Source organism: Ascaphus truei, chromosome 3, assembly GCF_040206685.1.
Source record: "Ascaphus truei isolate aAscTru1 chromosome 3, aAscTru1.hap1, whole genome shotgun sequence".
Lineage (NCBI taxonomy): Eukaryota > Metazoa > Chordata > Amphibia > Anura > Ascaphidae > Ascaphus > Ascaphus truei.
In genome coordinates, this window is record NC_134485.1 from 129,257,339 (window position 1) to 129,318,286 (window position 60,948).

Consider the following 60,948-nt stretch of genomic DNA (forward strand, 5'->3'; position numbering starts at 1 on the left):
ATTTAGATCATTAGTGTTTAAATAGTCAATAAAAGAAATAAGTGTGTGTTCATCACCCTTCCAAATCAAGATAAGATCGTCAATATATCTCTTATAAAAGACAATATTATGACGAAAGAGATTATCACTGTGAAAAATAAACCGTGACTCCCAAAAACCCATAAATAAATTGGCGTATGACGGTGCAAAACTAGTGCCCATTGCAGTGCCCAATAATTGTAAATAAAAATGTGAATCAAACAAAAAATAATTGTGAGTGAGTAAAAATGAAACAGATTGTAATAAAAAAGTGCAATGTGAAACAGATAAAGTCGAAAGATCAAGATAGTGTTCTATAGCTGTAAGACCGTGCTTGTGTTCTATAATAGAGTAGAGGGAGGCCACATCTAATGTGACCCACCTATAATCCTTGTGCCATGTGAACTCCTGTAAATTGACAATTAGATCCGCTGTGTCTCTGACAAATGAAGGTAGTTGTGCCACCAGGGGTTGCAAAAACCTGACCACATACCGCGACAACCCATCTCCCAAAGATCCAATACTCGCTACTATTGGTCGACTAGGGGGGTCCACCAGCGATTTATGGATCTTTGGGAGATGATGGAAAACGGGAATCACGGGATGTGGACAGTTAAGAAATTCAAATTCTTAACAACTGATAACATTAAGAATTCTGCCAAATTCCAATAATTCCAATAATTCAGGACGATATTTAGATGTAGGATTGCCCACAAGATGCAGATATGCGGAACCTCTAAAGTCTCTGAAGGATATCTATACCGGTCATGTCTATAGGATTGAGTCATTTATGAAGTGCAATACCAACTTTGTAATTTATCTGTTGAAATGTGCATGCGGCAGTGGCTACATAGGTAGGACTATTAGAGCATTGAAGGTGAGAATTACAGAGCATATTCGTAGTATTAAAAATCGCGACGAACGCTTCCCTGTAGCGCGCCATTTCAATACATGCCCATCAGGATCTATCAAAACGCTCACATATAGCGCCATTGAGATTATTTCCATACATCCTAGAGGGGGACACAGGGAGGCTTCACTGAATCGTAGGGAAATGTTCTGGATTTATGCCCTTGGGACAATGGCACCCAGGGGCATGAATCAGGACTGGGAGTTGAAACATTTCCTCAACTAAAAACAATAAAGAAAAGCATTTTCACTTTAGATGCATGTAGCGACTGATATAGCTTTGACTCGCCTTATGCAAAAAGATCCAAAATTGATAACATGGTTCTTATGAAATTTAGGGAATACATGTATAATAGACCCAATCAACATTAAATATAGACATTAGCTTTTTAAGAGGGCCATCCATTCTCTATTAATGATCTCTTTATGTCATACATGTTCCAGTTTCTATGTACAGCCTGCTTTTTCTGCCCATTCACCATATACAGTTATAATTCTTGTAATCAACTCAACAAGATATATGGGGCTAATATCAGTCTCCCCATATGGTGTAATATATTAATACTCACAGACATGAGCAATATATATGTTCCCACATAGAGTACATAAAGGATAAATGGTTTATGCCTTATGCCAAATGCATTGTTATTATTAAATATGATTATATGGTAAAACAATGATAACACATTGCCCTTTATCTGACTCTATGACCTCCGTTGCAGTTCTAAGATTCGCATTACAATGTTTAATTGTCTTTGTTTGTTATGTATGTTTTTATTGTAGTTGGGCATGTTTCATCATGCTAATTTTATTCATTTCTGTTTCCTTCCCCCAAGTCTTTTTGTTCCCTTCCCTAACCCCCCCCCCCCCACCGCCGACTCCCAGGTTCATACAGCAATGTATACATTCCCATAAAACACAGAGATGGGAAGCTCATTGTTATTGTTTATGGTTGTTGCCTAGTAACGTCGCGGCCTGTGTTGCAGGAGGGGTTGTACGTGCGGCTACTACACATGCGCGTCATTCCCCTGCTTGAAACACACCCACGGCATCTTGCTTTCCATTGGGTATGAGCATCAACCAATGAGGGTGCATTTCGGCGATTTTCGCGCCAAAATCACGCAGCGCGATGACGCAGGTGGGCGGGGCTTACTCTATAAGACTGGGGGGATGAACGGCGCGAGTCAGCTCTATGATTAAGGACTATGCTAGTCCGAAACACGTCAGAGTGTGTCCTCCATACCATGTTTTGTTAATAAATATATATTTTTAACCTACACCTTGCTGGTCTCCTATTCTACTCGGCTGTGCACCGCTGGAATCCCGGGATTTCTACCACTACTTTGAATATGGAGCGTGATGCACGCAACCAAGGAAGCAGATATCCGTGAGTATTGTTTTTCTCCCTCACTTGGAGACTTGATGACCAGCAACAGTGCTGCAGCATAAGGGTCTTGTACGGCGCAGTCCTACACATAAATGGTATGTTAACCCTCACTCTTTCATTCTGACACATGGACTATCTCATTGGTTAGTGTCTGTTGTTCTGCTGCATCAATTAAGCACTGGGTCCAATACCTCACTGTATGGTTATACTGGCTTCCTATACATATGGACTTAAACTGTTCAAATTATTGAAGTTCAGAATTGGATTGAGCACTGTTATTGGGACGCATGCCCCAAACAACCGAGATTGAGTTACCACCTATTTAAGGGAGTCTGTGTGATAAGGGTCTTTTACTCTTTGATAAAGTCCCATCCAGGGACGAAACGCGTGAGTGTTTGTTTCTGTGATGTGCAGCATGTAAACCATTAAAGCTGATTTTATTTTATTCACCCTTGGCTGAACTCCAATTGCTGTGACTGCCATCATTCTATTTTTGACTCTACCTATCTCGGCTGGAGCACGCAGGCTTCTCACTATTACTTCCTCCAGTTTTGAATGCTGGTGCCACCCCCTCGAGCGTGCAGACGCGCCGGAGCACACTGACTGTCTGGCCACCGGATGAAGGAAGTCACCCTTCCTAATGAGACGTACGTGTTCCGCTATTCTGACCTTAAGAGGTCTCGTAGTACGGCCTACATATCTTAATCCACAATTGCAATGAAGAACATATATAAGAAAACTAATATTGCAGTTAAGAAAATTCTTAATGTAATATTTTCTTAAATTGTTATTGTACATAATAAATTTGGTAAAAAACGCATATTGGCACATTGAACATTTGCCACACTTGAAAAAACCTTTGGGAATACCTCTGACATTGGGAAAGCTAGATCTAGTATCAAAAATACTTGGTGACAGATGAAAAGCCAATGTTTTGGCTTTGCGGTAGGTGAATCTAGGTCCACCTTGAACAATTGAACGAATATCGTTGTCCAGCAGAAGGGTATGCCAATGTTTGGAGACAATATTACAAATCTGTTGTGATTGTTGATTGTAAGTCGTAATAAAATATGGACTCTTTGTTTCATTAGAGTACAAAACATTGGCTTTCCCTCTGTTGGACAGGGATTTTTCTCGTTTACAAATAAGGGCATCTCTATCCAAAACATTTGCTTTATCGAAAGCTGCTGATACATCTTTGGCAAAATAACCCCTGGCTAGGAACCTATTAGACATTTCCCTTGATCGAGACAAAAAGACCTCATTGTCAGAGCACACTCTTTTTAATCTCATAAATTGAGCCCCAGGAATATTCCTAATCAATGACCGCGGATGACAACTTTGTGTACTAAGGAGTGTATTCCTGGAGTTCTCTTTTCGATAGATATCTGTCTGAATATGCATATCATTGTCAATATACAGGAGCAAATCTAAATAGTGAATGTGATTAAGATTGTGCTCAAAAGTAAGTTTAATATTTAGATCATTAGTGTTTAAATAGTCAATAAAAGAAATAAGTGTGTGTTCATCACCCTTCCAAATCAAGATAAGATCGTCAATATATCTCTTATAAAAGACAATATTATGACGAAAGAGATTATCACTGTGAAAAATAAACCGTGACTCCCAAAAACCCATAAATAAATTGGCGTATGACGGTGCAAAACTAGTGCCCATTGCAGTGCCCAATAATTGTAAATAAAAATGTGAATCAAACAAAAAATAATTGTGAGTGAGTAAAAATGAAACAGATTGTAATAAAAAAGTGCAATGTGAAACAGATAAAGTCGAAAGATCAAGATAGTGTTCTATAGCTGTAAGACCGTGCTTGTGTTCTATAATAGAGTAGAGGGAGGCCACATCTAATGTGACCCACCTATAATCCTTGTGCCATGTGAACTCCTGTAAATTGACAATTAGATCCGCTGTGTCTCTGACAAATGAAGGTAGTTGTGCCACCAGGGGTTGCAAAAACCTGACCACATACCGCGACAACCCATCTCCCAAAGATCCAATACTCGCTACTATTGGTCGACTAGGGGGGTCCACCAGCGATTTATGGATCTTTGGGAGATGATGGAAAACGGGAATCACGGGATGTGGACAGTTAAGAAATTCAAATTCTTAACAACTGATAACATTAAGAATTCTGCCAAATTCCAATAATTCCAATAATTCAGGACGATATTTAGATGTAGGATTGCCCACAAGATGCAGATATGCGGAACCTCTAAAGTCTCTGAAGGATATCTATACCGGTCATGTCTATAGGATTGAGTCATTTATGACGTGCAATACCAACTTTGTAATTTATCTGTTGAAATGTGCATGCGGCAGTGGCTACATAGGTAGGACTATTAGAGCATTGAAGGTGAGAATTACAGAGCATATTCGTAGTATTAAAAATCGTGACGAACGCTTCCCTGTAGCGCGCCATTTCAATACATGCCCATCAGGATCTATCAAAACGCTCACATATAGCGCCATTGAGATTATTTCCATACATCCTAGAGGGGGACACAGGGAGGCTTCACTGAATCGTAGGGAAATGTTCTGGATTTATGCCCTTGGGACAATGGCACCCAGGGGCATGAATCAGGACTGGGAGTTGAAACATTTCCTCAACTAAAAACAATAAAGAAAAGCATTTTCACTTTAGATGCATGTAGCGACTGATATAGCTTTGACTCGCCTTATGCAAAAAGATCCAAAATTGATAACATGGTTCTTATGAAATTTAGGGAATACATGTATAATAGACCCAATCAACATTAAATATAGACATTAGCTTTTTAAGAGGGCCATCCATTCTCTATTAATGATCTCTTTATGTCATACATGTTCCAGTTTCTATGTACAGCCTGCTTTTTCTGCCCATTCACCATATACAGTTATAATTCTTGTAATCAACTCAACAAGATATATGGGGCTAATATCAGTCTCCCCATATGGTGTAATATATTAATACTCACAGACATGAGCAATATATATGTTCCCACATAGAGTACATAAAGGATAAATGGTTTATGCCTTATGCCAAATGCATTGTTATTATTAAATATGATTATATGGTAAAACAATGATAACACATTGCCCTTTATCTGACTCTATGACCTCCGTTGCAGTTTTAATATTCGCATTACAATGTTTAATTGTCTTTGTTTGTTATGTATGTTTTTATTGTAGTTGGGCATGTTTCATCATGCTAATTTTATTCATTTCTGTTTCCTTCCCCCAAGTCTTTTTGTTCCCTTCCCTAACCCCCCCCCCCCCCCACCGCCGACTCCCTAGTTCATACAGCAATGTATACATTCCCATAAAACACAGAGATGGGAAGCTCATTGTTATTGTTTATGGTTGTTGCCTAGTAACGTCGCGGCCTGTGTTGCAGGAGGGGTTGTACGTGCGGCTACTACACATGCGCGTCATTCCCCTGCTTGAAACACACCCACGGCATCTTGCTTTCCATTGGGTATGAGCATCAACCAATGAGGGTGCATTTCGGCGATTTTCGCGCCAAAATCACGCAGCGCGATGACGCAGGTGGGCGGGGCTTACTCTATAAGACTGGGGGGATGAACGGCGCGAGTCAGCTCTATGATTAAGGACTATGCTAGTCCGAAACACGTCAGAGTGTGTCCTCCATACCATGTTTTGTTAATAAATATATATTTTTAACCTACACCTTGCTGGTCTCCTATTCTACTCGGCTGTGCACCGCTGGAATCCCGGGATTTCTACCACTACTTTGAATATGGAGCGTGATGCACGCAACCAAGGAAGCAGATATCCGTGAGTATTGTTTTTCTCCCTCACTTGGAGACTTGATGACCGGCAACAGTGCTGCAGCATAAGGGTCCTGTACGGCGCAGTCCTACACATAAATGGTATGTTAACCCTCACTCTTTCATTCTGACACATGGACTATCTCATTGGTTAGTGTCTGTTGTTCTGCTGCATCAATTAAGCACTGGGTCCAATACCTCACTGTATGGTTATACTGGCTTCCTATACATATGGACTTAAACTGTTCAAATTATTGAAGTTCAGAATTGGATTGAGCACTGTTATTGGGACGCATGCCCCAAACAACCGAGATTGAGTTACCACCTATTTAAGGGAGTCTGTGTGATAAGGGTCTTTTACTCTTTGATAAAGTCCCATCCAGGGACGAAACGCGTGAGTGTTTGTTTCTGTGATGTGCAGCATGTAAACCATTAAAGCTGATTTTATTTTATTCACCCTTGGCTGAACTCCAATTGCTGTGACTGCCATCATTCTATTTTTGACTCTACCTATCTCGGCTGGAGCACGCAGGCTTCTCACTATTACTTCCTCCAGTTTTGAATGCTGGTGCCACCCCCTCGAGCGTGCAGACGCGCCGGAGCACACTGAATGCTGGGATGCATCGTCAGCTCTTCCTCCCTGCAGGAGACGGCGTTCGCCGGTTTTGAACCAGCTGGAACTTCTACACGGGTATTGTGTCGGCGTGAGTCAAGACGCCACCGCCACCCCCTCGTTTGTGGAGACGCGCCAGAGTATATCATCAGCTGGATTACAGTCACACCAGCTCCTCAACTCTTCATGAAACGGCTTCTGAGCTGGGAACAAGGAAAATACAGACACCGGGCAGGGTAAGGGCAGCAGTTTGTGGTTTTATTTGGTTCATGAGTGAGGTGTTTGCGGACAGTTCATCTCTTGCTTCTAGCTTCATCCTGCTCACTAGCGTCCCACCCAGGGTGAGTCTATTTATATTATCCTACATATGACTTTATACTACATAATCAATAGTGAGTTGCCTTTTGACCTTTGTGGATTGTGGGTCATTATCCATGTAGCACCATATATGTGACTCTGGTAGCATCAGATATATTGGGTTTATTCCCTTTTTGTTCTACTATCAAAAAGGTAAAAATGCCTGGTCTCCTGTGACAGGAGCAGAAGAGTGTAAAGCTTTAAAAATGAGGAGGAGAATTGAGTGTGTGATACGGAATTTGATAGGAAGCCAGGAGTGGTATTTCAGCAGTGGATACGCTGAGACAGATTTCAGAAATAGTAGAGTGATTCTGACAGCAGTTTTGCAACTTTTGTTACATTTCTTATGTAACGGCTGGACCTCCCTTGTCTGACCCACCCAATCTCACATTGGCACGTTTGGTCTAACCGGGTCCCCATTACAAGGTCGTGTGTGGTGGTGCACCTGCAAGTAACAGGACTCCTGAGTCTCCCGCTTGGTGTTATAGAGGATGGCAGCAGGACAGGTATCTGAGGTAGTGGTTACGAGTCCAACTTACTTCATGTGCAGCGCCTCCACCTCATCAGGATCTATGCTTCCGCAGGGAGATGGTCCTGGTGAGGAACTCCTTCTCGGTGGTGACTGCCACTGCAGAGTAATCTCACACTCACACAGCGGGGGTATCTTTGAACTTGGCATCTTTATTGTGGTTTGGGATGTAGCAGACTGCCCCATGCAGCTGCTGGCTCTAGCCGCACATCTCTCCGTGCTGTCCCTTTGCCAGGTACGCCCTCCCGTGTTGAAGTGGGATTCCCTTTCTCCTAGGGAGATCACCACTGCGCCAGGTCCCTGGACACAGTGTGTCTTAGACATACTTGATTGGTCACTCTGCTACCGCTAGTTACAGCACTCGAGTCACAAAAGTATTCCTCCAATCCCTTATGCAGGAGCATACATTTTACCAGCTGCTTCACACAACTGCTGGCCAACACTACACTAACTGACAGTGCTGTGCCCTTTATACCTCAGGGGGCAGGCGCAGCTCTGATGTCACTATCCAGGGACTCAGAGCATACAGCCACTCCCTTCCTTACACAGGGCACCACACCAGGGTGTGAGGGAAAACCTCCATAACTACTGTTGGCAGGCCTGTACTTACCAGGACTTATTGCCAACAGGGAAGATGTACGCAGTCATTATTATGCATGGCTACACTTATAATTTTGATATGAAGCCTCAGTCCCTTCTGACTTCAAGAATCTAAAGGCCTTCCTGTTCCTTTTTATTTCCTCCCTGTCCTGGAACAGGATTGTTTATTTCTCTGTATTTTCGCTACTCTCAGGCTGCCAGCCCTCCCCAGCTAAAGTTACATCTTTTTCCCTGCTCTGAAGCAGCCAGAGCTGTGTATATTGCAACATACTGCACCGACACACTTTATTCGAGCAAATACCCGGTATGTACCTGGCAGATACCTGGAATGCGCCGCTCCTCACCTCTGACAAGCCCCGTTGCATTTGCCTTCCCAGCCTGGGTTCATGCCTGGCTGACGGGCGGCTGATCTGTTAAATGATAATGATTAGGATTTAATAGGCTGCAATGCTTCGCGTGTCTACCAGATGGCATAAATTCATGAATTGTAATGCAGTATATATATATGTACTGTGCAGTATTGCAGCCAGTGGGAATAAAATGCTTCAATCCCTGCCAGAAAATAACTCAATGCACTCAGGCAGAAAACAGTCACAAACCTCAATACACCCGGGTATACCCGAATTCGTGGGACTAGCCGAGCTCGAATAAAGTGTGTCGCCAGTGTAGTTGTTGCAAGTAATCCCCTTTTACACAGCCTCTACTCAGTTGCCCTGGCAACCTACAAATACTCATAGCTTGAGATTGGTTTAGTCTCTCCCCCTGCCTTATCTGCATATTGTTATGCCCCTTAGTGTGTTCCTATCCTTTCCAACAAGCAGCCAAAGTGAGTAGACACTTCTTCCACTGCTCCCCCAGAAAAGGAAATCATTTTTACCTTCCCCTCAGAGACGCACTCCCCATAGCAAAACACCTTCCTCTCATAGGTTATTCTCCTGACAAGAGACATCTGCTAGCACAATCCACATACAATAACTTTTATACTTCTTGTAACTCCCCTCAATAAAGTTAAAGAAAATAGAAGGACATTGTGTGCTTTAAAAGGGGACGAGTTAAGCTACATGGACTTACTCACATGATACATATGAGCCTTGGTCCAGAATACTCCCCTAGCTGTTTATTTAGCCACATTGGGTTAGTCTTGTTTCTTTTAAATGTATTACCCAAGGGTGTACACTGATAAGTGTGCTTTTCTAACAATGTTTTAAAGACTGCTTGTCTTTAAAGATGTTTTATCTTCCACATTTTTCTCTGCAAAAATGTCATGCAATTCACTCCTTGTAATGTAGATTATTCCTCAATTTATTACAATCTGCCTTTCTAAAATGTAAAGTGTTTGTTGAACCCATGTAATATGGTTTTTGATAATTTATTTCAAATGAGACCATGTTATGATTACTGTTTCCCAAATGTTCCCGGACGTGCATATTTATAACTTCTACATTGTTTGATATTAAGAAATCCACTAATGCCCAATTCCTGGTCGGTTCCTCAATAATTTGAGTAATGTAATTGTCTTTTAGCAACCCCAAAAATCTGTTTAGTTTTAATGGCAATTTCGTTGCTCCATTCTATGTCCGGATAATTAAAATCACCCATAATGCAAACATTAGCTAGTTTTGATGCCTTCCCCATTTGCAAAAGTGTTTTGGCTTCCTCAATCTCACAGATATTTGTTGGTTTGTAGGATATCCCTACAAACATTTTCTTTGCACTTTTACATCCACTGCTAATTTCTATCCACAAGGTCTCTACATTTTCATAATTCCCTCCATAAACATTTCCCCTTATAATAGGTTTTAAGATCCAGTTTAACATATAAACATATGCCAACACTCCTTTGCTCAATACCACCAAAAAGGGAAATAACCCTCTAATTCAGGGGAGCGCAAACTTTTCCTGCTGCGCCCCCCTATCTTCCTTGTCCCCCTCTCGCGCCCCCCTCCCCCCACCTGCTTTCCGCGTCAAATGACGCTACGGGGTCAAATGATGCGTGTGATGTCACTTGGCCCTGTGGCGTCATTTGACGCCGCATTGCAATGGTGACACGTCACAGCCTGCTGAATCTCGGTAAGTGAAGTGTAGCAGGGGCCTCACGCGATACACCGGCATTTAATTTAAATGCCGTGGAGAAGAGCGCGGGTCTGCAACCACCTGCCCCCCTGGGGGGCGCACCCCCCAGTTTGCGCACCCCTGCTCTAATTGAACTGCCCAGTCATGAGTTTCATCCCACCATGTTTCAGTAATGCCTATAATATCATACTGCTCTCTTGTAGCTATTAATTCAATCTCCCCAATTTTATCTGTCCGGCTTCTTGCATTAGGGCTGTTCTATAGAGTTTGCGGCCGTGCGCGCGCCCGTGTCTGTGCGAATGCGCGTGCACGCGCCGCACGCTTTTTGTGTGTATGCTGAGCTGTGAGCTGCGAGAAGGTACTGTGTGTGTGTGTGCGTGCGTGCGTGCGTGCGTGTAATTTATTATTTATTTAAAAAAACAAAACACTTTGGTAAATTACCGTGTAACCCTGATACCCCAACCCCATCTCAAATAGGGTCTCCTAGGGAGTCTCTTGCTCTGGCTACATGTCTCAGTGTGTTGCGTACCTGCTGGCAACAGGGGGCCCTGAGTCTCCCACGATGACATGGGGGAGAACAGGACAGGCTTCTGGGGTTGTCCCTCCGTCTTCTCTTACTGGTGCAGCGCCTCCATCTCCTGCAGCCCCCAGCAGTATGGGGTGAAGTACCTACAAGAGAGTTCTCCTTCCACTCCTCCAGATACACTACACTCTCAAGCAGGAGTTTGTATAAAAGTGCAATGCTCTTTATTTTCTCTCTTCCTCAGCAGACAGTTGCACAGCAGGCTGTCCTCCTTTAGGATGTCCCTGACACCACTCCCGGCCTAGGGCACCAAGAGTGGGTCTAGCTCTTCCCCTATCCCCTAAGCAGGGTAGGAGGCATGGGGTGCACACTCTCCCTCCCCGGAGGGAGGCCTCAAGCCTGCAAGTTCTGGCAGGCTGGCCTGTGTCACCCTTGTCCTTTCCACTCCCAGGACAGACTCTCAAAAGACCACTAAATAGGGAATGGCAATACCCTAAGTAGCTCCAACAGGCACCGCCCCGGTGTCTCTTGATTGGACACAGAGTCTGGTGACCTGCCTTCACTGCCTCAGTGTACTGCCTGAAGTGGGGAAAACCCATGATAACTCCTGGCAAACCTGCCCTTACACAGGGATTACTGCCAGGAGGAGGGCAGACCTATAGCCCAAACCACACAGGGCTACAACCGCTAAGGTAATGAATGGGTTAACCCCTCCCGCAACCCACCCGCAAGGTCTAAACACCCATCCTTGGGGCTAATACCCCCTTCACCCACCCCCGCTACCCACAATAAAAACAATAAACACTACAGCCCCACTACCCACCTCCTAGGCCCTCAATAACATTACTATATCAAATACACCATCCACCCCCCTGTGCCCCCAACAACCACTATACCCCCCTAACATACAGTAAAAAAAAAATTATGCACAGGAATTATACTGCAGGCTGGCAGTGGCCCTCGGGTGGTCCTCGCAGGTGCCTGGGGGTCACCGCTTGCCTGCAGTACCAATTCTGTGCCCCAAAAAAAAATTATAAATACTTTTAAATAAATACACCACACCCCCGCCCCCTAACACATACAGTACAGTAATGGGCAAAATTACTATTATCCACATATGGATAATAATGCATTTGCCCATTTAAAATACAATAAGCAGAATAAATAAAATAAATACATCAGGCACCCACGATGAAGGCTGTCATCATCCTCACCCCGTCCCTGCCCTCTGGTGCTGCAAAAAATACACAAGAATAAAAAGAGCCAATCTAATGTCCCCTAACCCCTTAACGGTTATTAACCGCTAGAGTAATTAAGAGGTTAACCAACCCTCACCCACTACCCACCCGGGAGGCCTAACCACCATCCCCCACTACCCACCCGGGAGGCCTACCCACCCACCCTTGGTGACAATAACCCCTTCACCCACCCCCGCTACCCACAATAAAAACACTACACAGAACAGCCCCACTACCCACCTCCTAGGCCCCACAATACACATTACCATATTTAATAAACAATACACCACCCACCCACACCCCCTGTGCCCCCCCATAAAAACATGATTTATTATTTTACATACAGGCTTAATAGCTGGCCTACAGTAGTCCCAGGTGGTCCCGATGGGTGTCCGGAGGCCCCACAGTGCACCAGAGGGGGGTGCCCACAGGGTCTGGGGATCTCCAGATGGTCCCTGCTTGGTGCCGTGGGCCTCCAGGTGGTCCCCGCTTGTCCCCGTGGGCTACAATGGGGTCCACGGGTGGGCCCACGAGTGTCTGGGGGTCCCTAGGTCAACCCCACAGGTGTCTGGGGGCCCTCGGGTGGTTCCCACGGGGGTCTAGGGCCCACGGTTGGTCCTTACAGGTCCGCGGGGCCCCCACAGTCCCTGCAGACCTTAGGTACCAACCCTGCATGTAAAAAAAAATAAAACATGTCCTACATTTAAATAAATCCATACCCCCCCCCCCCCCCACCACCACCACCAAACACATACAGTACAGTAATGTGCAAAATAACTATTATCCAGATATGGATAATAGATTATTTGCCCATTATTAAACACATAAACCAGCATAAATAAAGTAAATAAATACAGTTCTACTTACTACAGCAATATGATGTATGTCCTCATCAGGATAGTAGCTCCCTGTCTCCATGCCACAAAAATACATTGCAAATACATGATACAAATACACTGAGAGGGAGTGGCTCAGTGGAGCCTGGTTCAATTCCCGGTGTCGGCTCCTTGTGACCTCGGGCAAGTCACTTTATCTCCCTGTGCCTCGGGCACCAAAAAGATAGATTGTAAGCTCCACAGGGCAGGGACCTGTGCCTGCAAAATGTCTCTTTAAAGCGCTGCATACAACTAGCAGCGCTATACAAGAACATGCTATTATTATTATTGTCCCCTAACCCCTTAATTACCTTATTGGTTAATAACCGCAAAAGTAATTAAGGGGTTAACCCAACCTGCCCCGATACCCTCCCACGAGGCCTAACCACCCTCATGGGAATGATTAACCAATATACAAAGAAATGGTTAAGGATTTCAAAAACATGCCAAAATAAAAACATCACATTGCAAAATCAAACACAGCACATCTCAAAATCAAAACATCACATAGCCAATTAAATATCTAACAAATGCCAATCAATCAATTGAATTATGCAGTGTGTACATGACGCAAATAATCTGTGCATCATGTAATACTATGCCAATCAATGTTCAAACTATAACAAACAATTACAAACATAATACAATGCCATCCAAACAATAAGAAAATAAAAACAAAACAAGAAGTAAACCGAAATAAATTACCATTAATTAATCCAATCCAAAATTAATTACACAATTCACTATTAAAATCCCAAAACCAAACAATTCTGAAATAAATGCAAGTTCAAAGTAACACCATCAGCCAAAATCTAACTACCAAAAAGAAGCCACTATTAAAAAGCACGTTTTTATTTGCAACACTTGGGTACTGCTATGGGCACAAGTTTCGCATCATCATATGCAAATTTATTTATGGGTTTTTGGGAGTCACGTTTTATTTATCACAGCGACAATTCTTTTCGTCATAATATCATTTTTTTAAAGAGATTTATTGACGATCTGATCTTAGTTTGGAAGGGTGATGAACACACACTTGTTTATTTTATTGATTATTTAAACACCAATGATCTAAATATAAAACTCACTTTTGAGCACAACATTAATCATATTCATTATTTGGATTTACTCCTGTACATTGACAACGATATGACTATCCACACGGACATTTATAGAAAGGAGAACTCCAGGAATACGCTCCTCAGCGCACAAAGTTGTCATCCACGTTCACTAATTAGGAGTATTCCTGGAGCCCAATTCATGAGATTAAAGAGACTTTGTTCAGATAATGAAGTTTTCTTGTCTCGATCAAAGGACATGTCTGATAGGTTTTTGGCCAGGGGTTATTCTGCCAAGGATGTGTCAGCTGCTTTTGACAAAGCAGATACTATGGATAGGGATGCTCTCATTTGTAAGAAAAATCCTTTATCCAACATAGAGAGAGACAAATCTTCATATTCTAATCATACACAAAGTCTATTCTTTATTACAACATAAAACCAACAATCTCAACAAATCTGTAATATTGTGTCTAAACATTGGCATACTCTTCTGTTGGATAAGGACATTCGTACTATGGTTCAAAGTGGACCTAGATTTACTTACCATAAGGCCAAAACATTGGCTTTCCATTTGTCACCAAGTATGTTTGATTCTAGATCCAGTTTTCCCAATGTCAGAGGCATACCCAAAGGTTTTTTCAAGTGCGGCAAATGTTCTATGTGCCAGTATACATTTCCTACTAAATTTATCACATACAATGACAATCTCAGAAAGTATCACATTAGGAATTTTCTTAATTGCAATACTAGCTTTGTTATTTATGTCCTTTATTGTGGTTGTGGACATAGATATGTGGGTTGTACTACAAGACCCTTAAAGATCAGAATAGCTGAGCATGCACGTTTAATTAGAAAGAGGGATTTGATCCACCCCGTGGCCAGACATTTCTCTCAGTGTTCTAATGGTGGTATTAGTAATTTTTCATTCTCTGCCATAGAACACATACCCTGTCACCCCAGGGGGGGCAATAGAGAAAATACCCTCAACAAACAAGAGATGTATTGGATATACACTCTCAATACTCTCCACCCACTAGGCATGAATTTTGACTGGGAGTTGAAACACTTCCTCCAGGGCTAAGGGGATAGGGAGAGTGTTGGGAGTGTGTTACAATGCATCATATAATTCTTTTCATTGTATATTATTCTATCAACTCTATCATTACATATTTTGCTAGCATGCTCAGCTTTTCTGGTACATCGTGTTTCTCCACTTGTTTCAAATTATTTACGTATCTTTTTCTGCTAATGTTTTCATTTATATATTATTTCATTAACTTTATTATTAGATTTTGTTGATAATATGCTTAGTTGCATTATATATTGTGTACCTCCACTTGGTTTAAACCATTCATGTGTCTTTTTTCATTATTTTATTTAAAAGTTATGCTTCACATCACATTTTCTCATGTTTTTAACATTGCTTTTTGCTGTATATATATGTGTTACTATTGTGGTTTTAAGTCACATAAACAGAGTGACTAATCGCTCACCTAGTAGTTTTCTTTTTTTACACTAAGGGCCTCATGCAGAGAGCAGCGCTGGAAATAATTGGAGATGTTAATAAATTGAACTTTTATTGGTGTGATTTTATCTCCATATGCAGAAAGGTCCGAAAACTGCATTTAAAATCATGTCTGATTATGGAGAGTTGCAACCGGCGAGATGCGCACTGGTGAAACATGTTTGAAAAATTTTGGTTGAGTTCTGAGAAACTGCAACCCCCTGCTATGATAATGAGCAGGAATGCCAGAATTTACATCACGTGGTCATCAAAGGCTAAGTTGCTAATTGCTTATGCTTGGCCCAACGGACAAAAGGAATTAACCAGAGTAAGTGTAACTTTTCACACTGGACCCTGGAAGCCCAAAGTCAGCTTCAAAAGCTTCAAAGGGGATTTTACTAGACGGCACGGCACCGTAAGCTGGGATGCAAGGGTTAAAATGATATATAAGTCAGAGCCACCCTTTTATCCAGGTTGTTCATGCAAAGTGCTTCATGGTTCTTCATTGTTCTTCATGCAAATGATCTTCATGCCTGCATGTCATCAGGCCTGTTGTGCTATACCATCTTGATTGCTGAGAAGAAATGCCATGCATGTGTCCTGCCTGTTTTGCTGTGATGTCAACTGAAATATGGGAGAAGTGGCCAGTCTGTAATCCTGATGGCTTTCTTGCCATAATCTTTAAGTAAGTGTCTATATTTTGCTGTTATTGTATAATCTGTTGTGTTCACCTTTATCAAGGAATAAATTACATTTTATCATATATAAGTCTCGTCCCAGTTCAAACACAGGTATATATATATTTATATATAGTTTTGGTGTAAATTACAACCTGTCACAAGCTACCGTGACAACGTCCTCCTCTATTGATCTCTCTGTGTTTGTACCCCAGGGCTCTGTTCTGGGACCTCTTCTCTTTTCTCTGTGCACACTTTCTCTAGATGACCTAATCACATCTCTTGAGTTTAAATATCACCTCTATGCTGACGACACTCAAATTTACTTTTCAACCCCTGACCTTACACCTGCTGTACAGACCAAACTTTCCGAATGTCTCTCTGGAATATCATCCTGAATGGCCCTACGCCGACTTAAACTTAACTTGGCAAAAACTGAGCTTCTCATACTTCCTCCCACACCTGGCCCTACTACCTCCTTCCACATTACTGTTGGTAGTACTATCATTCACCCAGTAGCCCAAGCACGCTGCCTAGGGGTCACACTCGACTCCTCCATCACATTCTCCTCTCACATTCAAAATGTTTCTAAAACCCGACGCTTTTTCCTCCGCAGTATTACAAAGATACGCCCTTTCCTCTGTTGGTCAACTGCTAAAACTCTGACTCGGGCCCTTATTCTCTCCCGTCTCGATTACTGCAACCTCCTGCTGTCCGGCCTTCCTGCCTCTCACCTGTCTTCCCTACAATCTATCCTAAATGATGCTGCCAGAATCACTCTCTTTCCTAAATCTGTCTCAGCGTCTCCCCTGCTAAAATCACTCTCCTGGCTTCCTATCAAAACCCGCATCTCGCACTCAATTCTCCTCCTCACTTTTAAAGCTTTACTCTTCTGCCCCTCCTTACATCTCAGCTCTAATTTCTCGCTATGCTCCATCTCGACTCTTGCATTCTGCTCAAGGATGTCTTCTCTCTACCCCCTTTGTATTTAAAGCCCTCTCCTGCCTTAAAACCTTTCTCACTGACTGTCCCACACCTCTGGAATGCCCTTCCCCTCAATACCCGACTAGCACCCTCTCTATCCATCTTTAAGACCCACTTGCTTAAAGAAGCATGAGTAGCACCATGGATAATGTGGATAATACTATACACCTGATACATAAAGCTTGGCCCCTTGCAGACACACTTACCAGAATGCCCTCCTGTATGTTCCTCCTACCAATTTGATTGTAAGCTCTTCGGAGCATTGACTCCTTTTTCTAAATGTTACTTTTATGACTGAAGCACTTATTCCCATGATCTGTTATTTGTATTATTTGTTATTTATATGATTGTCACGTGTATTACTACCGTGAAGTGCTATGTACACTAATGGCGCTATATAAATAAAGATACATACATACATGTATGTCCACTGATATAGACCTTTATCAATATTTACATGTTGGAGTTTTGCTGCTACCTGTTATACTGTGCCCACAAATGATATCACTTATTCAGCAAATCATGCTGTCCAGCTCTCACTATTTATAAGAATGCATATCATTTTTACTTTTATAAAGAAAAGTTCCTTCAACACAATGCAGGCAAATTTACAGTAAGACGTGGAATCTCTTGCATTTTCCTACCAGAAAAGTGTTTTTACATGTTGGCCAATATACTGAAAATGAGAAGATTTGTTGATGTGCCATTCGGCCAGTCATCCTACAAGGCAGTAACAAGAGGAGGAGAGGTTTAGAGAAAATCAATTGTGAAAAGCAGATAAATTAACATATTATTTTCCCGCCTGTTCCTTTTCACCATTATGCAGCTTGGAAAAAAAAAAAAAAAAAAAAAAAAGGACGTCGTCATGGGGCAGACTCCTCCTCCCACATTATATTGTTTAGATAAATAAGCTAATGCAGTCTGTATAATAACCCTTTCTGCTCGGGAGTTTACATCCTAGGTCTCCCACAGCCTTTCTGCCCCCCCCCCCCTTCTCTAATTTATTCTTTTGTATTAATAACTAATTTTACAAACTGGCCTTCGTGAATCCCTTTGAAAAAAAAAAACACCCCTGTAAAAATGTTGATATGAAAATTTTACGAATACATCATTGGTGTTATGCGGATTACAGATTTGTAATATGCTACTGGAGTTTTGTCTGCAATGTATTATTAATGCCTTTTCATAATAAACAGATGGGGTGGCAGACAGTCTGCAGCCCCAAAATGGTTGCACATATTGTGTATGTATGTATACTGCATTGTCCACATACGCTTTATATTAAGTGTTTGTTCACGCTTTATAACTGTCTCTGAATGATAAATCACGTTTATTTTTAGCCCTAACAGAGGTATATTTAATGCGTGCAATGAACAGGGAGAGAGTCACCCGAGGACGCATAAACTGCCAAGAACCATTATTTATTCCTCTACTTTTTCTTTCGCCCATCAACCGCCGCTGGCCCGAGTGACGGAACCTTCCCCGCAGGGCACGACGTGGCGGGGGGTAGGAGGTACAGTAGTTAGGAGGCGGGTGGTAGGAGGCACAGTAGTTAGGATGCGGGGGAGTTGATAGGACAATAGGCGGCCACAAAATGAAAAAAAAAAAAAAACAACTAGACAGCCTTCCTTTGTCTGAGGCCTGTGCTGTGCATGAGGTAATCCCGCTACCTCACATTACACTGAGGTTTAGCGCGCAGTGGCCATTTTACCACATCTTCCTCCGCCATCATCTGCCACAGAGCGGCGGCTAACAAAAAAATGCGGAGAGCGCACAGTAATCACTCATAAACCCAGCTTCAGGGAGGGAGGTTTATTTACACTGCACCCCCCTCCAGCACAGAGGTGAGGTGGTGGGGGGGTCATTCAACACGACGTCGACTAGGAAGGAAGGAAGGGGGGACTTGGCATCCTCCCACAACCCCCCCATTCACCAATGACCGGGGGCGGAGCCGCCGCGCCACCCCGCTCCCCCCGCCTCCCCAATGGTCTCTCCCAGAGGTTACCGGAAGTTATGAGGCGCTGCCATGTTTTCTGCTGCTTTGTTGTAGGTTTCATGCAGGAGCTTAGCCGATTTTTTTTTTTTTTTTTCTTTCAATTTCTCCAAGCGCTGGTCTCCCTCCTCCTCCTCCCTTTCCCCTCCCCCCCTTCTTTCCCCGGGATCGCCATGGAGGCCAACTGGACCGCTTTCTTGTTCCAGGTAAGAGGAAGAAATATCTGCAGATATCTAGACACAAATAAATATAAAAAGGGCGACTGGGATCTACACCCTCCTCCTCTCCCGCCTGCTTAACCCTCCCCCCCTTACCCGCCGCCGCCTCCCTCCTCTCCCCTCCCCGGGAAGCGGGGACACCCGGGAGCATACAACCCCCCCACACCCACCTCCCTCCTCACCCTCCCTTCCTGGGCACAGAGAGGGGAGCTGGCTGCACCGACCGGGGAGAGGGAGGCGAGGAGGCAGCACACAGGCGCTGGGTTTTATTTTATGCAGTCTCTCTTCCCCCCTCCATGTCATTAATCCACATTGTTATAATACTGATGGGAAACTCTGCATTTTTATTAATGAATAGTAATTAATAAAAGCGCGGGGGACCGAGCAATATTTTAACGCGTTTATTATTTTTAGAGAATGCGTGTAATACTTTTTATTTATTTTTTAATGCCAAGAGTGTGACAATAGCATTGAACACGATGGATATCATGGAGACGGAGGGGACTGGGGAAAGCTCCTGGCTGCTGGGTCATCGTCCTGTCTTTTTATCCCCGAATATAATCCATGTCTGTAACGCTTCCAGCAGCACAAGAGACGGGCGCTCACCGGGCGGTAAAACGAGGTTTCACCAGCGGTCTAGGCGCCAAACGAGAACAAATAATTTTAAATAGACTGACACAATTTGGCAGCTTTTTTATACTACCGATTGGGATTCAATAATAATAATGTAATCGAGTGGTGCTGTTATTTATTTTCTCTAAGGGTTCATTAATAACCTTCACCTTTTAAATAGCCTGGAGAGGGAAGGAGAAGCGACTTAGTGGAAATCATTACGTTACATGAAATAGAGGAGGGAAGGAAAGCTCGGGATGGTTACACTGATGGAGACGGAAAGCTCATGGCCGCGATGTTCCCTCGCGTCTCGGGCTCTGTGAGGTGAAGCAACCCTAAATAACCCAGTCACTTCCCGCGCCAGACACGGGACATGTATTTATACCCCGGGGGCAGGTGCACAGCTCTCCCCGGTAACACTGGTTGTGTTAAATACCCGCAGTCTGCGATCTTTGCAATTGGTTTTCTTTCAAATTTGTCATTCACCTGTTTGTTATTTTTTTTCCAATTTTTTTTTTTAAAGCGCTGGTTTATCCGCTATATTTACACCGAGCTGCTGCACATGCTTTGATCTCAGAGGGCACAGTGTGTGCCGTTTCCCAAATGAAAGCGTCCTGCGGTGTGCAATGTGCGACGAGCAGACACTTAATCCGTGCGCAGAGCCAGCTCCCTCTCATTTTCTTCGCGGCTTTCTTTGGCTGCTGTAGATTATGGTGGGCTGTTGATATTTTGTATCTAGCCCCCTTTCCCTATGCCTAAGGGAACTACGTGGGCAACTACGCATGCTGCTGTACCTGTTTGCTCACAGAAGGCCAAAGGGCCAGCTCAGACAGAACGCGCGCAGGGTCCGTCGCAATTTCGGGTTCGGTGGGAGTTTTCACATTGAAAACTCCACCGGCGGCAAAGTGCAGCGTAGTCGCTGCAACATTTTGCCGCCACAACCCGAATTGAAATTTGGGGCTAATGTCGCGTGACGTGAGCTGGTTCAGCCAATACAGGCGACCTAACGCCTGCAGTTTGAGCAGAGATTGCTGGGCTGCAGGAGCACGTGGAGGAGGCGCGAATGCAAGCACGGTCCCGCAGCAGCCTGTCTGAGCGAGCCCTAAAGCTGCGCTTATAGTGCCTTGCGACGGCGACACAACGTCACTCTGAAACACATCAATTGACTGTCGCAAGCGCTTATAGAACGCACGACGTCGCGACCAAAATTTTTTAAGGGGGGTAAATTTGATTTTTTTTTAGAGTCGCCACATGACTGTCTCTAAATTAATCAAATTGCGGGGCCCGTCCCTTTTAGTGACGCCACTGGCCCTGTCGCCAGCGACGTCGCAAAAAATCAAATTACAACTTTCGCCAGTGGCGACGGGTGACGTCATCGGTCGCGTCGCCAGCACTATAAGCGCGGCCTAAGCCTCCGCTTCTGGGAGCCTTTCTCCTTGCGTGCAGCGTCTCCACCTCTGAGAGATCCCAGCGTTGGCGGGATAACCCCTCGCAGGAACAGATATACAGTAATACACCACAAAATGTATTTAACTAAGGTTTACTGTACACACATACTAACACAAATGACATAGCTGTACCCACAGTATGAACCCAGTGCTCCAACACGTGGTGGTTCCCCCAAAGTACTGAGGGTGCTGTGGTACCAATACCCCTTGTGTCCTGTTTCAGCAATTCCCACCCAAATGTGAGGTAGCGCTACCCCCTGTGGATGTAGGTGCATGTTGGGTACCTGCCTGGGTACTCCAGTACCCAGCTGTTGTTTGTCGCGATGGGTTGGAGCGGGACCAACAACACAAATCCCCTCTCTCCTAAGCGACCTGATCCTCTTTGTCAGGTGAGCTCCAGCTGGGGGGTCTCGTCTGAATCGTCTGGGGTACTGAGGCCTGATTCCAGGTCGCAGAGCACCACGTGGCCGTCCGGTCACCGGTACAGAAATATCAGTAAGGGGAAGAGTCCCTATCTGGGGCCTTCCCTGCAACACTCTTCTACTATGGTTCAGGGCCTAGGGGGCAAGATCTAGATCTAGGCCAGGAAGCATTGCTTCCTTGACACTTCCTTCTTCTTTGCCTCCTCCGTCCAGACTAGCGCGCGAGCGCCCTGCATGCAGAGGATATCCTGTTCTCCCCCCCTCCCCTTGCTACAATTTTAATTGCTGGGCAGTCCCATGAGGTACAGTCCCTCCCTCTTGGGATTCCGGGACTTGTAGTTCCGCGACCGAATATACGGAGCCATCCTAAAGGCCGCCGCGCTATTTCCGCAAAGCATTCTGGGGATTGTAGAATATGGGCTTTTGAAGATGGCCACCGCTTCGGTCGAAACTACGCATGGACGGCAGTCTGAAGCGATCGCCACCGCCACCTCTCCCCACTCGCTTGAACGCCGGCTGGCAACCAAGCAGTTCACCCTCACCGGAGGTAAGCAGAGGGACTCTGCTACATGTACATGAATGCTTTTTTCCACTCTTGGCTCATCTTTCTTTTCTTTGAAGGGATTGTGGAAATCTCTGCAACAGCTGTTGAGGCCTGTTGTGGTTAGCTTTATTTTAGTATGTGTATAAAATTGGGGCATTATAGTGTCTTTTTCATGTACTCTAATCGTGTGTTTATATAAAGTTGTGCATTTTCAATTCATGAATACAGGATTGTATTCTAATGAACAGTTACTTATGTCTTTTTTTAAAAATTTTTTATTAATTAATGTAGTGCTTTGGTAGGCTTTGCTATAAAAGGCACTGTTCCATCAAAAAGAGATCTGTATGTTTGCGTAAATACACGTTTAATTTGTATACTATGTAGAGATTTGGGTTACAGAGGAAATCGGGCGCTATTCTTATGTACACGTATTCAATGAAATTGTTGGTTTTGGTATAGACACAAATAAAAACATTGTATCTATAAAACGTAAAGACTAAGGACATTTTTTTTGAACGCTTTTAAGATCTCATAAACATCTTTCTCTGATGCACTGCTTATTTATTTTTTTGAATGCTGCCAGCAATATTAAGTTACTTTTTGTTTTTTATGGTTGACCAAGAGTATTTTTAATGGCTTCTTGTAACATGTCTGTTTGGCCTACAGGGGCTGATGGTATTTGTGTAGTAGGTAATACCGAAGGGGTCAGGGGATTTTTATATTTTACTATGCAAACTGGATATTTTAAGATTATTCTTTTATGGCGGTATGGGGGGAATTGTTGAGTAAATGTTGAGTTTTGTCATGGATTATGTATGTGTAATATATCTATCTATATCTCAGACGAGATATGACAATCATCAACATGTGCAAGGTTGACTGTTAATCTGTATATTTTTTAATGCACAGCTGCTGGAAATGGCTACCTTGAAGAGTAGTTTTAATACGTTTAGTACTGTTAAGAGCCCGGTCCACAAATGATATCATATCCATGGTTACAGTATGTTGAGTGCATTTTTTTGTTTAAAATATGTTCACATTTTTAAATTGAGCTTGAAACTGAAGCGGTCTGAGGAATAAAATGGATTGTTTTGTGTGTAATATGGAAGGAGAATTTTTTTCAGTCAAGGCATTCAGGATTTATGACTCATTGATGCTAATTTGCTTCTCTGACATTCAGTACAAAATCTTTTACCCTCTGGCAGTGGAGGCTCAAAGTACCATAGCTCGCCACCCTAGGTGATGAAATAGCTTTCTTTTTTCATGGTGGTAAATCTTGGATTAAATATAGAACAATGTTTCTGCTAAATTCTCACATGCAATGTATTAAACATTTCTATGATTTTCCAGTTTATTTTAACCTTTGTGATGTCACTTAGTAACTATTCCTGTCACTGCTAGACACCTTATCCAATATACTGGAAAGCAGTTCCTTGAATGGAGCAGACCACTTTTCAGAGCAAATGGGAAATACTGTTTTACAGCAAATTGAATCAAGTGACCTAGAGAATGCAGAGCATAAAACCGTTTTATAATCTTTGTAATTTGGCATACTGCTGAACGTGTCGTTTTTTTAAGAAGACGGTATTGCATATGTTGTAAATGGGCCTTGAGACATTTGGCACATTACCTTGTTACACAATATTTTTTCCAAATGGGAAACACCGGCCACCACTTGCTCGTACTGATTTCTGTATCTTTATTATTGGTGAGGCATATTTTATTTTGTATGGAATACAAACTTTTACCTTTTGCTGTAAAATGCAGGGACGATAGCTGCCATGTTAAACAGTTACTGTGAACTTTGAAAACTTTCCCTTGGCAATTATGGTAAAATAACAGCTCCTGCTGTTTAAGTCCCAACCCCTCATCAGCTTGCACAGTAAACATGCTGGACAATTATTGGACATTTTTGTTAAGTTCAGGGTATTTCTATCTGGAAACACCCCACTGCATAAAGCACAGTGACAAATTCCACAAAGCATGGGGTGCATTCTGTTTAAAATTCATACCTACGTACATAGGTTGAATGCAGTGTTGGTGGCATAGTTGCAGAGATTAGTGCCTTGGCATTTCATTTTTTTTTTTCTATGGCGGACAGACATGAGTCCCACAATTATTTTCATCAGTTTCTGTAAAATTAAAATTGCTGATTTAATGACAATAAACTAATGAAAGAAGAGCAAATAAAATGTATTGTCTTAATGACAAATGTTGTAAATTTATGCAGGCAAAGAAGGGTGGGTAGCTTGTTGGTCCTTCGGCTGTCTAGGCCACTTTGGCATTTTAATTGAGAAAAGCTTTTTATGTCTCTGCTGTTAATTTTCACACAAGGCTACCTGCTTTTACCTTCTCTTATTTCCCACTTCTCAACAACCATTTCCACCAGATATCCCTCTCAAACACCTGTAATATTTTGTTTCTGTATTTCTGATATACCAGATGAAAGCCCCTAAGAGGTTCAAAAGGTGGTAGGGGAAGTCTGGTGTTTGTGGAGGGAGGAGCCTTATTGGCACTAGCAACCAACTGAATTTACAGCTTGGAATTTACAGCTTGGTATAGTACAACCACAGTTCCTAATACAGCTGAACCCCGTTATAGCGTGCCCCTATATAACGAAAATCCACTTATAACACGGTTTTCACGTGGCTCCCGTATTTATTTATTTTAATTTTGTACATATTTTTTTAACATTTTTTTTGCACACTGCAAACTCTCTCTGCACACACTCTCTCTGCACACACTCTCTGCACGCACTCACACCACACTCTTTGCACGCACTCACACCACACTCTTTGCACGCACTCACACCACACTCTCTGCACGCACTCACAGCACACTCTCACAGCACACTCTCACAGCACACTCTCACAGCACACTCTCACAGCACACTCTCACAGCACACTCTCACAGCACACTCTCTCAGCACTCACAGCACACTCTCTCAGCACTCACAGCACACTCTCACAGCACTCACAGCACACTCTCACAGCACACTCTCACAGCACACTCTCACAGCACACTCTCACAGCACACTCTCACAGCACACTCTCACAGCACACTCTCACAGCACACTCTCACAGCACACTCTCACAGCACTCACAGCACACTCTCACAGCACTCACAGCACACTCTCACAGCACTCACAGCACACTCTCACAGCACACTCTCACAGCACACTCACACCTCCCACTCCCCCTCCCTACCTTTGGAGATCGGAGCGGGGGGGGTGTTGGGAGGAGGGGTGTCGGGCAGAGGGGTGGTGTCGGGAGGAGGGTGAGTGAGGAGCAGGCTGGGACTCGGAGGGCCGCGTGGGCTAGGCCCAAAACTGATAATGCCGCGGAGGGCCATTAGGTGTGGGGGCCTCGGGGGGGGGGGGGAGGAAGTGGATGCCGGTGGAGGGGGATGGATGCCGGTGGTGGGAGGTAAGGAGCAGGTTGCGGCTGGACTCGGAGGGCCGCTGCTGGGGGACGTGTAGGGCTTCCGGCCACCCCTTTCTTCCTTCCCTCCTTACTCCCAATCGGGCGCGTGGCGGCCAATTTTTTTCCCGCGACCCCGTTACTAACACGGTGATCTTGGGTGGACCGCGCTATAACGGGGTTCAGCTGTAGCTCCTTGTTGACTGCCCTGAAAAGTCTCTTGTTTGCTGGCTTCAGTTGTTTTAAATTGAAAATATAAAATGCAAGAAAATCAGAGGGAACTTTAAAGGTGCAAGAAAACTAAACCAAAGATAGCATTAAAAAAAAATTGGCATAATGATTCAATCTATTTTTCACCCCCCCAAAATATTATATATTCAATACGTAATACAGTAATTTTTTTTTTTTTTTTAGTAATATGGCAACCATATTTTACCGTTCCCAAACACCTAAGTTATAACAAACATTTTCTGGAAAACTATCCTTTAAAAAAAAAAAATAACAAAAAAAAAAAGGGATTTTAGACACCCTGGATTTTTGTTTGTATATAGATATATAATAGATATATAATTCGGCCTTCAGGAAAAAAAAACTTTGTCCCCTTTAAAATAAAAAGTAAAAAAATTGGCAAGCGTTTTTTTTTTTTTTTTTTTTTAAACCCTCGACTTGATACATGTACGAGGTTTACTTGTAACCTCTAATAACTTGACTTTATCTCTTTACTTTGGCTAATCATTGCATAATTAGTTTAAACAACGAAAGAGGAAAAAAGGTTGTATTCATAATTTACAAGCTGTTCTATTACGCGTTTAAATAAAGATCGTAAAAACACTGCAAAGTATTTGGTTACTACTGAGCCTTTAAACATTTGACTTATTTTTCTGTCTTTTTGTTTGTTTTATTTTGTCTGTCAATTGCCTATATTTAACCTGTAACACATACCTAACTTTTTAAGTGCAAGTACTGCTTTATGACCAACATGAATTCTCATTCCAGCAACATTAGCATATTCAACTGTTTTGCTGACCAGAACTGTTCTGCACTACAACTTCCTTGTATGGTTTCCTACTACCACTGAAGCCTGTGTCTTTATGGTGTACTGAATGCCGTCTATGTACTGTATGCCGTCTATGTACTGAACTATGTTAATAATTTAGTAACTCTTGTATTAAAATGTTATATTTATGCTAAATGCATAACATGCAGTAAAATGTATCTTTAGTAACCAATGAGAACGAGCGCCTTTTTTTTTTCCCCCTTATCCAACCCTGTCCTTATCAGAGCCAATCAAGATAACTAATGAAAACATTTGATCGGGACATGTCTAAGAAATGCAATATAGAACACATTTCCGAAGAAGTTGAAGCAGTCACACGTTTGCCTTTAGCATGGTTAGATTTAAGAAAGCCAATTAGGTTGTTATAGTTGCTAAAAGTTGTTTCTTGGCAGACTGAAGAATTGCATCTTCTAAATCAGAATAAATACTAGAAAAGTGTTTGACTATTATGTTAAGAGGAAATTTGAATACCATTTGAGTATGGAAGCGATAAGAAACTTGAAGTAGGATGCATTATACTGATGGCTGTTCAAGAAAATAGAAAAGGCCCCTTTTTTAGTGTGGGGTGTGTGTATGTATATATATATATGTATCTATGAATCCATGAATCCGTTGAGAAATTGTTACATTTGTAACAGAATTTTGCTTCTGTGTAGTGCCTCTTGAAAGTATGAAGAAATCTCTTAATATAAACAGCTATAGCCTCAGTAAGCATAGTATGTTTACCAGTGTCTGTGACTTCAGTAGCTATATTATCCCCAAGTGACCTGTTATTACCCATAGTAATACTCCATGCATGTCATCTTTGTAGATAAATGTTCACTTCCTTTTCTTAGTTTGTAGAAACTTCAAAGGAAAGTATGTTGCTGTATTTATCCTGTGATCGCACACAACTTACTTTATAACCTAATCAAACATGCCCTCTGAAATAACAGGTAAATGAGTAACTTGGCACATAAGCTTTCACTTTGTAGAACTTTGTGTAAATTTGATAAATTGCAGCAGTTAATGTAGGTAACCCCCGTTGTAAATTAAATGCTGTGTAGTAATATGGTATATCAGCATGTATATTTTCAGCATCCTAAGATCAAGTCTGGTCAAGAAGTAGGTAACAAGAATGAAGTCTCAAGAACTCGTAACCAACTGTGTGTGTGAAGAACGATTGTGTTGGTTCATAAAATAGTTTCACAACCAGTACCAAAACCATGCCTCGTCATCAGAAAAACTACTAGTAAATGGCCATAATCCCATTAATTAGGGGTATACATGCTTCCTTCTAGTTTGCTGCTGCAGTATAACTGTCCAGGCCCAATATGGAAACTAGAACTCTTAACAGCTTGGAATGTCTGACCTCATTAAAGGTATTACTATTTGATGAATTTTGGTTAGAAGATACTGAAGTTTTCCAATGTTTTTCTTTGGTCATTTTCTAATGAGACGATTTTTTCTAGGCTAAAAGAGGACAGCCATACTCCATATTGGTTGTATCATTTTCATGATAAAACTGATTTTGTCTAGATATATTTTTATTTTTCCCTACTCATCACTTTTTTTTTTAAATCACATTTTTTCTCTTTGTGGTGGAAATGCATTACTTTGAATAAAAACGCCTGAATACAATGACTGCTTTGGGTTTAATTACTTTCCAGCGGTTTTTCTTTAATTAAAAAAAATAAGCTGGTTTTTTTTAAATATAAAACGGGTCGTCCAACAAACAATATTTATCAAGACAGCGTGTATGTGTGTGATTTTTATTTTTTTTTTCCAAATGGAAATATTACTGTATGCTCATTGTATGCTCATTTGCATGTCTTAGACAGGTCTGCAACCCCGGGCTTGTGAAAGGGTTGCAGACCTGTTTAACACATGCAAATGAGCATACATTAATATTGAAATTTGCTATATGCTTTACTGTGGAGGGGTTTTGTCACTTTTTTTTTTACCCACCATAACTTAAGTGTGTGTGTGTGTGTGTGTGTGTGTGTGTGTGTGTGTGTGTGTGTGTGTGTGTGTGTGTGTGTGTGTGTGTGTGTGTGTGTGTGTGTGTGTGTGTGTGTGTGTGTGTGTGTGTGTGTATTTTATTTTTATTTTTTTATAAAAAAATTTTGGAGGAACCAACACAGTTAAAGAAAGTTGTTTTTCAGTGGAATTTTTTTATATATTTTGAATTATTTTTAATTTCAGGCTCACGAAGCCTCGCATCATCACCACCACCATCACCATCATCAACAACAGGTGGCCCAAAACAGCTTGTTGCCACTCTTAGGCACTCCTGTCGAGCCTCCCGATCAGAAGCCTATGTTACCTTTGCCCATAATACACAAACCTCAGCCTCCAGTAGAACCCATAAAAGAGCCTGTTGTAGTGAAGAAGGAAAAGCCCAAAACTTCATTTATATGCACATATTGCAGCAAAGCTTTCAGGGACAGTTACCATTTGAGACGCCATGAGTCCTGCCACACAGGGATAAAGTTGGTGTCACGGCCAAAGAAAATGCAGACGTCACCGGTGGTGCCACTCATCTCGACTATTGCTGGGGACAACAACAGAACATCGCTGGTCTCGACTATTGCAGGAATATTGTCAACAGTAACCACGTCTTCCTCCACCACCATTCCCAGTGCCAGTTCTAGTATCCCATCTATGCCTGTGACTCAGACGGTGAAGAAGCCCAGCAAACCAGTCAAGAAGAATCACGCTTGTGAAATGTGTGGGAAGGCCTTCAGGGATGTGTATCACCTCAACAGGCACAAGCTGTCCCACTCGGACGAGAAGCCCTTTGAATGCCCGGTCTGCAACCAACGTTTCAAGAGGAAGGATCGCATGACCTATCACGTGAGATCCCACGAAGGGGGAATCACCAAACCCTACACATGTAGTGTTTGTGGAAAGGGCTTCTCCAGGTATGTCAGAGCTCATTAATACATTTTGTTGAGTAAATGTTGCTTTGTGCATTTGTGTGTTTTCTGGAAATCCGTGTTATAAATCCTTCTGCTGCAATATTGACATATTGAACACATTTTCATGTTTTGTATGTTTCATTTGCTGGGAATGCCAACAGTTTTTGTTTTTTTCCCCCCTGTATTTTAGAAGTACAGGGTTCCACAGTGGGCATTTTCAATTTGACGGACTGCGCTTAAGTTGACTGTCCTTTTCCCAAGCAGTTTACGGCCTTTTCAGCAAACTGAGGCCCCATCGCTGGGATATCTTCTGCCATATGGCATGATTTTCCTCCCAGGCTACACAATCGCCTGATTAGTACCATTGCGTGTCTGTGTCTTACCTACAGCATTTGCATGTGGCAGTGATTCTCAACCAGGGCTCTGCGGAACCCTTGGGCTCCGTGGAGCAGTCCAAGGCGTTCCGCCTGGCCGTCCGCACTCAATGCAGCCCCTGGCTCCCCTGCTCCCTCCACCTCCCTCCTAGGAGCGCGCTCTAGCAGTCAGGGCACTTCGTGTGCATGCTGCTATAGAGCTCCTGCTGCCTGAGGTAGGCATATGGCATGGGAGAACTTGGCTTATGAGCTATGGGGGTAGGGGGAAAGGAGAGGGTGATCAGTCGGCTGCTGCAAACTTTCCTTCTGAGATATGGGAAGGGGGAGAGGAGTAGTTGGAGAGTCTGCTTCTGCAAATGTGTGTGTGAGTAGAGGTGTGTGTGTGTGAGTAGAGGTGTGTGTGTGTGTGAGTAGAGGTGTGTGTGTGAGTAGAGGTGTGTGTGTGAGTAGAGGTGTGTGTGTGAGTAGAGGTGTGTGTGTGAGTAGAGGTGTGTGTGTGTGAGTAGAGGTGTGTGTGTGTGTGTGTGTGAGTAGAGGTGTGTGTGTGTGTGTGTGTGAGTAGAGGTGTGTGTGTGTGAGAGTAGAGGTGTGTGTGTGAGAGTAGAGGTGTGTGTGTGAGAGTAGAGGTGTGTGTGTGAGAGTAGAGGTGTGTGTGTGAGAGTAGAGGTGTGTGTGTGAGAGTAGAGGTGTGTGTGTGAGAGTAGAGGTGTGTGTGTGAGAGTAGAGGTGTGTGTGTGAGAGTAGAGGTGTGTGTGTGAGAGTAGAGGTGTGTGTGTGAGAGTAGAGGTGTGTGTGTGAGAGTAGAGGTGTGTGTGTGAGAGTAGAGGTGTGTGTGTGAGAGTAGAGGTGTGTGTGTGTGAGAGTAGAGGTGTGTGTGTGAGAGTAGAGGTGTGTGTGTGTGTGAGAGTAGAGGTGTGTGTGTGAGAGTAGAGGTGTGTGTGTGTGAGTAGAGGTGTGTGTGTGTGTGAGAGTAGAGGTGTGTGTGTGTGTGAGAGTAGAGGTGTGTGTGTGTGTGAGAGTAGAGGTGTGTGTGTGTGTGAGAGTAGAGGTGTGTGTGTGTGTGAGAGTAGAGGTGTGTGTGTGTGTGAGAGTAGAGGTGTGTGTGTGTGTGAGAGTAGAGGTGTGTGTGTGTGTGAGAGTAGAGGTGTGTGTGTGTGTGAGAGTAGAGGTGTGTGTGTGTGTGAGAGTAGAGGTGTGTGTGTGTGTGAGAGTAGAGGTGTGTGTGTGTGTGTGAGAGTAGAGGTGTGTGTGTGTGTGTGTGAGAGTAGAGGTGTGTGTGTGTGTGTGAGAGTAGAGGTGTGTGTGTGTGTGTGAGAGTAGAGGTGTGTGTGTGTGTGTGTGAGAGTAGAGGTGTGTGTGTGTGTGTGTGTGTGTGAGAGTAGAGGTGTGTGTGTGTGTGTGTGTGTGTGAGAGTAGAGGTGTGTGTGTGTGTGTGTGTGTGTGAGAGTAGAGGTGTGTGTGTGTGTGTGTGTGTGTGAGAGTAGAGGTGTGTGTGTGTGTGTGTGTGTGTGAGAGTAGAGGTGTGTGTGTGTGTGTGTGTGTGAGAGTAGAGGTGTGTGTGTGTGTGTGTGTGTGTGTGAGAGTAGAGGTGTGTGTGTGTGTGAGAGTAGAGGTGTGTGTGTGTGTGTGTGTGTGTGTGTGTGTGTGAGAGTAGAGGTGTGTGTGTGTGTGTGTGTGTGTGTGAGAGTAGAGGTGTGTGTGTGTGTGTGTGTGTGAGAGTAGAGGTGTGTGTGTGTGAGTAGAGGTGTGTGTGTGAGAGTAGAGGTGTGTGTGTGTGTGTGTGTGTGTGTGAGAGTAGAGGTGTGTGTGTGTGTGAGAGTAGAGGTGTGTGTGTGTGTGTGAGAGAGTAGAGGTGTGTGTGTGTGTGTGTGTGTGTGAGAGAGTAGAGGTGTGTGTGTGTGTGTGTGTGTGTGTGTGTGTGAGAGAGTAGAGGTGTGTGTGTGTGTGTGTGTGTGTGTGTGTGTGTGTGAGAGTAGAGGTGTGTGTGTGTGTGTGTGTGAGAGTAGAGGTGTGTGTGTGTGTGTGTGTGTGTGTGTGTGTGAGAGTAGAGGTGTGTGTGTGTGTGTGAGAGTAGAGGTGTGTGTGTGTGTGTGTGTGAGAGTAGAGGTGTGTGTGTGTGTGTGAGTAGAGGTGTGTGTGTGTGTGTGTGTGTGTGTGTGTGAGAGTAGAGGTGTGTGTGTGTGTGTGTGTGTGTGTGTGAGAGTAGAGGTGTGTGTGTGTGTGAGAGTAGAGGTGTGTGTGTGTGTGTGTGTGTGAGAGTAGAGGTGTGTGTGTGTGAGTAGAGGTGTGTGTGTGAGAGTAGAGGTGTGTGTGTGTGTGTGTGTGTGTGTGAGAGTAGAGGTGTGTGTGTGTGTGTGTGTGTGTGTGGAGTGGGTGTGTGTGTGTGTGTGAGAGGTGAGGTGTGTGTGTGTGTGTGTGGGAGTGGGGTGTGTGTGTGTGTGTGTGTGTGTGAGGGTAGAGGTGTGTGTGTGTGTGTGTGTGTGTGAGAGAGTAGAGGTGTGTGTGTGTGTGTGTGTGAGAGTAGAGGTGTGTGTGTGTGTGTGTGTGAGAGTAGAGGTGTGTGTGTGTGTGTGTGTGTGTGTGTGTGTGTGTGTGAGAGTAGAGGTGTGTGTGTGTGTGTGAGAGTAGAGGTGTGTGTGTGTGTGTGTGTGTGAGAGTAGAGGTGTGTGTGTGTGTGTGAGTAGAGGTGTGTGTGTGTGTGTGTGTGTGTGTGTGTGTGTGTGTGAGAGTAGAGGTGTGTGTGTGTGTGTGTGTGTGTGAGAGTAGAGGTGTGTGTGTGTGTGTGTGTGTGTGGTGTGAGAGTAGAGGTGTGTGTGTGTGAGAGAGTAGAGGTGTGTGTGTGTGTGTGTGTGTGGAGAGTAGAGGTGTGTGTGTGTGTGTGTGTGAGAGTAGAGGTGTGTGTGTGTGTGTGTGTGAGAGTAGAGGTGTGTGTGTGTGTGTGTGTGAGAGTAGAGGTGTGTGTGTGTGTGTGTGTGTGAGAGTAGAGGTGTGTGTGTGTGTGTGTGTGTGTGTGTGAGAGTAGAGGTGTGTGTGTGTGTGTGTGTGTGAGAGTAGAGGTGTGTGTGTGTGTGTGTGTGAGAGTAGAGGTGTGTGTGTGTGTGTGTGTGTGTGTGTGTGTGTGTGTGTGTGTGTGAGAGTAGAGGTGTGTGTGTGTGTGTGTGTGTGTGTGTGAGAGTAGAGGTGTGTGTGTGTGTGTGTGTGGTGTGAGAGTAGAGGTGTGTGTGGTGTGAGAGTAGAGGTGTGTGTGTGTGTGAGAGTAGAGGTGTGTGTGTGTGTGTGTGTGAGAGTAGAGGTGTGTGTGTGTGTGTGTGAGAGTAGAGGTGTGTGTGTGTGTGTGTGTGTGTGTGAGAGTAGAGGTGTGTGTGTGTGTGTGAGAGTAGAGGTGTGTGTGTGTGAGAGTAGAGGTGTGTGTGTGTGAGAGTAGAGGTGTGTGTGTGTGTGTGAGAGTAGAGGTGTGTGTGTGTGTGAGAGTAGAGGTGTGTGTGTGTGAGAGTAGAGGTGTGTGTGTGTGTGTGTGTGAGAGTAGAGGTGTGTGTGTGTGTGTGTGTGTGTGTGTGTGTGTGTGTGTGTGTGTGTGTGTGTGTGTGTGTGTGTGTGTGTGTGTGTGTGTGTGTGTGTGTGTGTGTGTGTGTGTGTGTAGAGGTGTGTGTGTGTGTGTGTGTGTAGAGGTGTGTGTGAGAGTAGAGGTGTGTGTGTGTGTGTGTGTGTGTGTGTGTGTGTGTGTGTGTAGAGGTGTGTGTGTAGAGGTGTGTGTGTGTGTGTGTGTGTGTGTGTGTGTGTGTGTGTGTGTGTGTGAGAGTAGAGGTGTGTGTGTGTGTGTGTGTGTGTGTGAGAGTAGAGGTGTGTGTGTGTGTGTGTGTGTGAGAGTAGAGGTGTGTGTGTGTGTGTGTGTGAGAGTAGAGGTGTGTGTGTGTGTGTGTGTGTGAGAGTAGAGGTGTGTGTGTGTGTGTGAGAGTAGAGGTGTGTGTGTGTGTGTGTGTGTGTGTGTGTGTGTGAGAGTAGAGGTGTGTGTGTGTGTGTGTGAGAGTAGAGGTGTGTGTGTGTGTGTGTGTGTGTGTGTGTGTGTGTGTGTGAGAGTAGAGGTGTGTGTGTGTGTGTGTGTGTGAGAGTAGAGGTGTGTGTGTGTGTGTGTGTGTGTGTGAGAGTAGAGGTGTGTGTGTGTGTGTGTGTGTGAGAGTAGAGGTGTGTGTGTGTGTGTGTGTGTGTGTGTGTGTGTGTGTGAGAGTAGAGGTGTGTGTGTGTGTGTGTGTGAGAGTAGAGGTGTGTGTGTGTGTGTGTGTGTGTGAGAGTAGAGGTGTGTGTGTGTGTGTGTGTGAGAGTAGAGGTGTGTGTGTGTGTGTGTGAGAGTAGAGGTGTGTGTGTGTGTGTGAGAGTAGAGGTGTGTGTGTGTGTGTGTGTGTGAGAGTAGAGGTGTGTGTGTGTGTGTGTGTGTGTGTGTGTGTGTGTGTGTGAGAGTAGAGGTGTGTGTGTGTGTGTGTGAGAGTAGAGGTGTGTGTGTGTGTGTGTGTGAGAGTAGAGGTGTGTGTGTGTGTGTGTGTGAGAGTAGAGGTGTGTGTGTGTGTGTGTGTGTGTGAGAGTAGAGGTGTGTGTGTGTGTGTGAGAGTAGAGGTGTGTTTGTGTGTGTGTGTGTGTGTGTGAGAGTAGAGGTGTGTGTGTGTGTGTGTGTGTGTGTGTGTGTGTGTGTGTGTGTGTGTGTGTGTGTAGAGGTGTGTGTGTGTGTGTGTGTGTGTGAGAGTAGAGGTGTGTGTGTGTGTGTGTGTGTGTGTGAGTAGAGGTGTGTGTGTGTGTGTGTGTGTGTGTGAGAGTAGAGGTGTGTGTGTGTGTGTGTGAGAGTAGAGGTGTGTGTGTGTGTGAGAGTAGAGGTGTGTGTGTGTGTGAGAGTAGAGGTGTGTGTGTGTGAGAGTAGAGGTGTGTGTGTGTGTGAGAGTAGAGGTGTGTGTGTGTGTGTGTGTGTGTGAGTAGAGGTGTGTGTGTGTGAGAGTAGAGGTGTGTGTGTGTGTGTGAGAGTAGAGGTGTGTGTGTGTGTGTGTGTGTGTGTGTGTGTGTGAGAGTAGAGGTGTGTGTGTGTGTGTGTGTGTGTGAGAGTAGAGGTGTGTGTGTGTGTGTGTGTGTGTGAGAGTAGAGGTGTGTGTGTGTGTGTGAGAGTAGAGGTGTGTGTGTGTGTGTGTGAGAGTAGAGGTGTGTGTGTGTGTGAGAGTAGAGGTGTGTGTGTGTGAGAGTAGAGGTGTGTGTGTGTGAGAGGTAGAGGTGTGTCTGTGTGTGAGAGTAGAGGTGTGTGTGTGTGTGAGAGTAGAGGTGTGTGTGTGTGTGTGTGAGAGTAGAGGTGTGTGTGTGTGTGTGAGAGTAGAGGTGTGTGTGTGTGTGTGTGAGAGTAGAGGTGTGTGTGTGTGTGAGAGTAGAGGTGTGTGGGTGTGTGAGAGTAGAGGTGTGTGGGTGTGTGAGAGTAGAGGTGTGTGTGTGTGTGTGAGAGTAGAGGTGTGTGTGTGTGTGAGAGTAGAGGTGTGTGTGTGTGTGTGAGAGTAGAGGTGTGTGTGTGTGTGTGTGTGTGTGTGTGAGAGTAGAGGTGTGTGTGTGTGTGTGTGAGTAGAGGTGTGTGTGTGTGTGTGTGTGAGTAGAGGTGTGTGTGTGTGTGTGTGTGTGTGTGTGTGTGTGTGTGTGTGTGTGTGTGTGTGAGAGAGTAGAGGTGTGTGTGTGTGTGTGTGTGTGTGTGTGTGTGTGTGTGTGTGTGTGAGAGAGTAGAGGTGTGTGTGTGTGTGTGAGAGTAGAGGTGTGTGTGTGTGTGAGAGTAGAGGTGTGTGTGTGTGTGTGTGAGAGTAGAGGTGTGTGTGTGTGTGTGTGTGTGTGTGTGTGAGTAGAGGTGTGTGTGTGTGTGTGTGTGTGTGAGTAGAGGTGTGTGTGTGTGTGTGTGTGTGTGTGTGTGTGTGTGTGTGTGTGTGTGTGAGTAGAGGTGTGTGTGTGTGTGAGAGTAGAGGTGTGTGTGTGTGTGTGTGTGTGTGTGTGAGAGTAGAGGTGTGTGTGTGTGTGTGTGTGTGTGTGTGTGTGTGTGTGTGTGTGTGTGTGTGTGTGTGTGTGTAGGAGTGTGTGTGTGTGTAGGAGTGTGTGTGTGTGTGTGTGTGTGTAGGAGTGTGTGTGTGTGTGTGTGTGAGAGTAGGAGTGTGTGTGTGTGTGTGTGTGTGTGTGTGTGTGTGTGTGTGTGTGTGTGTGTGTGTGTGTGTGTGTGTGTGTGTGTGTGTGTGTGAGAGTAGGAGTGTGTGTGTGTGTGTGTGTGAGAGTAGGAGTGTGTGTGTGTGTGTGTGTGTGTGTGAGAGTAGGAGTGTGTGTGTGTGTGAGAGTAGGTGTGTGTGTGTGTGTGTGAGTAGGAGTGTGTGTGTGTGTGAGAGTAGGAGTGTGTGTGTGTGTGTGTGTGTGTGTGTGTGTGTGTGTGTGTGTGTGAGAGAGTAGGAGTGTGTGTGTGTGTGTGTGTGTGTGTGTGTGTGTGTGTGTGTGTGTGTGTGTGTGTGTGTGTGTGTGTGTGTGTGTGTGTGTGTGTGTGTGTGTGTGTGTGTGTGTGTGTAGGAGTGTGTGTGTGTAGGAGTGTGTGTGTGTGTGTGTGTGTGTGTGTGTAGGAGTGTGCGAGTGTAAAAGAGTGGGTGGGATAGGGGAGGAGGAGAGAGATCATTCATCCATAGGGGGGATGCAATGTGAGATGCAGGAGGGGATGGGAGGGGGGTGTTATGTGAGATGCTGGGGGGGGGGTGATGTGAAATGCACGGGGCAAAATCATTACAAAATATATACACATTGTTTATTCAAAAGTATGAGAATTATTATTTATTACCCCTACTACTTTACACATGTATTTTGTGATTTACCCCTGTCTAACATGTGTCATCCAGATGGGGGTTCCCCGAAATTTTACGAAATACTTAAAGGGTTCCTCCAAACAAAAAAGGTTGGGAATCACTGGCATGTGGGGATCACACTAAACAGAAATAGGCTTATGCACCTTTGTGTTTTTTTTTGCTCGTTTATGTCCTGACATTATTTATATAGCAAAAATAATGCAAACAAATCTAGTCTCAAATTTAGCCAGTGGTGTGGTTTGATTTTTTTTTTTTTTTTTTTTTTTTTTTTTAAACCTGGCTTTGATTTAAAATGTGTAACTAGGGACGGCATAGATAAGGTTTTTAAGTAGCAGTGCCATCCACCACCATGAACACATGGGTATGTGTATTTTCCTCATTCAAAGTATTCTCTTTAAAAAAAAATTTGACACTTATCTTCTAGGTGTCCAGTTTTCCTCATTGAGGTTGATTAACATTGGTGATGTGTTTTTGGGGCGTTTTTACATTGCAAAACCTGCATATCCCCCCCTCGCCCCTATATACTTTTGAGAAGTTTGAACAGTGTTGAAGTCAGGCAGCAGATTTAATTTAAAAAAAATTGTGTGTACATTTTCTATAAATTAAAAGCCACATTGAGAATGTTGGTATATTTTGTTTTTCCTCCCCTCGACTTGGCATTGTTATGAAATAGCAGAATTACATGTTTATATTAATGTTTTTGTTTCTTCCCCTCCCCACCCCCCCTCCTCCCTCACAGGCCTGATCACTTAAGTTGTCATGTGAAACATGTTCACTCTACGGAAAGACCCTTCAAATGCCAAGTAAGAGCGCACGTGTTTTCTTTAAAGCCCATGTCTCACCAACTAAATGTATTGACGTTTGAAAGAAGCGAAAGCATTGTCCTTTAACAACTTTTAATTGCAATTTACCATTTAGGACATGGTTTTCAGGCCTAAATTTGAAATTGTAACAGCAAAGTAAAAACTACCATGGAAATTCTGAAGGTACAATAAGTTATTACAAAACAGTTTACAAAAATCTCTAAAACAGCCATTATAAATTATTATTTTTTTAATTATGCAATGTATGGGATTTGAATATAGGAGAAAAATAAATCCCTATTATATAAAAACATTCTGTACTGTATTATGCGATGTATGCCCTGAAACTCGTACCATTATCAATTGTGACGTTTGTCTGCATCTGTTCACCAGTTCCCACAGCTATAAAGTAGTTTATTTATAAAAATGTTTTACCAGGAAGTAATACATTGAGTTACCTCTCATTTTCAAGTATGTCCTGGGCACAGAGTTATGATGACAAATACATGGTTACACATCCATAGTTACATTAAGTGAACAGGGTTATACACTATATGCACGACATTGCATGCACAGTTAAAGATAATATATGTTATAGGCGTATGTAACAGTTACAGACCAGATTAAAATGTGAGACAGCCTTAGTTTTGAAAGAACTTAGACTGGTGGTGGCTGAGAGAGTCTCTAGTAGATTGTTCCAGTTTTGGGGTGCACAGTAAGAGGAGGAGCAGCCAGATACTTTGCTGAACCTTGGGACCATGTGGAGTCTTTTGGAGTCAGATCTCAAATAAGTGCTGCATGTGGTAGGGGTGAGGAAAAAGCTTGTTCAGATAGACGGGTAGCTTGCCCAGAAAGTATTTGAAGGCAAGACAGGAAAAATGAACTTTTTCAAGTGATGACCAATCTAGTTCTTAGAGCATTTCGCAGTGATGTATGTTGTAGTTGCATTGGAGGACAAAACGGCATATTGAATTGTAGAGGGTATCAAGTTTGCTACGGTGGATTTCGGGTGCCGAGCTGTATACTACGTCCCCATAGTCGATAATTGGCGTTGGCATCTGCTGTGCGATACGCTTTCTGACCAGCAGACTAAGGCTAAGGCCCCGCTCCCAGAGTCAGCGCACCCGCACTGCTGACAGGCGGTGCGCTGAGATACACAGACCGCGATATGCGGTCTGTAGGGAGCGGGAGGTGGGCGGGTGGTGGGCGGTTTGACAGGGAGGGGGGGGCGTGGCTTGAGCGGAGGGACCCGCTACTCCCCCCCCCCCCTCCCTCCACGGACTCGGGCTGGAGCTGGAAAGTAAGTTTAAACACACACACGCAGGCACTCATTCATACACACACACACACGCGCACACACACAGGCAGGCACTCACGCACTCATACACACACACACACACACAGACAGACAGACAGACAGACAGAGGCAGGCACTCACGCACTCGGGCACAGACAGGCACGCACGCACTCAGACACACACACAGAGAAAGGCACTCACCTGCTTTCACTCCACACTCCTCCCCGCTCCCCGAAGCCTCTCCTCCTCCCGAAGCCTCCCCTCCCCATTGGCTCACAGCCACACACGTCACGCGTCGAAGCTAGGAAACACCATTCTGTGGTGTCTCCAGCGGCTGACGCGCGACAGCGTGTAGTCAGCTGTGCAGCCAGTGGGGACCGGGACCAGCTCGCGAGGATTCCCCTGCTGGTGGGGAACTCGCTACATTGCCGCCCGCGCCAACGAGCGCAGCGGGACCGAGGCCTTAGGAAGGATTTGTTCCTATAAAGTCCACCTAGTTTATCATAGGTTTTGGATGTCGGGGTATCAATGTTAAATGGTGGTCAAATCATATGCTCAAGTATTTAAAACTACTAACCGGGGCCAGGGTGGTATTAGAGTTGGTTCTGATCTGGAGCTCAGTCATTGGAAGCTTTAAGAGTTTAGCTTGGGTCCCAAATACCATTGTTACAGTCTTGTCAGTGTTTAAAAACAGTTTTGTTTTGGGAAATCCAATTTTCAAGTCTCAAAAAGTCAGATTGAATGTGTTCAAGGTTGGAGAGGCTATGGCTGTGTGCATATAAGATTGTGTCATCTGCACACATGTGTATTGAAGCTCCCTTACAAGCTGTAGGAAGATCATTGATGAACACTGAGAAGAGTAGGGGCCCAGAACAGAGCCTTGCGGGACAGACACCACAGTTTGTCCCGCAGTATGATTTTTAATATAGAAAAAGAAAAGCTCTTTGACTACACCACTAACTGGTGTTTAAACAAGGTTGTGTAAAATGGTATGTAAATACTTTTATTGGACTAGCAAACAGCATGGTTAGTCAGGCCCTACTATTCAGAATCTGTTTTAAATTAAACTAAAACCTTTATATATGTATATCTTTATTTATATAGCTCCATTAATGTACATAGCGCTTAACAGCAGTAATACACGTGACCTAATATAAATAACAAATATAAATAACACATAATGGGAATAAGTGCTTCAGACATAAAAAATAAAATGATGTAAAGGAGTCCCTGTCCCAAAGAGCACATCATTTAATTTCTCACGCACAAAAACATGTAACACCATGTTTTAGGCTACGAATGGTGCCGTCACTTTATAGGACCAAATTGAGTAAATTTGTTTAATAGGTCAAAGTTGATGACTGATTTGAAATAAAATCACACAAGAATTGTATTAAGCGATTTTATGATGTTTTCCTGCGTTTATAAATATTGTAAACGGAAATTACGGGATTTTACTACGCTTACTCCTCTCTCCCCTGTTCAAGACGCAAATTATAATTTTTTCAAAGCCTTCTGCAAAATGTAGTTGCTCACCCTAGCTATCTGTTGTTTCTAACTGAGGGTAGATGGTGTACTGAGGCTTCTTTTGAATTGCTCACATGTCCTCACCTATTTTCTGTGTTGTCTGCCCTTTGTCGGCTTTCCTTATGTTATTGTCTTCTGCCTGTTTGCTGTGACCCCAAGTAATATCTGGAAATGCCCTGCTTCCATATTCGCACAGACCTATAGTATTTTCCTTCTGAATTGTTTATAATAAAGATGAAAAATATTTTTAGCAACAGTGACCTAGTTTTTTTTTTTTTTAATTAAACATCACTACCATTCATCTAAAGCCATTTTAAAGATGACCTCCCCCCCAGTTAAGATTCTCATTGTCATAGTAACGTTAGTTTTTGTTGGTTTGGGAGTTTTCCTTAGCTGAACATATAAAGTGCTTATTTACTGGGACAACCCACCTCTTATTCCCCTCTTATCCAAATAAAGTGAGAACTTTTTAGAGAGGCAGGTGCTCTATATTTTTAACTCTGGCTCTTGTACAAGTACTCACACAGATGTGAGATGTGTCACTTGTGACTTCTATTGGTGCAAATTTCATTTTAGTATTGTGTGCCTGTGACAGACTCGTTAGTTGCTGCAAGGCCATACAGCACTTTGATATACGTTCTTTTAAAATAAGCAACCACTGTTTGTGAAAAGAATGAAGCCATGGTATTAGTCCTTAATGTGATTAGAATGGAAGAATTACTTTCTCTTTTCAGTAGGAGAGTAACATGCCAGTATTGGCCTGTATAGTGTGACTCACAATGGCAAGCAAAGATAGATACCTGCTGTATAAATAAAGTTCTCCTGTTACTTTTTGTACTAAGTTTTTAACTGTTAATGTCCAGAAGACAGGAAGAGCACTTTGTATTTATGTAAATGATGTCATTATGTATTGGTTTTTAACATATTTTGCTATGTGAAAGGGTAGTTCTACCTAGTACTTAAACATAACCTTAATACTTAAAGCAAACACATTTTACATTTCCTACAAATCTTTTGACTTGTTGAAAATGTATTAATTTTTCAGTACATCAAGTAACTAAAGATTGTAAAATGTTTTCAAAATTAAGCAAAGATATTGTTTAATTATTAATTTTCATATTTCATGTGTGTGTGATTTGCTTTCATTGTTCAACATAACGTTTTTACATTTTTTTTGGATAAAAAAAAAAAAAAAGTACCACTTTGCCATCATTGTTGGGGCCTAAGAATTTATGCAACACAGTTTGTAGTTTGCATACACGAGCTGTTCCCTGGTCTTTACCATTGACTGCTTCGGAGATAAAGCAGCTTTAGGATATAGTAGTCGCGCGACGGAGCGCATGGCATTGTGTGCCTGTCAGCTGAGTGATCTGTGAGACACAGCAACACGGGGGCGTGGCCATTTCACGTGAGTGGTTCGCCCGTATTGGTGGAACCGCCCACGTGACCTGGCTGTCTCTTGACAAATATAAAATAGTTTCTCGCGCTTCGTCGAGTGCTTTATGGGCTGCCTCATAGAGGTACGGCCTTTTGTTGGCGCCGTGCGCGGAGTATGGACCCAGCCTTAGGCCTCGGGCATGAAGCGCTGACCCGTGCTGAGGCGCGCTTACGCTCGGCACTGAGCCCCTGCAGCCGCAATGAGAGCGGCTTTAGCAGGGGCTCGCTTACGCTTCCGCAAGCGTGCGGAAGCGTAAGTCTTAGCAAAATTTAAAATTTTCGCGCTCATGGGAGCGCAGGGCCGGTCACGTGAGAGGTTCGCCCCCGGACGGCGCGCGGTCTAAGGCCAGGGAAAGCACCCGCTTTCCCTCAGCTTCAGCGCGCCTCCGCCCGGCATCACTCACCATGGACGCAGCCTTAGACCTTCATTCCAATTTTTTATAGGATGCGAAAAGTGCCCTAATTTATGCAAAACTTCCCCCTGAAAGATTTTTCTACAAAATATACCTTGTTTATTAACTTGAAAGGAGCAAGATACGCTCACTGGTTCATCTCTAGCACTACCTACCAGGAAATTGCCAGTGACTGTATCAGTAGCGATCATTTAGCCAGGTGTAATTTTTAAAATAAAGGAAATAAAATACACCAGGACCTTCGCTTTCGTGCGGGTTGGAATACCACAGTCATACACGTTGTCTCATTAATTGAAAGGACTTCCTCCCCATAAAATGATTTCAAGAGTAGGGATTGCTGATAAAAACTTACATGTTCTCTGATTCTGACAATAAACGAACGCAAAATATTTTTTTTTGTTCCAGACGTGTACTGCTGCCTTTGCCACCAAAGACCGGCTTCGGACACACATGGTGCGCCATGAAGGGAAGGTGTCTTGTAATATTTGTGGCAAACTTCTTAGTGCAGCCTACATCACCAGCCACCTAAAGACACATGGACAGAGCCAAAGTATCAACTGTAATACTTGTAAGCAAGGTAAAAAGTTTCAAGGTAATTATGCTATTTCTTAACACTTTTTTTTTTTTTTTAATTAAGCTTTTCGGGGGAGGGGGGGGGGTTGGGGTTGTCGGCCAGTGCAATAGGGAAACCCAAGTCCCTATTTCTATCTAAACCCTGAATTTGGCAGACTTTTTCAGTGCTGCCAAAGACATACGCTGAAATTTGGAGGGGATTGTGGGGATTTTTAGACCATTTGCTCCATTTACGGGAAACCATAACATCTCATTGATGTGTAACATCAATATTTCATTTTTATTTTTGTTATTATTCCCACTTTAACTATTTTATTCTGCCAATGTTAATCTGAATGATTATTGTCTATAACTATTGACTTGTAGCTTTGTTGAATCTGAAAATTCAGCTCCTGTGAAAAAGCACAGTTGTTCAAATGCATAGTGAGAATTTTGCAGCTTCTAGTCAACTTTAACTGTTTAAACACTGCATAAAACAGATGCTGCTTTGCTTCTGAGCCCTTTATAAATCAGATGTGAACAAAAGTTCATACATTGGTGTTTCAAGAGACAGCATAGTACTTTGACTAATTATGGGTTTCCATGAGCTATGAAGATATTGGTGCCTCCCACTAATGTGGGTTTAGGTGACATGCTTGGCCTTGCGTGTCCCAATATAAAAAGATGTTGTCTTTATTTCAGTTAATGAAAAGGTATCCACTATTGAATTTATTTTTTGGTGTGTAGTTTGTCACGGATGCTACTGGAACACTGCCGTACATCATTATAGATGATGTTTTTGCAAAAATTGCAATAGCATGAAAGCATGAAAGCCCTCAGTTTTGTAACACATCTACTACCATTTTAATGGTGGTTTCATCCTTTAAAATAAATTACTTGCATATGTAGACCCAGAAGCATTGTGGCTGAAAGCTCAATAACCTATATGGAGTATGCAGTATATCTTGTTTGGCTTTATGGCTTATTTTACCCTTATACCTAATTGAGGTAATACTCCGTAAAAATTCCAACGTGAGTTATACAGCAAGTCGATTGTCTTTTTTTGTCTTGTAAAATTGGAAGGGTTTTCTTTATACCAGGTTTTGTATATTTCATGCTTAGAGAGTGTTTTTTTTTTTTTTTTTAATCTTTCTCGAATAGTGGATTAATTACTTAAAATCTAGAACAAAAGAAAAAATATGTACCTGTAGATTTTGGCGTCCTTAAAATTTAAGGAGATTTGTAACTAAAGTGGTACTTGTCTTATTACTAAATAGTTGTACAAATGTTCCATAACATTTGTCAATCGTGGGGGGGGAATTGTAAAAAAAAAAAAAAGTTGTTGGTGCCTATTAAAAATGTTGCTTCCATTAGTTTTCTTTTATTTTTGGGTCAAACGGGCATTCTATAAATCTCCCTGAAATCAGACAAACTCAAATTGAAACCAGTGCTGTGGAATTTATAGAATAAGTCCCTAAGTGTTTTCATATCTGCATCTATGGATTTAACTTTAAGAAATGGTAACATTGGTGAGACATTTACTGCATAACACGTTTTGCTCCTTTGTCAGGCAACATCCAAGTAGTTTATATTTTATTGGTAATGAAACACTTGTGATAACCAGGATATTTAACGGATGTGAGGGTTCTGTAGGGTAGGGGAGCTGACTAAGATGGGCCCCTCATACTCTGATATACATAGAACCAAGTCATCCCAGCACACCAACAAGTAAATAAGAAATGCCACAAAAGGACACTGGTCAAATTGTCCAAAAAGTATCTCTTGCTTGTTGAAATACATAAAACCAAAAGCAACATATAAAAAGTAATCAAGTGTACATAAACGTATAAATTGTCAGTCCAACACTTGTCAGATATGTAAAAAGAAAAAATCCAAGGAGGAGTTGCCGGTGCACTGCTGATGCAAAGAGCAAAGCTGGAACGTGATGACCAAAGGTTTTGGAATTTAAAAGACAGTGTCAGTGCTATCATCTCTGTCTTTTAAATTTCAATGAAAACCTTTGGTCATCACGTTCCAGCAGTGCACCGGCAACTCCTCCTTGGAGTTTTTTCTTTTGCCCTTTATCATCGCCTGGGCGCACGCATTGGGGGAGTCCTTTCAGCGGCACCGTGAGTCTCTTCATTCTTAACGTTATAGAGTTTATTGTAAGCCAGTTCAACATTATTGTGTGTATATTACAGTTCCTGCTGGTGTGTGTTAATTGTGCAGTGAGTCACGTTCCAGCGGGGCTTGGTGCGTATACCTTCCACTCCAGCAACAGGACTTGTATATTACACTACACCTACCAACACGGGGCAGCGCTCCGACAGATAAACTGAAAGACAGTATTGTAATGCTCCTGCTGATACATTAAGAGACTTCTATACCAATATTTGTTATTTTTATTTATGCTATACTGGGGGGCTTTTGGAGCACCGGATTTGGGGCTTTGTTAGCCAATTTTTTTTTTCTACAATTGGTCAGATATGTAGATGTACAGAAAAAATACACTGGTCAAGAATGCAAATATACCAAAATATATACAAAGATGCTTATCCTGTCCATGGAGTTTAGGTAGAAGAGAACTGGTATCTGTCTTCATAAAATCATGTCCAATTGGAGTATATGAAGACTCAAAAGCACAAAGATTGCAAAGGTCAAGAAATGCAATAGGGAAAATAAAGAGGAATGAGGCATGTTGGAGAAAAATACAAATGAAATAAACGGGGCAACGTTTGGGAGAGTGAGTCACTTTAAGCCCATGCTCACGTATATAGAACACCTGTGGTTCTCCAATACTGAAATACTCCCAAAACAGTTTTTTCCATTTGGAAATGTTCAAATTTGTGCTTTCACTCTTTTTAATAGGACGTTAATATAATTGTGTTGAGACAGATACCTGTTATCTATTTTACCTAAAATCATGTGGTGGATAAGTATCTTTGTATACATTGTTTTTTTCTTTGCATTCTTGACTAGTGTATTTTTGCTGTATATCTGCATATTGCCGAGCTCAGGGTGCCAGAGACAGGAGGTGGAGGGCGCGCGTCCGTGTGTGCACGCTCAGTCTGCTGGGCGATGTGTGCACATCATCCCCAGCAGACCTTTTCAAGCTTTCAGGAGGCGGGGCTAGAGACGTGAGGTTAGGGATCAGTGTTGCACTGTTGAAATCATTTTAAAGAATGATTTCATTGGCTGCCAAAGTACCAGTGACGCTGCTGCAGCTTGAAAAAACAACTTGAGGTGTTTATTGAAACTGTAGCAAGCGTCAACTCCGTTCTTCGGCGACAGGGTAGCTGCTACCCTGACAACCGCTATTAACTATTAATACATTGTTGCGCACGTAAGCACGCCACCCCTCTGAAGCCGGCACCCAGAACGAGGCCTATGACCAGTGATGAACTGACACCTTTTATATGTTTATGTACACTTGATTTCTTTTTATGTTGCACTCTATATTTTATGTATTTCACCAGGATATGAACTAGTAAAAGAGATATATAGCAACTGTAAATATTACTGTATGTTATTTATATATATATATATATATATATATATATATATGTATATATATATATTTATATATATGTATATATTTGGCAATTTGACCAATATGTGACATATTTCTTACTTGTTGGACTGCTGGGAACCACTTGGTTCAGCAGTCAAGGGTTTAGTTGGAGCAGTGTTTCTTATTTTTTTTTGTTTGTTTAACGAACCGTATAATTTATAATGTGAAATTCTGTGGAACTCCAACCCTCTCTAATAGCGTGTCTAAGATCAGATGCATTGTAAGGAACCCCCCAACCCTCTCTTAATAGGGCGTCTAAGATCAGATGCATTGTAAATTCTACTATATTTGGTACAATTTTCAAATGACCTGAAAATTGCAGGTAACTATGTTGGGGATGGATGCCCTAGGAACCCCTTTTGAAAAACACACTGTTGGAGTATTATTCTGGTATAATTGTTTGACATTTCTACTTTTTGTATTAATGCACGAGGCAAGTAAATTTCACAAATCATATTCTTGCAGCACATTCATTTATTTATTTTTTAACATTTTTATTAGGAAACAGGCAAATTTACAGGCATATATCACGTCACAATATCCTAATACACTTTGATTTTCATATTTTCCATGTTGGAGGGTGGGGGGGGGGGTGTACCGCCAAGAGTGGCGCGACCTCTGGGTCACCGGGTGACCAGGGGAGCGAGAGGTCTGAAAAAGAGAGGGGAGGGGGTGGGTATGGAGATGGGGGGGGGGGGGTGAGCCTCCCCCGCGCCGCTGACCCTGGCGTCCTTCAGGCTGTGGTCTGGGTGGTCATAATTTCTCCTATCGGATTCTCTTGGGTGTCAGTGAATCTCCCAGGGTTCCCAAATTTTGTAGTGACTTGCAGTCTTGCGTTTGAGAAACGCTGTCAGATGTTCCATAAGCATTAAGTCGTCTATTCTTCTCTTAACCGCCTGAATGGAGGGGGGGGGGAAGATCTTTTTCCAGGAGAATGCCACAGCACACCTAGCTTGCAGCACATTTTTTAAGATAATCCTGCAAACTTAATTTTAGCATCTGCTAGCCTTTGCATTTCTATATAACTTATATACAGGGGGAAAAACGAAACAATTATGAGCACATTCATGCCTGACAGGCCCACAACAGTGCCATCCCACTATCTCTTTGCATATAATGCTTCCACTGCAGCCAGGGATTCTGGTTAATGACATGCAAGTGAGCACTCCATGCGTCACTTTGCATAGCCATTAAACAATCCTAAGGCCTCGGTCCCGCTGCGCTCGTTGGCGCTGGCGGCCACACGCGAGTTCCCCACCAGCAGGGGAATCCTCCCGAGCCGGCCCCCCCTGGCGGCACAGCGCACTACACGCTGTGGCGCGTCAGCCGCTATGGGACACAAGAGAATGGTGTTCCCTAGCGTTGACGCGTCACGTGGTGTGGCTGTAAGCCAATGGGGAGGGGAGGCTTCGGGAGGAGGAGAGGCTTCGGGGAGCGGGGAGGAGTGTGGAGTGAAAGCAGCGTACGTGCCTGTCTCTGTGTGTGTGTGTGTGTGTGTGTGTGTGTGTGTGCCTGCATGTGTGTGTTGCTTACCTTCAGTCAGCAGCTCCAGCCCGAGCCCGTGGAGGGAGGGGGGGAGAGTAGCGGGTCCCTCCGCTCAAGCCACGCCCCCCCTGTCAATCCTCCCGCTCCGGCCCCCGCTCCCTACAGACCGCATATCGTGGTCTGTGTATGTCAGCGCCCCGCCTGTCTGCAGTGCGGGCGCGCTGACTCTGGGAGCGGGGCCTTAGCCTAACACTGAGACCCAAAAGGTTGAAAAGCCGTCTGTGAGTAGGTTTACTGGCTATGCAATTTTTTAACCCAGTCTGCTGAAACAGCTGTGTACTGCGGCTTATAGGGATCCATGTTAAAATGGATCAGAAGCTGCCGTGAACAGAGTGCTTATTTGCATATCATTACCCAGCATCTCTGACTGCAGCAGAAGCATTGTATGCAGAGCGATAATGGGGGAAAGGCAGGTTTGTGGACCTGTCTGAGACGTTAATGTGCTCATAAGTGGTATTTGTATTTGTTGTATGGTGGGTAGGGTCTTCGTCACTTTTTTTTTGTTTTTACTCCCCATATCTTTTTTTTGTCCTATATAAATGATAATCTATTCACTGCTTCAAGATATTAATGTGCCAAGTTCTCTAAGCTATACATTGATCTTTCATTAAAAAAAAAATACTATTCAGGTATTGAGAAGTAACAAATCATGTAATGTTTTACTGATTTATTTATCCTGTTAATCTGCTCTGGCTGCAACTAGCATGGAGAGTGTTTTGTTTTGATCATAAATGTCAACCATGTTTTCAATCTGTATAAGGAAGTTACATTTCTCATTTTAATTTCAGGACAACTTCATGAACTTCAAAGTCCAGTTCATTGTAGGATCAAATATGAAGGTATTTATGAGCTTCCACAGTTCAATACGTGATCACTTGTGTAATGAATGCAGGGATCTTGTATCTGTAATAACTTTCAGAGTAAAGTAAACATAACTCAACTTGACACTTAATGTTCAGTTCTTTTTTGGTCTGAGAATTGGAAGAGTGCTTGATTGTTCTTTTACCATAGTTTACTTAGCTTTTAAACAATCAGCAAAGAGACTTTATAGCGTCACGGGTATTAAGCAAATTAAAAGTATGATGGCCTTTAACAACCATATTGTGAAATGTGGGACAGGGAGTCATCGACTCAGAGGTTGGCGTGATTACTTCAGGTGATTTTATATTTGACAGCTTGATCGCTGTAAATTAATTAAATAAATGCGTCCAGATTTTGGGACTTTGATGCATTACATTTTCTCTCATTTCAGCTTCAGACTCGCTCTTCTGTGCTGTGGATCAGAATCATAGGACCTTTTCAATAGGTGATTTTATATCTTCATGCTCATTGATTCAAATGCCGTGTGTGGCATTAATATTTTCTTAAACTTTTTGGATTGCTACTTTATGATAATACAATGCACATGGTCAGCACAGTAATCTGAATGTGATTTTTCTATTGCTACCCAACTCCCTCGTCGGTTACTGCATAAAAAAGGACAATATCTGGTGAACTGACCATACTCTTTCTGCCCTTTTTTCAGACACAAGTAACATGTGCCAAACCTCCACTGCGGCTCAAACACCTGTGACTCTTACATCTCCCTTCAATATTACATCCTCAATGGCTGCTTCGGGAACCATGACAAACCCAGTAACCGTGGCAGCTGCCATGAGCATGAGGAGTCCAGTGAATGTCTCAAATCCTATGAATTTAGGGCATCCAGTCACCATAACACCGATTTCCATGACCTCTCCATTGTCCTTAACCTCTCCTATCAATTTGCCGACTTCGATCACTTCTCCAGTGAATCTAGCACATCCGGTCACCATAACCAGCCCTATGAATCTGCCTACACCAATGACGTTAGCTGGTCCATTAAATATAGCTATGAGACCAGTGGAGAGTATGCCGTTCTTATCCCAAGCTCTACCGTCTTCACCACCTTGGTAAAGAATATTCACAACAGTATTAAAAAGTTGATCAGTAGTTGATATATAGCTTTTAATTATGATTTAATAGGGAACTTGCAAACACTTTTGCTAACGTTTGACATTATGATTTTAGCTAATTTCTCTAGTTCTTCATCCTTCGTATTTATTGTACTGGACCACATCAACTAAGGAAGGTTAGGGGAGGGGGGGGAGAAGACCCCGTAGACCCTGTAAAAATGAAGAAAGAGTAAGGTAGTAGACTGTTTTTTATGCCACACAAAGTTGTATTAATGTTTTACCCTGAAATCTTCTAACTTAAAAAAAAAAAAAAAAAAAAAATAACACTAGCAAGCAATCCCTTCATTCTTATATCCAGAATCTTCGATACCTTTATCATTATTACAAACAAATCTGTTAGATGCTACTGCAGTCTCATCTGTGCTTAAATATGTGTTCTGAGAAAATGCAGCACACAAGAAAAAATGTATTTCAGAGAGACTGCATTTTACCATGGGAATATGATAATTAGAAGCAGCATTCCCTATGGGAAAGGAAGCACCAACTCTGATATGCAAAGCATATGATAATTTGTCATTCTGATCTTAACATATATAGGGATTGTGACCTGATATTTGGAAATGTAAATATTGTTCATCTTATAACCTGAAGGGAGTTTTAGCATTGTAGTTATTTTTTTTTATTAATCTTATTATTATTTTTTATTTTTTTTTAAACCGTTTGTACTTTGGGTAAGGAAGAGTGAAAAGAGGCAGAGGCCTACCTGCTTTTGTAACATGCAGAGACATTTGTGACAGTGTTGAGGCTAAGAGAATAGGCTTCTGAAATTGATGATGGTGGTCTCCAATTTCCCTCAGGGGCCTACATCTCTGCTGAAGCCTTATCACAAGCCCCTTGCCTCACAGGTTGAAATTCGTTGTCTGTGCAGTTATGCAACAGAAGCTGTAGCTACCAGTATGATGGAGCAAGTGGAATGGAATGCCCTCCATGGAATAAACTACTTTCCACCTAAAGGATGTAGAAGCACAAGGAGGAACAGCGGAATAAAAGATGACCCATTCTCACCACAGTTTTGGACCTGCTAATGGGGGGAAATGTTATTCAACAAGAACTTTTTTGTCTTCTATTAAAATTGTATACAGTTTCTATTCTAACCACTAACTAGATAGTGAGCCCTTTAAGACAAGGCAAGAGCATCTTTGCTTTTTGTTTCGTTAATTTTTTTTTGGCAAGTACTTAAAGTGCTGTAGCAATCTATTTTTAACGTGTAAATAGGTCTTAATTATATACGTACATTCATACATACAAAACCCAATTCTTGCTAGTATTCTTTCATTGTTTATGGTGACAGTGGGATAGAATCCATTCTGGATTGTCCTCAATAGCACTTGCTTATTGGTCTCATCACACACTTAAGCAGACACCCCTATCCATTGCTAAGCTACATGTACTTTTTTTATTTTTGTTTTTAATTTTCCTCCCACATGTTCTGTATTTTAGAAAAGAACAACCAAAAGATAGAAAACAGAATTGCTATTAGACCATCATGTGACATTAATGTTTGTTTTAGATGAGTGTTGCAATCTTGAATTGCTGTAGAGACCAGCAACAAATTTAGAAAGCAAATGTGTTGTTTGCTTCTCCAACTGTTAAGAGGTTAGATAACGTTAAACAACGACTCTACATTTTATAAAAAAAAGAGGCGGTTTTCTCATAAATTCAATGGATATTTTTTTGTTAATGCATTTTAACCTGTTTTCTGCTGGAGAGATTCATGTTAGATAGGTCACTCTAGCAGTGAAGGGGATAGAATTGCTAAATTTGAACAAGTATTTAAAAAAGTGACTGCCTGTTCTGCCATGGCAGTAGAAAAACAGCATGCTTTAAACTAAATGACTAACTTTTCAAATGAGAAGTGTCTAGGAAAAAACAAACAGCTGTAGGGGCTTGAAATATGAAAAAAAAATTCAGTGTAAAGAAAATACATTTTATAACTGATCTTTTGTATTGTAGGACATTAAACTGTACATCTTTTTGTATATATAAAAGCTTAGGAACTTTTTGTTTAGCAGAAAGCAGCCACATTCCTACACTTTTAATGTATGTGTTATGATGTCCATGTAAACATAAGCCCCATGTTTGTGCCTTTTCAATTAGTTTGTCTCAATAAACAAAATGTAGAGAAATGGCAACATTTGCATTTTAAAAGTTATTTATCCAAAGTCGATTTGTCTGGTGGGTCTAATATCGTGTATGTATGTCTTGGTGGCTGAAAGTGATGCCGGTTTTTAACATATCGGCACGAATGAGAACCAAAGAAGAATAGACATTGTTATCCTATCATGTGATGTCAATATTTTTTTAGCATTTACCGTGCCCTGTAAAAAAAAATTAAAGCATAAACCTTACTGTACTTAATTTTTCCTATCGCATGTATATGCTTTGATTCAACAGCATGATATGTATGTGCTGTAGTCTTTCACGTATCTTAGCTTTTTACATTGAAAGGTAAGGTTTAGTAATATGTTGCCGGCTTCAACAGCAGTTTTCTATCATGATCCGAGTCCGCCTTTTTAAAGGAACAGGTGCTTTGGTTGTATGGTTAAAATTGGAGTCGGAGGGGAGAATTGACGTTGAATCCCATTTCCAGTAAACATTTTTTTTTATTGATCTTGTGTTCCTGTATTTTGGTGCAAATATTAAAATTCACAAGCACGCATATAAAAAAAATATATAACTAAAACATTTGACAATTTTAAATTTTTTAAATTTTTTTTTAATGTTTTTATTAGTTTGTTATTGCTTTTAATATTTGAATAAAAACAAATGTTAAGCTATCCTTTAGACACTGGTGTCCTGGGAGAAAAACTGTTAAGCAATACATTTGGTCTTGTATTGTGCAGAGCAAGTTAATTGGGGGAAATGATACAGGATAGTCGTTGCCTCATTTAAATGTATTTCAACATTATTAAGTAAGTTCTTGCTGGCGATGGTTTTTTTTTTTTTTCCCCAACTTCAATAGTTGCATCAATGCAATTCCAACATACCTAGTGTGTAGCAAAGCTGCCGATCAATACGTTCTCCTGTGATTGATTGGGGAAGTACAGCGGGCTGGGCGCTAATATCTTCAAACTAGACTTATGTGGGGCCTATAATCTCATCAGGATCTGTCAAGGCGACGAATGAAAAACTGCATTCAATACCAGAGATGGACATTATGAATACCTGGTCATGCCGTTTGGTCTGTGTAATGCCCCAGCCGTGTTTCAAGACTTTGTCAATTAAATTTTTAGGGACCTTCTCAATTCTTTCGTAATCATTTACTTGGATGACATCTTGATTTTTTTCAAAATTCGGACAGGAACATATGGCCCACATAAAACAAGTACTTCACTTACAGGAAAATCGGCTCTTTGCCAAACTCGAAAAATGTCAATTTCATCAAGCTTCTACCGTTTTTCTATGATCCATCATCTCTAATACTGGCCTTACCATGGATCCTGCAAAAGTCAAAGCGGTACTGGACTGGCCTCAACCCACCACTCTCAAAGCCATTCAACGTTTCCTAGGATTTTCTAACTATTATCGCAGGTTTATTCAGAACTTTTCTTCTTTGGTGGCTCCTCTCATAGCATTAACTAAAAAAGGAGCACACCCAACCTCTTGGTCACCCACGGCCATCCAGTCTTTTTCGCGTCTAAAGAAGGCGTTCGTTTCTGCCCCAATTCTTATCCATCCTGATCCCAAACTTCCATTTACCGTCGAAGTCGATGCATCAGATGTTGGAGTTGACGCTGTTCTTTCCCAGAGGAACCAAGAACGTCAAGGCGAACGTCCTTTCTCGTCAATTCTCTCTGGATGACAAATCCGAGGATGGAAAAAAAAACATTCTTCCTTCCAAATGTATCCTTTCTGCTACCACCTTCAACGCTCTTAAGAACATCATCCTCCAACAGGACCACATTCCTGTTGACCTTACGGTTCCCGTGGGCCGCCTTTACACTTCTTCCCTACATCGTAAAAAGGTTCTCGAATGGAGCCGCCACTCCAGATCAGCAGGACATCCCGGGACCAGGAGGACTTTGAACCTCATCTACCGAACATTCTGGTGGCCTGAGATGCAGAGGGACGTCAATGATTTCATAGCTGTGTGCCCAACTTGTGCCAGGAGTAAAACTCCTAGGAATCTTCCTTCAGGTCTTCTTCAACCCTTGCCGGTACCTGATCGGCCATGGACACACCATGGATTTTGTTGTTGATCTGCCTATGTCCAGGGGTTTCAACACAATCCTCGTGGTGGTAGATCGATTCTCAAAGCAATCCCACTTTATACCTCTCAAGGGCCTTCCTTACTCTCCCAAATTGGCTGATATATTCATCAGAGAAATCTTCAGTCTTCACGGAGTACCACTGGTCATTGTTTCGGATAGAGGCCCGCAATTCGTGTATCGCTTTTGGCACTCTTTTTGCCTACAACTAGGCATCTCCCTCCATTTTTCCTCTGGGTATCGCCCTCAATCAAATGGTCCACCTGTCCACTCTTCCCCTTTCTTTTTCCTCATCGGGGGTCTCAGCGGCAGATGACAAGATCAAAGAGCTGCAGACTCTTGAATAAGGTCCAGTTAAGCATCAAGACAGCCACCAATATGCAGAAGACCAAGGCAGATCGCCACCGCAGACCAGCTAAGGATTTCAGACCCGGTGACAAGGTCTGGCTTTCATCCAGAAACATCAGGCTATAAGTCTCTTCCATGAAATTTGCACCCAGATTTCTCGGTCCATTCCCTATGGCTGAAAGGATCAAGCCGGTCGTGTACCGGCTCTGCCTTCTTCTATGAGGATTCCATCCATTTTTCATGTTTCTTTACTCAAGCCAGTTGTCCAGCATGTGCATTCGGTTCCAGTCTCGCCTCCTCCCTCTTATTCGGCCCGGAATAAAGGTCTTGGATTCCGAGCCACCGTGTTCACGCAGCCAGGCTAGTCCACCTGTTTCATTTTAAATTTCCGAACAAACCATCGTGGAGTTGTCTGGTGGTCGCTCCTAAAGGGGGGCGAGGGGGTACTGTGAGGATTCGCCATTCTGGTGGCTGGAATCCACCTCTCCATCTTACCGCCTCAACCTCGAATGATACTCAGGATGCACGTTAACACGGCAGTCCTGTTACACGTCCGCGCCCGATTGGTCTGTCCCTCTGCGGGCTCCGCCTCCAGTCTCCACTCCTGCTGTGACGTGCGGCGTGTCCGTTCGGCCAGCCTCCCCTCTGGATCTGTTCCCAGGCTTCGCCCCCGCTCTGATGACGAACGTGCACGAGTGACGTGCGATCAGGTTGCCACCCCCCGATGTCGGTGACGTGCAGAACAGGTCTCCTCTGGACCCGCCTCCAGGCTCCGTTCCCGCTCTGACGGGCATGCGCAGTGCGTGAGGAGCGCACGATCGGGTCGCCTCCCTCTGATGTCGGTGACTAGTGCGGAACGTAGCTCTGCCTCCAAACCTAATTTGGCTGCACAATAGGGCGCACCTGCGCGGCCCAGCAGCCTATCGGCTTTCTCCTTCTTGCTCCACCCTGGCTTACCATTGGATGGAGGCTCCTTTAAATACCTGCTCCACTCAGTCTCTCGTTGCTGAGCATAACCTTGTGTGACGCTGTGCCTTGCTGCATTCCTGCCTTGTGCCTTGTCTGTCTTGATCCTACTGCTGCCTGACCCTGCTTCGCTTATTGGACTCCGCATCTCTCTTCTCCTGACCCAACTTATGTTTGACCATCCCGAACTCTCCAAACCTGACCTTGGCTACTCTCACAACGACCATTCTCCAATCCTAACCCTGGCTAAATACCCCAACAATCTGCTACTTTCCAATCCAGACCCATCAAGTATAAACTACTTTTCTACCTTATGTACTACTGACCCGGCTTGCAAGACTACTTTACACTCTAGGCGTGACCTTGTGGTTGTGGGTTGGCGTTTAATACAATTCTCTACCTTGGCCTCGCGGGCGCGTCTGGTTTGTGGTGAGCTACGCATTACACTTAAGGGGTTGCACTTTCTAAATTGAGTTAGTTTTCTCTCCCCTTTGATAGAGACAGGTCTCACAAAAGAGGTGTTCAGGGCTCTGTCACCTTCTGTCCCATCCCTTAGGAGAGTGGGAGTGAGAACCATATCCTCTGCTCCATCAGGGGGTAAAGGAAGAGTTATGATCGACCTCTCAGACCCATAACTGGGGGTTGAGTCCAGGGACCATCCTCAGGATGGAGACCAGTGATATAGTATGCTGTGCTGGCTATATGCTGTACTCTATGATGGTGAAGACTAAAGATGTTCCTGTTATCAAATATACTCCTGCTTGGGCTTGCTGTCTGTCAGGGGAGAGTATGAAAGAGATCTTCCGCAGGGACTGCTTCCAGCACTCCTGGAGTCCTTGGTAGATAGAGGCGCTGACACCAGAATGCAGGGGAACCAGCTATCACCCTTAAAGCCTGTCCTGTTTCCCCAACGTCAGCAGGTTCTCAGCCTTTCTGTGAGCCAACAGTTATGTAGCATCAACCACACACCTTGTAGCCGGGGAATCTCCTAGAGGGTGGGGGAAACACCGCTACACAAAGTTCATTGCAGAGTAGCGGTAGACAGGGATATATTTGGAGAGGGCACATGGACTTACCACACATACCCCTGGGGAAGAAGGAACCACCTTCGAAACGTATAGGGTTGCCGGGGGACCAGTATCTAGCGAGCACTTAACCACCGTAAGTGACGCTGGCTGGAACGGCGATGGAAATTGCGATCGATGGAGGAAAATTCAAGTGCTCGTAGCTGGTCCCTCTTTTATTATAGTACTGTCAATGTGAGTGTTACCTGATCTATACATAAAGTTGGACTTTTCAAGAAAAAGGCTTCGGAACTCGTCTGTACCATTGTGGGAGTGGAGGAGTAAAAAGAAACCTTTCAGTATTTGGGTTCAGGCACTTGTATGTAAGTGCATACCTCACCAGCTAATCTTTTAAGATTTGTATGAACTTGCTTCACTATTTTTTTTTTTCTTTCTTTTTTTTTTTTTCTTTCCTCTTATCTTGAGGTGCGTTGATTCTCCTGGATACATCTTCAAGAAGAACTAGGATCCGTTATTTTCTCAAGCAGCACCATTCTTATTTTAGTTTATTTTGTTTAGACATTGTTGAGCGCTTCCTTATTGTTTTATATTTACATAGTAGATGAGGTTTAAAAAAAGACATGTTTACCAAGTTCGACCTTTGTGTGTGTGACAAGGGTTAATGACTCACTTATCTCCCCGCAGGGTCCCTAAAATGAGTAATATCTCGCATCAATCCATCACAAACGTCTCAACTCGCCACCACCTAGGATAAAAAAAAAGTCTTGCCTCTAGGGGTCCTTGATCCCCTATTTCCTAAGAAAAAATACGAATAACGCACAAAAACCTATGATAGCAAAATGTGTCTTAAAATGCAGTTATTCTGTTCAAAACGTGCAAAGTTCAATTAGAGCCCAAGATACTGCTTATTCAATTTTAGATTTAATATAAGTACAGTGCTTAATTACAGAAAAAGGAATGACTTTAAGGAAAATAAGGGCACCACTTGGACCAAGATCAGAAAAAAAATCAATTGCCAGAGCGTGTGTCCCATAGAAGGAAAAATCTAATGGATCAACAGCAACCAGCTATATAACGGCAAAAGAAGCCCCCACCAATGCGTTTCGAACGTGAAGCTCTTTATCAAGCTCTTTTTCATTCTATGGGACACACGCTCTGGCAACTGATTTTTTCTGATCTTGGTCCAAGTGGTGCTCTTATTTTCCTGAAATTCATTCCTGTGTATGCTGTGAAAAACGGAGGCACCCTATTGGAAGATAATCGTTTTGAAGACCTTACAAATGTGAGTTTATGTGATGATTACGCGTTATCTTTGCCATCAATTAAAGGCAGGTTGCCCGGCAAGGTAACCCCTGAGTCATCAAATGTGTTTTTTAAGTGTCAGCTCTGCGGTCTATGGCTGACTGCAGTGATATAAATGTATGTTACCCTGTGTTCCGATGTTCCTGGGGGAAATAAAGGCTGCTTACCTGTGTTTTAAGGGGGTTAATTGGAGAAGTACGCCTGGGCTTGTGAAGAATACAGAATTGTAACACTGCCTTAACCACAGACTCATGTGGATACTTGACTTGTGGTTAAATAAAGCCCACATATCCAATTAAAGATATAAATTAGGAAGGGACTAGCTTTCTGAAATTTTATATGCAGAGGGTTAGAAGGGAATCATGTAGATTGAGATGGTTTTAAAATTTGTAGCATGTGTATAAATGCATAAATAGACCTAGCTTGGTTTAGGGACATTTAGAATGTTATGTGATTTAAGTGTCAGTCAAAGGGACAACAGATGTACCCAGAGCATGTGTTTAGCATTCCAGGGGAAGGCATGCATATCTGAATGGCCGGGCTTCTGAGATAGCTTGTGGAGATAACTCCAGGATGTATACAAAAGTCCAGAGATTCAAAGGGACATTTGTCCCAGAGGTGCAATCGGTTGGTTTAGCAGGAAAGACCAAATAATTTGTTAGCCCTTGTGTGCTAATTGAAACCCCGATATCCTTAGATCAAAAGGGTCCCTTTGGCCTAGCTAGACTGAGCGGAATTCATTAAGAAAGCAGGATGGCATATGCTAAGTGGCAATTGGCTGTGGGGGGGAAGATGCCATTTTTGTTCCACATGTTCAGTCACTGTTCTGAAGCCAGAGAGGCCAGGAGTTATCCACCTGGCAAAAGAATGTGAGTGGCCAAGGAGGAAATTCCCACGCCACAGATTGGCTACACATGTTAACAGATGGGACGGAAAGTTTTTAAAAAGTCATGCAGTCAGTCAAAGTTAGATTCATCAGTTCCATCTTAGGCTGCGGTCCCAGTAACAGCCTGTGCGCACGGCGCGGCGTGCACTGTGCGTGTAAGCACCGCCCCTCAATGGGGCTGGGCCCAGTACGCACGTCACGCAGAAGGTGCAGCCGCGCCGTGCTGCAGGGTTTTTCCCAACTCAATCAAATTGAGTTTACTCCTAGCGACGGAGGTGTGGCCACGCCCCCACTGGCGGTTCACCCAATGAGGGCGAACCAGCCGCGTGATGTAATGGCCACGCCCCCGCAAATCCCCGACTACGCCCCCTCCCGTCGCAAGCTCCCCATCTCCCTCACAGATCGCGGTTAGCGCTGTGCACGCGACCCCCCCCCCCCCCCCGCCGGGCGCGCGTGTCACAGACATTACTGGGACCGCAGCCTAAGAGTTCCATCATGTACCGAAGATTCATCTGAGCTACAGTGTGCAGTGCAACGACAGAACTCAATTATTTCATTTGTTAGAGTTATAGGGCTGGCAAGTTGCGCCCCTAGCCAAGGACTATTACACAGCTCCTTTTGTGCAGTAACCCTACGTGTGGGAATTCCTACCTGGAGACCGGATTTCAGAGACTTTCATTCAGTGGATATTTTATTTCATTTTACCCCATTCCCGTAAGTGATTATTTGTGATATTTTTGTAATTCAAGCTGTGTGTGTTCTTTATGTAAATAAACACAATTTATTTTATTTCATGTTTTTATTCAATCAAGGATCCAGACATTAATGTGTTAAAAAAAGCTTGGTCTACCGTGACAGGCTATTACTCCTTTCTACGCACACAATTTCATCTGTGTTGTTGTTCCACTTTGATATACATTTGTCTGGATACATATGTGTGGATTCTTACTACAGTATTCGTGGAATCCGGGCCAGCTAGTCGAAGCATAGTGAACCAGTGGTGTTATCATTATTTGGAATATTGGTTATATACTGGACCTATCTCAATGTTCTTTATCGAAATTTTGCTTAAACAAGTTGTTGACCATATAGATAGAGCACCATATAGCCTTTGTACTTTGTTTTAGTTACAGAAAAGAATGTTACAAGAAACATACAGTATAATATGCCAGCAGTTTCATAAAAATAATGGGATTCTCAACAGAAATTCTTAAGATACATTACAGAGAAAAAAAAGGGGGGGGGGGAAACCCCCAAGCTGATGCTACAAATACTGCAAAGTCCTGTATCATATAACGTGATAAAATAGCATTTCAAAAGCCGGTATGCATAAGGAATCAGGCAATGAGTGTCCCGTGAGTAATGGCCGATGGTATGTGTGAGGCCGGCGTAGCTCCCACCTCACCTGTACTCCGCCGGGGTAACCCTCAAGCCAATCCGATGGTACACTCCCCCGGGCAAACGGGGTTCAGAGGGAGTAATCCCTCCTCACTCGGGCTGCGGGGACGGCCACCCGGTATAGAAGGACAAGCTGATGGTAGTAGAGACCTGCAAGCAGAGCTTCCCGCCGCCTTACCGGGTGCCTAGCGATCCTCCCGGGATGTTGCTGCCCAGTGCTGTGGAGGGGGTGGTGGCTGATGGGAAGACGAAGGGCGATCCACTCCTCTGCAATGGTCGTCTCCGTCAGCTGTGATCTCCTGGTGTACAGGTAAGGGACTGGAGCGCCAACCTCACACTGGCTGGAAACCGGATCCACTCAGCAGCTCTGGAGAAAATCCTCAGAATGGAACAGTTGCTCTGCGACTGCATGTACTGGAGCGTGCTGCTATACCAATAGGTAGTGCAAAGTTAAATAGAAATGGAAGGTAGAGCACTGCCAAAAAAGAGAGCAAAGGGCTGGGGCAAAAAATAACTATTTATTAGGCATATAAGCCAAAAGGACAGACACACAAATTAAAACTGACGCGTTTCCCGCCGTGGAGGCGCTTTATCAAACCTCCAAATTGTTTACCAATAGAAATTTACAAACAAACGGTACAATTTGTTGAGTTTGCAAACTTTTGCAAACATTTCACACATCTCGAATATGCATCTAGTAATTCCTCTTATAAT

At 43.3% G+C, this 60,948-nt stretch overlaps 1 protein-coding gene across 5 annotated transcripts; it reads left to right on the plus strand.

The window, feature by feature from the left end:
• Positions 1 to 18,875: 18,875 nt before the first annotated feature.
• VEZF1 (vascular endothelial zinc finger 1) lies at positions 18,876 to 52,233 on the plus strand. Of its 5 annotated transcripts, none has more exons than XM_075589536.1 (8): positions 18,876 to 19,332; positions 29,031 to 29,749; positions 37,702 to 37,765; positions 42,845 to 43,016; positions 48,896 to 48,946; positions 49,360 to 49,413; positions 49,633 to 50,038; positions 50,899 to 52,233. In XM_075589536.1, the coding sequence occupies exons 1-8, from the start codon at positions 19,069 to 19,071 to the stop codon at positions 50,915 to 50,917; spliced, it is 1,749 nt and encodes a 582-aa protein (XP_075445651.1). In that variant the 5' UTR covers positions 18,876 to 19,068; the 3' UTR covers positions 50,918 to 52,233. The 5 variants fall into 5 exon arrangements, with proteins under 5 accessions (XP_075445651.1, XP_075445649.1, XP_075445650.1 ...); XM_075589534.1 differs by having other exon boundaries at positions 19,188 to 19,332; positions 42,845 to 43,031; XM_075589537.1 differs by lacking the exon at positions 18,876 to 19,332 and adding an exon at positions 22,166 to 22,373 and having other exon boundaries at positions 42,845 to 43,031.
• The last annotated feature ends 8,715 nt before the right edge of the window (positions 52,234 to 60,948 follow it).

Excerpts from the sequence above, each read along its gene's own strand:
- VEZF1 (XM_075589536.1), top strand. The coding sequence starts at position 19,069 with ATGACCGGGGGCGGAGCCGCCGCGCCACCCCGCTCCCCCCGCCTCCCC. Across the intron at positions 37,766-42,844 it reads AAAGACCCTTCAAATGCCAA|ACGTGTACTGCTGCCTTTGC; the intron begins GTAAGAGCGCAC and ends TTTTTGTTCCAG. Across the intron at positions 43,017-48,895 it reads CTGTAATACTTGTAAGCAAG|GACAACTTCATGAACTTCAA; the intron begins GTAAAAAGTTTC and ends TTTTAATTTCAG.